Here is a 72089-nt window from a genome sequence, read left to right as displayed (position 1 = left end):
AGGCTGAATAACGTCATCTGAAAGCATCTCCTCTACTTGCTTCTTGATGATCTCCCTTTCTTTTGGTGACACTCGATACGGGTGCTGGCATACCGGTCTTGTGGCGTCCTCTGTTATGATTCTGTGCTTCGCAACAGACGTGCGCCGTACCTTCGAGGACGCGGAGAAGCAGTCAGAAAAATCCTTTATCAGGGCATATATCTGTTTCTTTTGGGCTTCAGGGAGTCTCGGGTTGACGGTAATTGATCTGTCGACACTGCAGGTTCCTGGCAGGGCAGTTGACGTAGTTAGGCTGCATAATTCGGTCGCTTCACAGAACTCGTGGAAATAGGCAATAGCTGTTCCTTGTGCGATGTGTTGGAATTCATTACCGAAATTTGTAAGTGCGACATTTGCACGGCCATCGCTTAAGTGAACAAGGCCCCGAGCCACGCAAATACCTTTGTTGAAAAGGAGCTCTATGTTTCCATCCGCTATGCCTTCGCGGTCGGAAAATCTTTCATTCTCCACAAGAACCATTATACTGCAGCGTGGCGGCACAGTTACGTCATCGTCAACGACGCGCAGTGCAGCGAGACGTCGCTCCTCCGATTCTTCCACAGGTATAGCTTGTTTTGTCGAGAAAGATACACTGGACCTACGTAGGTTAATTATGGCGCCGTTAGCTTGTAGAAAATCCATTCCCAATATAAGTTCCCGTGAACATTCTGGCAGTACAATAAAGTCAGAAACGTAAGTAAAGCCTTTTATCGTAAGTCTTGCGGTGCATCGGCCAAGGGGCGTAATAAGATGGCCGCCTGCCGTGCGTATCTGCGGACCAGTCCACTTCGTCACAACTTTTTTAAGGTGCTTCGCCATCTTGAAGCTTACTACCGAATAATCAGCGCCGGTGTCGACTAAGGCATTCAGCTCGCATCCGTCTATTATCAACCGCAAATCTGACGTAATCGTTTCGTTCCTGCACCTGTAGACTGGAATTATCTCATCACCGCACTGGAATCGCGTTGGAGGATCTTCGTCACTCTGGTTATCAGCGGCCTCACCTCCACAGGTCGCTTGCTTTAGTTTTCCTGGTGTGGGCTTGGTGAACGACGCCTAGGCAATCTTGGAGACGCGCGTGGGCTAGGCGATCGGTAGCGCATGGGCGACGGTGATCGTGGTTGACGTTGGCGAGGAGTAACGGGGCTTTGGCGCGTCGACAGGTATTCTTCGATCTCCGCTGGCCGTTCACCGTTTCGGGGGCATGGTGCGCTTAAGGGAAAACCCCTTAACCCAACTTGACGGTACGGGCAGAACCTATACAGGTGACCCGCTTCTCCGCAGTGGAAACACAGAGGCCTGCGCTCGTGGTCACGCCAGACGTCACTTTTCCGGGGCCTTTGTTCCACAAAAAGAGGTGCACTACGTGCTGAAGGCTGATAGGCAGCCGGTGGTTCCAGTAGACGAGGTGCACTGCGTACTGTCGACGGGTAGGGAACAGTCGTCGCAACTGCTCCACTACTGTGTACCGCGGGTTGCCTGAGTACGTCGGCGTACGTTGGCGTGCGCCGCGTCGGCTGTGGCTCACACTCTGGATCCCGTATGACGTTCCTGAGTTCGTCCCGGACAACGTCGACGATAGATAGTGCAGCTGGAGCCTGAGGTATCTGCAACTTATTGAGCTCTTCCCTGATCACTGACCGGACAAGCTCCCGCAGGGCTTCCAGGTCGTTTGGCAGGCCTCCAGGGAAGACATGGACAGGTGCGCAGCTTGCCTCACGGTTGTATTGCCGAGCCCGCTGTTCCAGCGTCTTTTCGATGGTCGTTGCTTCACATCTGAACTCGGCAACCGTGCGCGGTGGGTTGCGGACGAGAACTGCGAAGAGTTCCTGCTTTACCCCACGCATGAGATGGCGCAGCTTCTTATCTTCACTCATGGTGGGATCAGCACGCTTGAACAGGCGGGACATGTCCTCGATGTACATCGCCACGTTCTCGTTTGTGAGCTGGTTCCTGGCTTGAAGTGCGATTTCAGCCTTTTCTTTACGATCCGTGCTGGCGTACGTTGCTAGCAGTTGTCGTCGAAATTCCTCCCAAGAGGTCAAAGAGGGTTCGTGGTTTTCATACCACGTTTTTGCGAAGTCTTCCAACGCGAAATATACGTTACGGAGCTTCTGTCTCTCATTCCATTCATTAAAGCTCGCCACTCTCTCGAACAGTTCCAACCAATCTTCCACGTCTTCGAACGAGTCACCATGGAATGTTGGCGGCTTGCGAGGTTGGCTTACGACTAGCTGTGCCGGTGTTACCTGGGTAGTCATTGTGGCGGCGTCCGTTGTGGGAGTTTCTCTTGGCAAGAAGAGAAGAGGGCCGAATTCGGGCGAGTCACCTCGAAGACGGCGGCTCGTCCGCTGGTGTACAGGTGTCAGTTCCACGGGATGGACTCGCGGGTTGTCGGGGCTACGCTGACTTTCGTTCGTGGGGCTTCGACTCATACCCCGCACCTCCACCAGAAATGTAACGATGTTAGTAAAACAAGGATATTTATTAAAGGCGAACTTGTGCCCACAAGTAAAAGTCACTGCGGTCGTGCAGGAATCCGCGGCAGTCGCGTTCTCAAACTGGCTCGAACCGTCTTCCTCTTCTTCTCGCGTGACACCTCGGGCGCGTGCCGCATGCGAGCCGGGTCCAACTGGCTGCCCGTGCCACGAAGATCGCTTCCTGTTGTTGCTGAACAACACCACTGTACGGCGTGCACAGTGCCCAATGCAAAGGACGCGCAACTTGAATGTCACCAAGTTTGTCGTGGCAATATATATATATATATATATATGCGTGTGTGTGTGTGTGTGCGCGTGCGTGCGTGCGCGCGTGTGTGTGTGTGTGTGTGTGTGCGTGCGCGCGTGTGCGTGTGCGTGTGCGTGTGCGTGTGTGTGTGTGTGTGTGTGTGTGTGTGTGCGTGCGTGCGTGCGCGCGTGTGCGTGTGCGTGTGTGTGTGTGTGTGTGTGTGTGTGTGTGTGTGTGTGTGTGTGTGTGTGTGTGTGTGTGTGTGTGTGTGTGTGTGTGTTATAAAGTATGAGTTCAAATACACTCATTTATTTTGCAGGGATCGATCTTGACCACCTCTTTCTCTTCCTGATGCAGCAAAGTTAGGCGAGCATCCTAATCCCATGGTATGAGAATGGTTGTGGTGCCTGACTGCTGCTTCCGAGGCACACTTTCATACTCCAGGGAAATCATCGTAAATTGCGATGAATGTTTTCAAGTCCCGAATGAGCATTTCAGCTAGGCCGTTTTCTTCTGGATGGTAGGGTGCGGCAAATCTCAGGGCAATTCCTCTATTACGGCTCATTCTTGAAGCTTCTTACAGTGGGAAGCTGGCCCGTTGTCGGACACCACCACTGTGGTGTTCTTGAACATATTCCGCTCCAGTAATGTCAAAACAGAATTCGCGTCTTCGTTTCCTGGCTTTGCAGCTGCCATGCGTGTACATTCATCTATTGAGACAAGGAATGCTTGAGTCTTACTGACTCCCTCGCCTCGTTTTTTTTTATTTCGGCATAATCTAGATGAATTACTTCATATGGTACTTGGGAATTATTAGCGATGACCATTTGATTCCCTCTTGGACGATACTTGGCCTTGTTAATCTGGCACTGGTGACAGGTTTGCCCGTAGCTCTTGACATCTTCCTTCACATTTTTTCATGTGAATCGACTTTTTATCTTCCAATAAGTTTTCCAGAATCCATCGTGCCCTCCTGACTCTGAGCTGTCATGGTACAGCTTCAAAACCTTTTTCACCAAAGTTCCCATGGAACGCAGAATTTTCTATTATCGCAAGTCAAGTCTTCGTTGCCTTCCCACAAACTGTAAACGTGTCCATGATCAGATGTTCTCACTTCTGTGAAGTGAAGCCTGGAAAGAGCATCCGCGTCAGGAAGCTTATCACCAGGTCGATGGCTTACATCGAAAGCGAACTGCTGTATTTCACTGATCCAACGCGCCACCCTGCCCTTCGGCTGGGTTAATCCCAAGAGGTAGGTTAACGCTCGGTTGTCAGTGAAAAGCCGGAAATGACGACCCTCTGTGTAGCTTCTGAAATACCGGAGTGCCATCACAACAGCCAGAGCCTCTTTTTCTGTGGTCGTATAATGTGCTTGAGCTTTTGAGAACGTAGAAAAATAATAGCCAATCACTCTGAGTTGGCGTCTTTGCTGTTCCTTTGTGTCTCGTTGATATAGAACGGCCCCTGCACCGTATTGTAAAGCGTCGTGCACAGCTCGAAAGGCTTGTTGATGTCAGGTAGCAATCCGACAATATAGCTTCAACAAGGCACTCGTACGCTTTCTCGCACTCTTCACTCCACATAAATGGCACATCCTTTTGCGTCAGCTTGGTGAGGCATCGTGTCTTTGCAGCATAATCCTTAATGAATGCACGAAAATGACCGGCGAGTCCAAGGAAAACACGGAGTGAGTGTAGGTCATACGGCTTGACGAGTTTTTTGTTGACTCCTCTTTTGTTGTTTTTGTTTTTCCGTCAGAAACACTTCCTAGAAAGACAACATTCGTCTGAAAGAATTCATTCTTGTTCTTGTTATTCTTTAACTTTGACTTGCTGAGGGCTTCTAACACGCACAAAAAGTGTTTTTCATGTCCTTCTCTTGTACGTGAGTATATGATGATGTCGTCAATGTATACGTTACAAAACTTTCCTAGGAACTCATTAAGAATGTCATTCATCATTTTCTGAAACCAAGCTACAGAATTCCTCCAACCGAATGGTAAGCGGTTCTACTCGTACACATCGAAAGGTGTTACAAAAGCAGTCTATTGCTTATAATCTTCTTGTAGTGGCACCTGCCAGTATCCTTTACAGAGGTCGATCCGAGTGAAAAAATTTGATCCACCAGTTTCATTGATGATCTCGTCCATTCGGGGCATGGGAAAAGGAAACAAATCAGTCTGGCCGTTTATCTGCCTGTAATCTGTGCAAAGGCGAAATGAGCCATCGTCTTTCGGTACTATGGTGACTGGCGACGCGAAAGTGGATTTTGATGGCCTTATAATACCGGCATTTAGCATTTACTGCAGTTCGGCCTTTAGCTAGATCTTTTTCTCGTGGGAGAGACTGTACGGCTTTTTACGCACTACTGTGACGTCACGAAGCTTAAACGGTACCTCGAGGACATCTGCTGCTGGTGGGTACGTCTCAACACAAATAATTAAGTTCGGGAAAATTTGTCAGTATCTCATCAGAATTTCTAACTCTTCGATGTGAATTTTCAATTCCACACAAATTAGGCTTAAATGATCCGTCAATGGTCGCTTTGTCTCTCCAAGAAATGTTCATCTTCAATCGCTTCATATCAGGTCTAGATAAAATAAACAAAAAGTCAACACTCTGCAGCACAAGGGCATTTACTTTCAGATGATGTCCACCAAATCCAACTTCTACTTCTGTCCAGTGTTGCAACCTTCTAGTTTTTCCATCATAGCTTTGAACACTATATACCTATTCTTCCTTCATACACCGCGCTCGGTTGGACAACTTCCTGATTTACTCGGCTTACGGATGCTCCAGTATCAACCAGGGAGTCTACACTTTTTCCATTTACCGGCATTTTAACAAATAAAAGGTTTGATTTCAAAAGGTTCGAAGGCTCGCACGCGACGCTTTGAAGTTGGGGAAAGGTAATGATCCTGAAACCCTCATTGAAAAACAAACAAGAGGTTCAATGGGAAGGCCCGGTTGACATAATTCAGAAATTATCTGAAACCAACTACGTAATCATGGTACCGGGAAAACCAAGGACACCACAAGTGTACCATAGCAATCTATACTTAAAAGGACCCTGAAACGATTTTGACGATTTTCTACAAACGTACTGAGTCGTTAGGGTAGGTCCTTCTGATCATTAATTGGCGATTCCAAGTGATCCGTGTAAAGCGTGTAATTTATTATAAGACTTCAAATATGCACATCGCTGCCGATCGCAGCTCACTGCATGCTCGGCGGAATTTTAAGCCGCCTCTACCCATACGACGTAAATAACCCATACGACGTCAGTGGGGCGAGCTATTCGATTGGCTGACCAGGGCGCGTGATCGATAATTTTTCCACCTTTATGGGGAACAAATGATGTTCGTAGTAGTTGGAATGTTAGTTCATTTGTTTTTATAAAAAGAACGTAACATAAAGAGAATGCACAAGAACAATTTTTCAGTACACTTAAGCACTTCCAGCACAGAGCAAGTGTCATCTGCTTGTGTTACAACGTGCTCTGTCTTTGACGAGAGAGCTGTCAGTGTTGGTTTGTCTTTTCGCGAGTGCTATGATTCGACTTTGTTGCGTTGTGGACTGCAAATGTAGCGACTGGCAATATGCCAAGCTGCAACATCGTGTCCCTCTGCAAGCTAGAAGACGAGCGGACTGGCTGTAGCGCATTCGACTGCCGCTATCCAATGGGTGCCAGGATTTGCGCGATTGCGGCCGTCACTTTACATCGGAAGATTACTAACGCAGTAGCGTTTCGCGAGTCCTGTATTAGGGTAAACGCAAGCGCAAGGGGACAGGGCCTGGCCGCATCCCCTTGCGTGTCGTTTCAGGGGATGAACAGAAGCGCAAATGTGAATGGTCTGCACGGTGCAGCCACATGGTGGCATAGAGCTCAACCACGCACAGTAGCAGTAACAAAATGTATTCTGTGCTGCTGGAGTAAATCTTTCGCATGAGTGTAATCGTTAACACGTTGTTTTTGTAAATGTTTAAAATGTTTTGCACTTGGTTAGAGCAACATTAGCTCTTTCTTTGGCTGGATAAGCTCTGCGCCACGGCTGGCTGGACCGTGGAGACCGATCAGGCAGCTCACGTACGTCTACTCTAAAGTTCTTTCATCAGCTTGAGTTTATGCCTCCACCGTTCCGTCGAGCTAGTGATTGATTACCGGAATACCAGACACGTTCGGCGCTACGACAGAATGATCGCAACGCACGCTGCTTCGATAACTCTCGCTTAGGGTCGACGGCCAAGCGGCTAGCGGAGAGGTTTCGCGCGGGCGGTGGCGGGCTCCAAAACGACCGGAAGTGGACGATGCGACGCCGCATCGTGACGCAGAACCAGTGAAGGCGGAGCTTAGCCCCGATCGCTCGGCGAACGAGTTGAGGGGGGAAAGCATGGCTAGGGAGGAGGGTAACTTGTAATCGCTTGTAGCTCCATTAATCCGTAACGCTTCACTTAAATTGTGGTGCGGATGTTCTACTTAAGCTGTACCCCACGCCGCTAAAAGATTTGTCCGAACCGTTTCAGGGGCCCTTTAAACCCTACCGGCAGAGGGAAGCCATTGTGAACATGTCCCTTAAGCAACCTGAGGAAATGCCTGTCGACTTTCCAGAGTTAACAGCAGTGACGGAGACAAAAGACATTGACGAGACCATTGACAAGTTAGTAGAACAGGCGGAGTTGAATCCCAATCAAAGGGCCGAACTGAGGAAGTTGTGTGTTTGAATTTAAAGACGTATATTCAGACACACCGGGCAGGACCACTGCGATCGTTCATGATATCGAGTTAACCTCGTCGGACCCAGTTGGTTCGAAAGCTTATCCCGTTTCACCTCGCCAACGTGAAGTCCTTGCCGCTGAAATAAACAAGATGTTAGAGCTAGGTGTAATCGAGCCAGGAGTGAGTGATTATACCTCGCCTCTTAATCTTGGTTGAGGTCCCAGGAAAGGAGCCGCGACCATATATCGACTACCACAGGCTCAGTTTAATCACGAAGGACCAGACTTATCCAATACCGCATATCGAGGAAAGGCTTGAGAAAGTGAGCAGTGCTAATTTCATCTCTACGCTCGATTTAGTCAGAGGGTACGTATACTGGCAGGTACCGTACCGAGAGGGCAAGCAGGCTTGCGGCGTTTATTTCTCCGATGGGAACCTTTCGGCCGAAAGTCCTGAGCTTTGGATTGAAGAATGCGCCATATTGCTTCTCTAGCCTTATGGACCAGGTGCTACGAGGAATGGAGGACTTTGCACTTCCGTATCTAGATGAGATAGCAACCTTTTTTTCATCATGGGCGGACCATATGCAACACCTGCAAACCGTGCTGTGTCGTCAACGAGATGCCAACTTAACTGTTAAGGCTCCCAAATGCCAATTAGGGCGCGCGGAGGTAGCTTATCTAGGTGATCTAATAGGGCAAGGCCATCGTCGGCCTTCAGAGGTTAAATTGACCGCTATAGACAACTTCCCGCAAGCACGCACCAGGCAGGACATCAGGTCATTCCTTGGCTTGGCGGGTTATTACCAAAGATATATCCCGCGGTATTTCGAGATTGCGAATTCTGTAACGGATGCTCGCAGAAAAACAGAACCACAAACGGTAAAGTGGGATGACGCAAAAGAAAAGGGTTTTAGTATGCTGAAGAAAGCACTAACGAGTCAGCCAAAGTACGTGTTGAACGCGCCCGACTACTCTATTCATTCTTCAGTGTGATGCCAGCGACAGGGGTGTAAGGGTGGTGCTCTGTCAAAATAGAGATGACGAGAACGAACACCCCGTACTGTACGCCAGTAGAAAGTTTTCAGTTCATGAGGAAGCATACAGTGCATCAGAAAAGGAATGCGCCTGCGTAGTGTGGGTGGTGCAGAAGCTAGCTTGCTATATCGCTGGTTCAAGGTTCACCATTGAGACTGACCACTGTCCCGTCGCGTGGCTGCAGTTCATGTCTACGAAAAACGGCCGTCTCTTACGCTGGAGCTTGGCTCTTCAGCAGTACACCTTCGATATTCGCTACAAGAAGGGTAAGCTTAACGGCAATGCCGACGGTTTGAGTCGTTGCCCCTAGAGTAACGAAAGCCTCATGCTCACCCGGGTTCACATATGCTCACATATTCAACTAAGACCTCCAGATAGGGGCAAATATATGCAATTATTCATTCATAAATCCATTCTGCAATATAAGGCTAAAATTGCTGTGCAAATAACCCATATTGCCGCATACAGCTCTCCACACGCCAGTTACAAGAACTCTCGTGAGGTACCCTTCCAAGTGCCTCATCGCTAAAGACCCTAGGCATTACTCATCACATCGCCGTTAGAAGAGCACCAGCCATGGCTCGCGGATGGCAAGACAGCGCGTGTCTCGCGTGCACGCGCACACGGCAGCGCCTGAGTCACCCCCCCCCCCCCCCCCCATCCAATGAGAAGTCACGGCGCTGCTCCTGGTCTTCAGGGTGTGTGAAAGTGTGTTTGGTGTGGAGATGCGGTTCACTGTTGATAGGCTCCTGTTAACTCTTGTTGCAAATGGGTCGCAAGCCCCAAGGGTAGCGTTGGCCTGGCGGCCTGGGGCACGGCTGGAAGCATCCGAAGGTCCTGGCAAAGGATGAGTCGACTCCTAACAAAACAACTTGTTTATTATAGCATCGCAAAAGAGCGGCCGGTCAGGTCGACCGAAGCGGAGAAACGGGACACCGCGTTACTCGACGGAAGAAATCGAAGCCTCTCTCTTGGCGTCCGGGGGCAGCTGCTTTTATACTCTCGGAGTCGAGGGCAAGAAGGAACGGCTCGGGAGAGGCGCCCGTGACGGCGACGCACGGACACGTTGAGACAAGAAGTGACGCATCCGCCGGGCCGGCGCCGGTCAGACCTCCTCGCTTCACTACGCTTCACAGTTGGGGAGCTCCTCTCCCCGGCTGCCGCGCTTTGACAAGCGTGGGCACCAACATGCACACAAACTCACACACACACACGAAGACACGTGGCATTGAAACATGCCTGGACGCGCATAGCAGGAGGCGTTGGGACAGCGCTGAACTGGCCAAAATGTCCGCCGCTGTGAACAAAGCCCCGGCGTCCGTTGCATCCGCGCCGGCTATACCGCACGTCGGAGGCGAAACGTAACACTCTGCTCGGAAATCGCATGAAAGTGCCTTAGGCTTCACTTTCCGTGCACAAGTTCGCCCACAATAAACCAGTTTGTTTAGTGTGCTTCATTGAAGAGTGCTACATATCTGGTGGAGGTGCGAGGTATGATTTTGAGTCTCCAGTTCGTAAGATAGCGGAGTACCGACCCTCAGCGACTGGAATCCAGAGAACTGACTCCAGTACACCAGCACACAAACCGCTGCCTCCGATGAGACTCGCCCGAGTTCGGACTGCCTGTTGCTGCAGCAGTGCAGGCAACAATTACCAGCGACAGTGCAACCATGGCCAACTCGGTGGCATCATCTCAGCTCATCGTGTACCCACTACGCACGCCGAATCTTTCCACGGCGATACGTTCAAAGATGTGGAAGACTGGTTAGAACACTTCGAGCGAGTCGCAGATTTCAATGGCTGGGACAAGGCAAGGAAGCTTCGCAAGGTGTACTTCACGTTAGAAGAGTCAGCGAGGACATGGTACGCAAACCATGAAGTGGCGCTAGTCTCATGGGAAGAGTTTCTGAGACAGTTGCTTGCCACATATGCCAGCACCGACCGGTGAGAGAAGGCACAGCACGCTCTCCAAGCCAGAAACCAGCGCACTAACAAGAGTGCTCGTAACTGGCATGTGGAGAGCTCTCTGCGGCATTACATGGCAATATTACATGAACTCTAAGCAGCAAGTGCTATGTACTTTTACCCATCAACTTACTTAATGAACCGACATGCAGAAATGCCTATAGAAGTTCCTCCGTTTGACGTACACTTGGAAAATTTGTTGCCTAAGGACCAGGAACAGCGGACACCCTGTTGCACGAAGTGCACGAACAGCACACAAATTGAAAGAACCGCGTGAGCGCTTCCGAAACTCCGTGCGTACACATGGGACACGCATGAACTCCGCGTGTGCCGAGTTTGAGGCCGCGCAGCGCGGAGACCGGCATCAGTCACAAACGGCAGAAAATAGTTACTTCCTGTAGTAACAGGATATTTTACGCCATGTGGATCCCCGACTCACGAATGCAGTATACACTAGTGAGGAATACATAGTACATGCGGTATCCGAACGCGAACTACAGAAACTATAACAATGACAAAGCTAGAAACAGCGAACGATATTGCTAGCACTCCGAGGCGCCGAAGAAAATTGAAATCGGCCGTTTCATATAGGACAGAAAGTTCCTCTTAATACCATGAAATACCAGTCACGTAGGATAAAAGGGGCTAAAGTACAGTCGAATCTGAATCGCAAGCGATAACAGCACAGTGTGGTTCCCACAATATTCTACGAGGGCGCTGTAGGCCAGGGTACGGAAATACGACGGGCACTTACCTCATCTCTGCGCTACCATACTCGTTATGCACATTAACATTTGTCATTAACATTTGTCAGTCCTCTTGCCTGCAATATTCTTGCTAAACGGAAGCCTGAAATACCACAGTGGCGATTGTCTACAGAGGATATTGGCAATGTGCGCAGACACGGCATTCCGCCTTTCTTCGCATCCTGCGAAACTTGCTTCAAGCATGACGGCCGATCTCGATGCCAGGCACCCAAAAGCAACATTTCGTCTCTAACTTTCATCTTAACTGAAGTACTAAAGCGCCAAACAGACGACACAAGAAGAGACACGGACGACATCTTAATACTGCTCTTAACGCCTTAATTACAACGTCACTGAAAAGGCGCCTCACATAGCCATAGCGACATGACAATGAGATTGAAGAGCAAATTTGTGCCCTCCACTCGGCGCTCTCCAATGAAAAACTCAGCTGCTCTCCAAATTAAAATCATACAAACAAATCGCTACACATGCAGCACCAAGTAAGATAACAATACATGCTTGACAAAAGACAGCGCGACCGAAAGAAGTGAGAAACACACGACTGCCCACACGAGCACAATTGCGAAACTATGCACAGCCCGGTTTCACACGGCAGCCACAGCGGCAGACACGGCAGCCTTGGCCACAGGCTTGGTCATGTGACCTATGTGACGACTAGTGACGACGGTATCGTATCGCCACCTTGCGTAAGGTTGGATTGTGTTGACGGCAATGCCCCTAAATAAAATTTTATTTAGGGCATTAGTTGACGGGCTGTTGTAGCGCCGCGGTGTGAGCGCTTAATTTGGTGTGCGCGTCGGCGTGTCGTGGTGTCGTGCGCGTTCCCGTTTATCGACTGTGAATCACGTCGCGCAGAGCCAGACGTCGCTCTCCTCTTCCGTTGTTCTTTCGCGCGCTGGCTCGCTTGCTCGATGTGCCACTCCGTCTCAAACAAGAGCGGTGAGCTGGCCGTTCCCGTTGTGCATTTCGCAGGCCTTTCCTTTCGGACGCCGTCAGTGCCGCATCATTGTGGTTAGACGATTTAGACGATCGGCGCGTCTGACCATGCGCGATCACACCAAGCTATATGCGCCCAAGCGTGCCGAGCCCATACCGTTGAGTCTCATGAATATTAAAGCATACTGTCTCCGGCAGTGGCGTAGCTAGGTCGTCTGGCACCCGGGGCCCATAGGTCTTCTATCACCCCCTCCCCGGGTGTAGCCGGCGGAAGGAGGGGTGTCTTCAGACATATATGACACCCCCCCCCCCCCCGCTCACTGGCCCCTTGCACCCGGGGCCCACGGCCCCCCGGCCCCCCCTGTTGCTACGCCACTGGTCTCCGGCTCTTCTTATGGTTGATAAGAGGTCAGTGGTTGGTCCTAAGTACGTTTGATATGCAAGGAAGACGTTCATTCGTTTTTTTGCTCTCTCGCCAACTATATTTCGCCCGCTCTCTCTCTCGTCCTTTCGTTCGCTCGTTCGTTCGGGTTATTCGCTTGTACTGACACCAGTGGCGTAGCTAGGTCGTCTGGCAACCGGGGCCGATAGCTCTTCTGTCACCTCCCCCCCCCCCCCGGGTGTAGTCGAGGAAGGCGAGCATATCGACAATTTCCGGGTGTATTCAGACGTATATGACACCCCCCCCCCCTTCACTGGCCCCTTGCACCCGGGGCCCACGGCCCCCCGGCCCCCCCTGTTGCTACGCCACTGACTGACACATCGACGGTGGTTTCTGCACACTGTTTTTGTATACATTGTGCGCACAGTAGAATTCACCGCAACACTTTCTGCAGAGCACCGTTCCTATAGTAAGGGACGTACCGATGTATTCCTTCCTACGTTGCCATCAAAAGTGGTGTTCGCTCTTTGCTCGATCCGTTTCTTCATGCGTAATATAGAAAAGCCTTATAAATACACCGCATGAGAATGCTTCACAAATGGAACAGGGGAAAATTAACATGCCATCGGTAAAATACATCTCATTGTGTAAGAAATTGAGAAAACAAAACGCGTAAAAAGTAAACAAATCAATCCAACGTGCACTGCGCTCAGTATGTAGCAGCTCTTTAAATTTTGCTGCGTATCCTTCAGTGCCTACGCGCTCATGGCAAGTGGTTCCATTCTACGATAGTGCGCGGTATGAATGAAATTGTAAAACGATGAGAGTGACATATCGGTCGTTTCACATTTGCTTAGTGGTCACGAGAAAAAAATTACTCCTGGGCGCTCAAAGAAATCCTCAAAAAGAATTGAATGATGACAACATTTATGAAAAGGCCAAAGCTACTGAAGAAGAGGATGCGCTGTCAGAATCAGCACTAACAGCCGCATGGTCTACTGACTGACAGCGCTCCTCCGAAGTCGATGTAGAGCCGTTGTTCGCGTCACAAAGAGCGGCTTCAATGTTAATGCACTTGTGCACTATTCCTTCGTGAGCTGTTGAGGTGTCAGCTTCGTTTGCAATCGTTCGTCTCTTCTGACGTGAGGTCAACACCACACAAAGCTTCTTTTTCCTAGCCGAACTCATGCTCATGCAGGACGAATACAGCAGCAATTGACACGAGTGGCGCTTGATAAATGGAGAATGCTCTCGCCAAGAACTGCGCCGTCGAAAATCCAGCACGCTAACTGAACAGATACGGCCAGTCTTATGAAAACGTTTTCGAAACGTATTCACCCCTCGCTTTTAAGCTATCCTGCTTGCGACGTTTTTAATGCAGAGTTTGGTCAAAAACCTGTTTCAGACGTTGAATCCATAAATACGACGTTTTGAAGACTTTTTGTGCTACCTGGAATAGTTACGTCGGATCGTACATTTTTTCTGGCGATTTTTTTTCGAAAACCTATGAAAGAAGTTGTACTGTACAATATTACCTTTAATAACAGTTACACTGGAAGAAACTTCGTGTGCCCTCGAAGAATTGTTCATGAAGTGACGGCTAGGACATGTGCAAGACCTCATAGTAGGAAACAGTTTTATTTCACAGTCTCAGTCCTCCTTCATGCACCACCAAGAATCTGGCGTCTCTCGGTGATGTAATCGTCCTTCGTTCAATTGCATGCCTTCGCTATCACTAATACTGCTTCGCCTTGCCGGCGAAACTACATGGTCCTCTTTTTTTTCTTTTTTTTTTACTCTGAGTCCGAGTATATGCGCTGCTGCGCGTCACTGCTATTGATTCTGATTTCGAGTGAATGCGGCTTGTCCTAATTTCGGTTACTCGGTGAATTATACATGACCCCCGGTTGCAAGTGGAGATGGATGTTTCTATCCCTAATAAATGTTGTCAATTATTAGCAGAGTCTCTTTCTTTTTCATGAGTCGTTAGCATATTGCTTACTAGCAGGAGAAACAATACTGACACACACATCATTCACCTGCACTTCACACGCCGTTGATGAAAGACTCCGCCAAAGAGGTCACTGAAGTCTGCAGGCTTTTTTTCAGGGTCAAAAAAGCACGCAAAGCAACTTGAAGCGACGTGAAAATACAGCAACATATTCATTGTCTAGGCATAGGCTTACCATACCATTAGAAATAATTGTTAGTTGGCTGCCTCCTTCTCCTTAAAAAAAGTCGAAGTTTCGCCCGAAAGGCCAAGCATTGATTGCGATAGCAAATTAGTAGACAGCTATACGAAGTAAGAATAGTAGATTTATCAGCCGTATAAGTCTGTAAATCTTCGCTTACTAACTAAATTAACAAGCATGGCGTCACGCGCGCACAGACAAACATGAACACAACGCTCCATGACCGCGGACACTCGCTATCCAAACGCTGGCGTGAGGAAATACGGCAGCAGCAGCGAGCCAAGTGATTTTCGTGCTTCCTATAGCTTCAACGCCAGCTGAGCGGCGAGCACGCAGCACACAGCAAACTATCGGCCCTCGGTGCGCCTAGAGGCCTAGGCTGTGTCCCCAACGCAAATCACTATAACGATAGAGCCCGCGCGGCCGCGACACGCAGCTGCCGCCGGTGTATACAATGACCCCCCCCCCTGTGCCTTGCATGCGACGGAAGACGGTGCGCTTCCTCCTCGCCTTCCTGCCTCGCGCGCGCGAGATTGAGCCGCCATCGTCGGCTCACCCTCTCACGTTTTCACTCCCACATACATCATACGGCGCGTGGGGGCGATGTTATCGCCCTTGGACTTTATACAGGACATCACGGAGACGGCAGAAATGCGCCTGGAGTGTCCAAGTAATCGCTATCGCAATAAAACATAATCTGCTTTGCCCTGTTTGTCTATTTAAATATACTGTGTCTGTGCAGTGTTGACAGTGTAAATTCAGAAAAGTCGCAGTTTCGCCGGTAAGGCGGAGCATCGATTGCGATAGCAAATTAGTAGACAACTATACGAAGTAAGGATAGTAGTTTTATCAGCCGTATAAACTTGTAAGCGTTCGCTGACTAAATTAACAAGCTGGTGTCACGCGTGCATAGGCAGACATGAGCCCATCACACTCGATGACCGCGGACACTCCCTGTCAAGACGCTGGAGTGAGGAAGTGCGGCAGCAGCAGCGAGCCAAGTGACCGTCGTGCTGCCTATCGTTTCAACGCAAACTGCATGAGCGGCGGAAACACAGCGCACACCAAGCTCCGAGCCGTCGATATACCTAGACTCGGCTCCCATCCCAGATCGCTTTCAAGAGAGGGCCCGCGCGGCCGCGTCATACGAAGTTGTCGCCGTCATACGCAGCTGTCACCTGTGACATGCGCGCGACGGAAGACGGTGCGCTTCCTCCGCGCTTTCTTCCCTGCCGCACGCGAGATTGATCCACCACCGTCGGCTCACCTTCGCAAGCTTTCACACTCACAGCATATGACGCACGGTGACGATGTTATCGCCCTTGTGCTTTATACGCCTGCATTCTTTAATTAAAGGTTCTCTTAAAAGAAATTTGCATCCTTAGGGGCTTATCTTGTCCCACAACGATAATCATCGTCTGTCTTGCCCGCATTTCCTTCCTTTAACGCTACGAGCTCGGTACCCCCAAGTCGCGAATCGCCTGCGCGTTATCAGCGCGACACAGCACTCTCGACAGGAAAGTAGCGAGCGCTGAGTTTTCAAGAAAAAAAAAACGCAACCGAGGCAAATGGCGATTGTTGCGGGACAAGATAAGCCCCAAAGGGTGCAACCTTTTTCAAGAGTGTGGCGCATCCATATAATTGCTATCGCAATAAAGAGATGTTGAAATTAGAAAACACGGTAGAGGTAGCCCCCTTGGCACTTCTAATGCGCTTGTCTTACCTATTGTCAGGATTTGCAGAAATAAAGCGAAAGCCTGAATTAAATGTCTTGCACATCGGCGTCAACAATGATGCAGTAAGCTTTTATAGCCACAATAATATGTTAAGTGAAAAAGTAGAGGCAAGTAAAAAAAGACCTAAAATGATGTGACAGAACTCTAGTAATGACAATTTAGGGGGGGGGGGGGGTTAGGCTTCGGCATCGCCGGGTGCGGCTGTGCCCTCCACCTCCGGAAAATTTCGAAGGGGGCTCGGACCCTGGTGCCCCCCTGTAGTCGGCGCCTATGGGTATACCAATATGTTTAACTTTCTTATTCGAAAAAGAAAGAAAATACAAATCAGTGAGCGCAACTAGACAAGCATGACAAGTGGACCGCTTAGAGACCAGAACTAGTCTCATCCAGTAATTGTATACCTTAACTATATATGATATAAAACTAAGTTGGCGCTCCATAAGGTGCGCGTTATGAAAGTGCAAAATGGACGATAGAAAGTGCATCATGCACCAGAACCACAAGTTGCAGCTGGAAGACAAAAAAAAAAAAACTTACTTCACATTAGATTATACATTGGGAGTTATAACTGGGTCTAAAATTTGGTTCTCTGAGGTGAAATCCAGGTTTCGCCGAAATCCTCTCTGGTCGGGAAGATGATGAAGAAAGAGACCCAGGTAGCACAAAAGAGATACGTAACGTTTTCGTAGCGTTTATCCAAGACGATAAAAACAGGTTAAAGAAGACACGAATGAGAGAACTTCGGCGGGAAAACGTCGGATATCTCTGCTAATGTCCGGCTTAATTGCTTTCTTGAGACGATCTAGAACAGGTCTGCAAGACGTATTCGAAAAGCTGGTCTAGAAATAGGATTGGGAAAGACACAAGTAATCCCTTTGCCAAAACTATTCGTAACCAATTTCTAAACGTTTTTAGGACGTTATCAAAAAGCTGGTCTAGAAGCGGTCTTGAAAGGTTTACGATCATCTGAAGCTAATTTTCGCGGGTGACGGGCGCGATGAGACATCGTTGTTCAAACACGCGTTTAGTTTCGCCTCACGCGACTGGCCTATGCCGCGCAGACGTCGTCAGCCGCACCCGTTGGTACGGCCTAGGCCAATCGCGTGAGGTGAAACTGATCGGGTGTTTCGAACAACGATCTCCAATCGCGCCCCAGATGAGTAGAAGCGTCCGTGTTTACTGTAAGAGCCATGGCGCAGTGCCAAGCACTGTTCCCCGCATGGCCGGCGCATCGTCTACCAAGTCGCACGAAAATGAGCCTGTTAGGAATAAGAAATCCTTAATACCGCCTTTAGTAAGCTACGATGCTTACAACCACAATGGGAATGACATCCTGCAAAGAACAAATGGCCACGTCTTGGCAGGTGGCCAGACCAAGCCCTTCATGCCAAGAGTGCATGAAATGAGAACATTGTGACAAAGCAAGAACACTTTATTAAAATGTAATGCTTATGCAAGGTTCGAACAAACTGTGTGAGAAATGCAAATAGAAATAAAACTACATCAACAATGACAAAAGTCGCAGAAAGGATTCGTAATGAACTCGAAAGTGAACATTCACTAGCACATAAACAAAATTCCAAGTACACATACAAAAATGAACAGAAAAACCTGGAGTGTACTAAAGTGTCTAATTTATCATAGTAAAGTGCGCGTGCTATTAGATGGACTAGAGTTATGCAGAAGTGACATCGGAGCGAATGGAAGAAGTAGACTGAAAAATGCAAGAGTATGAATTGGATGGTAACTGCCTCCAAGCAATGTTACCAATCATCTAGAAGCTTGAAAAGAGCACAAAAAGAAATACCACCGCATACCATCATAAAACAATCCTGTGACAGAAATAAAAAAAAATGGGAACAATGCAAAATTGGAAATATTGCCTTTAGGATATATCAAAGAAGGTAATGGCGAGAAAAAAATAACCATACAACAAAAAAGCAATCAAGTGAAATTAGTACAGAATACTTAAACGGGGGATTCAGTGTAACAATTAAGTGAACACTACTGTAGTACAGCGAACGATGAGACAGTAATGCTGCATCTTGCCACTCCAGAACGTGAGAAATGAATATGCAAGCCTCATATTAGAAACTTACATAAACATGGAAATAAACTGGAATGCACTGGAAGCTGCATTTGTGTAACAAAGGAAGCAATGGTCATAATAAATAGTAAGTGTTTTATCTAAAAAGCCCTTTACAAGAGGCAAAGTTGTACCTCTCTGGCAAAAACAAAGTTGCAACGAATAATTTGCAAGCCAGCAAATACAATAATTAGCACACTGACATGTCCCACTTTGCGCACATCTCCAGTATCCTAAAGTAAAAAAAAGCACTCTGAATGAGAAAAACGTTTAACACATGTAGCCCAGAGCAAATTCTTTGCCAGTTCACTCACACTTTCACATCCAAAAACATTTGCCACAAAGTCCAGGCACAGTTCCACTGATGTTTACCAATTCACCCCCACTTTCACGTCCAAAAATATTTGGCACAGTCCAGGCAGAGCTTCATAGATAAACAGCTTGAGAGCATCCTACTGATTATTGTGCAGTCCCGCTGCTGAAAATAGAACTGCCGCACATGCTGGTAGTGGTTTCAATGTAGACACACGTACTTGCTGCCCTGGACAGGTATGCTCAGATATCTGCATTTCCATTTTGTCGAAGTAGACACATTGATGCACTACGCTGGTAATTGAAATATTTTGAATGCACAAGTATTGGCTTCACCAGAAAGACTTGCCCACATACCACCACTGGCATATATATGCACTTGCTCTTCACTCAGTCGCATTGAACTTCAAGTGTTCCCTATGTGGGAGCCATGTGTAAAACCGGTGTCACACGACCGCTCTCGATCGCGATCAAGCCCGATCCGGATCGAAATTATCGATGCGACTGGCTCACTCTCGTAGCTTGCGCAGAGGAGCCATCACGACCGAGAAATTCGATTTGTAACGGACTGGATAGCGGCTAAAAGAGCCCCGTGTGAAACCGGTACCAAATAATGCACAGACGTACGCTAGGAAAATGTGTTGCACAAGGACAAAGAACTGCGACATGCCCTGTTGTGCGAAGCGCGCGAACAGAACACATGTATATATATATTTAAAAAAACTGCGAGAGCGCTTCGCGAACTCCATGCGCACACATGGCACCCGCACGAACTCGGCAGGCCGCCGTAAAGCGCGAAGGGCGCACAGCGTACATTCCGACACATTTCCCAAACTGCAAACAATCGTACTACCTAAAGCATACAAGTTATTTTATACCAAGAGCATACTCGACTCACGTATGCAGTATGCACAAGCGAGTTATGCAGCGTACATGCTGTATCCATTCGCCAAATAGTAAAATTGATAACAAGCACAAAGCTACAAGGGACTCAATACATTACTACCATTTGAGGCGTCAAATAAAATCGAATTTGGCCGTTTCATATATTGGACACAATATATGGACACATGTGGTACACGGTAATACCATGAAATACCCATCACGTGGGTAAAGGGGGCGAAAACACAATCGAGAACCTGAAGCGCAAACGATAAAAGCACGGTATGGTGCACGCGAAATTCTGTCAGTGCGCTGTTGCGCGAGGGAAGAAAATAGGGTGAGCACTTGACCTCACCTTTTGGGATACCGCACTAGTAGTGAATCATTAAAAAAAAGCCTGTTTGAACCAGTTCCCTTGTCTGCAACACTCTTGCTAAACGGGAGACTAAAATACCACGATGATGGCTCTATTGCGGAGATCGGCAAGGTGCGCACAGACAGAAATTTTGCCGCCTTTCTTCGCATTCTGCAAAATGCTTTCTTGTTAGGATCACGCATAGCGGCCGACCCCGACGCTAGGGACACACAGGCACGATTTCGTCCCTCTAACTTTCGTCCTTATACTGCCCTTAACGCCTTAATTACAGCGTCAGTGAAAAGGCGCCTCACATAACATGACAGTGAACTTGAAGAGCTGATTAGTGCCCTCCACTCCGCGCCCTCCAATTGAAAACACTACTGATTTCCAAATTAATCTACACAAACAGATCGCACAACCCAAACTAATCACAGAATGTCGTTTTCTTGACAGCAAAGCACTGCAACACTTACATGACAAAGGGCAGCGGCAGCACATTCAGAACAGTCGCAAACAGACCATAGTGCCATGCGAGTGCGATAACGTAACTATGCCCGGCTTCACGAATAACGTGGCCGCCTTGATCACATAACAATTGAAAACACTACTGATTTCCAAATTAAAACCACACAAACATATCGCACAACCCAAACTGATCACAGAATATCGTTTTCTTGACAGCAAAACACTGCAACACTTACATAGCAAAGGGCAGCGGCAGCACGTTCAGAACAGCCGCAAACACACCACAGCGCAATGCGAGTGCGGTGACGTGACGACGCCATGGCGACGCGACTATGCCCCGGCTCGCCCGGCTGCGCGGCATCACGAATCACGTGGCCACCTTGGTCACATGATTTGACGACGGTATCGCCACCTTGCGCAAGGTTGGATCGCGTTGATGGGTTGTTGAATATTGTAGAAGCCGCTAAAGAGGCTGACGCGCCGTGGCGTGGCGGTGGCGTTTTGAGTCGTTTGCAAAACGTATTCACCCCTCGTTTTTAAGCTGTCTGGCTTCCAACGTTATCAAAACGTATTCACCCCTCGTTTTTAAGCTATCTTGTTTGGAACGTCTTTGATGCGTCGATTTTGGTCAAAAATCCTTTTCAGACGTTGAATCCCTTAATACGACGTTTTCAAGACTTTGTGTGCTACCTGGGGAACGCCAGCCATGAAAAAAATATATTTAGTGAAAATTTAAGAGACATTTCGGCTCCCTCAGGGGCGCCTTGTTCACAATTGTTGTTGACAAATGTCGAATTAGAGCTAGTCAGTGATTGAGGAATGTAATGTGAGTGAAATTATTTCGAGGAGAGCTAAGGCGGAACATTACAGCGGGAAGCAGTTAGACAACATACGTTACAGTTGGCTCTCCAGAATGTGCTGACAAGGCTTAGGCGTAGCAAAACATGTGCCACTCCATCAGTACCGTTTGCACAGAAGCAGACTGAGAGTACAGGGGAGAAAAAGAAACTTATGCAGACATAACACGGTGGACACCTACTCAACGCGAAGCATGCAGTCTTGACTTGGTATAAATGATTGTTGTTGTGAATCATATTTATAACTGATCTGCGGCGAACGGTTACTGCTCTTGCGACGCGTGTATCCTGTGGGTATGATGCATGTCTATGCGTATATTGGCCTCGAGCTCCACCACTGGAAAAGCTGGCGCCACCGTCGGCGTGACGTGCTAGGAGGGATCACGTGGACATAGCGGCCGCGTCGGCTGCATCGGGCGCGCCAAAGGGAGCTGAAAACGAGTTTAAATTCCCTCGAACGCTGCGGTCCTCATTTAGTGGCGAAATTTTCCCGCTTCGAGTGTCTCCTTTACAACGCTTGAAAGCATTACAATAGGTAGTGGCTGCCTTTGAAGGCGCGCAACATGGTAGGCTACTGCTCGGTGCCGCAGGGCCGGACGCACGTAACGGAGGCCGGTGTCAGCCTTATTCACACGTACCCGCAGGACAAGAAGCTGCGTGAAGCTTGGCTCGGGAAACATAAAACCGGCAAACAGTCATCGGCTGCAACTCGGGTATGCAGCAAGCACAGACGCGAGGAAGATTTCTGCTACGGCGCCCGGTCTGCGATGTTCTGAAAACGCGCACTGAGACGCTCGCCCGAGTCCGCTGCCCGACTAATGTCATGACGGTTTGGTGTATGAACTTGTCGATGCTATAGATACTGGCAAGTTCAGTGGAGTCGAAAGGCAGCGGTAAGAAGCACATTAAAAAAAAAAAGCATGGCATATGGTCATGTTTGTGTTATGAATTAATGCACTGGATTACAAAAAAGGAGCAGAGGGAAATTGCACGCTGAGAGCACCGATAAACATGCAGTGCGACGCAACTCGAGAAATAGTATTGAAAGGTCAAAGAATTTAGAAGAAAAATAAGGTTGAATCGTCGCGACGGCACATCACAGTCCCCGGAGGCGTCGAAGTCTCTACAATGAAATTATTTTTGAACAGCTCTGATAGCGCCCACGCAACAATGGTTGCTTGTATACTGTCAAATGCTCCTATTCTGCGGCCTAAAGCTCATGGCACGGTGCGAAAACGCGCGCGCGGAGAAAGCGAAACAGTGCGCGGACAAGCATGCAGACGCGCAGTCGGTCGCTGCGAATCTGTGCGATCGCTGCATTGAGGCTCCGTTCTATTACACTCCATTTAGTTATACAAACACTATAAGAACATATTTCGCATAGTTTTCTCTCAGCGTTTACCTACCTTTCACGCAAGAAGCCGGTTCGGGAGACTCCATCGCGGCGACCGCGCGCAGTGGCGTTCACTGTACGTATTCGGTAAAGAGATAGCATCTGTAAACGATTGTGTGCTTTCAGTTTGCGCAAGATTATTATTTAGACAGTAAGAAACTTCTCTCGTTTCGAAAGTACTTACAGAAATGTCCGGGAGAGCTCGCGCGTGGTGTTTTCAGTGAGCGCTGACAGCAAAACCTATGAGGAGCGCGCCACGTGATCCCTCATACTACGCCAGCGAGGCGCTTCCGATAGATGGCGACTCCGTAACTCCTCGCCGCCAATACATATTCCGGGTTCGCTAATTAACAAAAACCCTTTAATTGACTTCTCAACTATTACTTTCAGCGGGCTCATTGTAATCGGGAAATTATAGCGACCTTTTCAAACAAGCCATATCAACTTTTGATCTCAAGAAATGCAAGTATCCGCGGAACGATGGCACAAACAGGAGCTCCGTGAGCACGCGAAACTTGGAGGCGCGTGTGCGCGCTGGCTGCCCTCGATACATAGATGGATGGATGTTATGAGCGTCCGCTTTGGAACGGCGCGGTGGGTTGCTCCACGAAGCTCTTGCTATTATACTCCTACCTAGGTTAAAAAAGAAGGAACCCCACGATGAATTCCCATAACCAAGTTTTCGACAATTACACAAAGGTAGCTTACACCAATCAGAGACGCCAGATTCTTGGTGGTAAGAGAGGACTCAAGCTTCGAAACTGAACTGTCTCCTACTATGGGGTCTTGTAGGTTATCATATAAGGCCCTCACCTCAGTCAGCAATTCTTCGATGTTACACGAAGTTTTTTCAAGTGCAAGATATATATATATATATATATATATATATATATATATATATATATATATATATATATATATATATGTGTGTGTGTGAAAAATTAAAACTCTCCGCCTATGGCGACCACTGCAATAACGAAAACATCCTTCATTTTACTACGGGAACATATGTTGAAAATGCTCACGACAGATATGGGAGATGCTGCCGGATTGCAGGAACACGTCGGCACGGGAGCCAAACTTGAAGTACAGCCACGGCCTCGTACAGTGCATTTGAAAGCAAAACAGTTATCGAACTGACTGCTTTTCATGCTTCCTGCCAACTGCAGCCTATGTAACCGTAACGTTTACCGGGAAACGTTGGCGGTGAACGCTATATATATATATATATATATATATATATATATATATATATATATATATATATATATATATATATATATATATATATATGCATGAAGGCACGCTTGCTGGTAGAAACACGGCCTCTTGCGTGGTCGATCTCCTGTTATTGTTTCGTACTTTTACTATTTCAGTCTGAGAAGAGTTAAGATAAAATATATGCGCTGTTGGTGTTTTTATTATTACATTTGTTTGTGGGCTGCCGTTCTCCAAATTTCGAGGAATAACATTGTAAAGAATGAAACACAAGGTGTGAGCAACTCTGATGATAGTAGAGTGGTTGGGTATGCGCGGTTCGGAAAAAATTTCCAAATTCTTTTCGCCGAAGCGACGTCCGACGTGGGACGCCGACCTAGAATTTTCAGCGACACGGGGACCTTAACGCTGTCGCGTTAAAAGTGCCCGTAGAGCGATGCGATGACAACAGCAGATGCTACGACACGCCCCGTGGCACGCACAGGGAATTCACAGCAGATGTTACGACGCGGTGCGCAAAGCGCGGAAGTGCGCCCAGCAGACAACAAGGCTTGCGCTTTTCTATTCATTTTCCAAATAAACGTGCAGCGCTAGTGCAGGCGCAGCACTTGAACTTTCTGTACTGGCAATGCACTCACTCTGCTGCACTCGCACAGTACCGCAAGGAAGCTATTATAGAACAGAAGGCGCAGCTAAATCGAAGAGCTCTCTGGTTTCCCGCCGCTTGGTGACGTAAGCACTAACGTCACATCGAGATGGGGCATAGAGGGCGGAGTTTGGACAAGCGTTTCAACCTCACAGTTTCGGCTTCGCGCCGGTGGGGGGGGGGGGGGCTGCACTTCGTTGTGCTGCAGTGCCGCGGATAATCGCGTTTTTCCACATACAAAGGTTGGTACAGTGTGTACAGGTGACTCGCTTCAATTTCCAAATTACATTGAGCGTGCTGAAGTCAACAGTTTAAATACTATTTAATTTGTGTTATATGAGCCACTAATTATCACATATTCACCAGTCACCTCATGGCTGCAATCGTTGACTCCGAAGGAACCACCCTTTTATAGCGTTAAGGACCTCGTGTCGCAGAAAAGCCGGTGTCGGCGGCGTTGGCCGTGAGCGAAAAATGGCGGAAGGCAATTCATAAAAACAGCTTGCAAGATGGGCTGGGTGGGAATCGAACCAGGGTCTCTGGAGTGTGAGACGGAGACGCTAACACTCAGCCATGAGTTCGATGGTTCAAAGCGCGACAAAAGCGCCTGTAGTCAATGCCTCCTTTACTAGATGCCTACCGCGTCGCTAGTCTTCCCATTGGAGTGGAGGTTCCCGTAGTTCAGGGTGGTCACGGAGAGACGGCGCTCGCAGCCGACCCGCTTCCTGTTGCGGAGAAAGTGACCATTACTAGGCTGGCGTGCGCTCGACCAATGGCTTGACGAGTAACCATGGGTCTAGCCTCCGGGATCGCAGGAGATGCTGTTAATATCTCGGAGGCAGGGCTGCGTGATTTAGGTTTGCAGCGGCCACCACAGCTAGCGCTCGCAGCCGACCCGGGTGGGGAAGAGTAAAGCGGAGAGGGGCAGGAACCAGCTTCTCGGCTCAAGCGGCAGGCATCTGGTAAAGGGGCATTGCTCTAGCGAATGCGGTGTTGCCTTAAAAACGTGCCGTAGAAAGTTATACTGCGGTGTATATCGGTAATTATGAGCATGTAAATTACAGAAGTTGCAGTTAAACGAGTAGCGAAATATGTTTCCGCTATATTTCTTCTGCGCTTGGCGCACACGCAGAGTCATCTTGCGGCAAACACAGAAGACCCGCTCCTCGCAATGTATGGCGCTGCCCCGACCGGTGGCGCGCCACTTGCCCGCTTCTCCCCTTTGTCTCGTTTGAGCGCATTGGGGCCGTGCAGGGACCGGTGCGAGGATGCCCCAATACCCTTGCGTTTAAGTTTTCTCGCTCTCTCTCCCTCCAACTTCCAGCGTGCGTCACTCGAACCCTCGTGTTTAGGCGACACAGCTCCTCTATCCGCTCACAGCGCGATTCCTAGGTGCAGCGTCCGATGCGGGACGCCTCTGACGTGATCGCTGCGCCATAGCGCGTCTGGTGGTAAAGCGTCCCCTGCGATGTGTGCCGTGCTGCTGGCGAGGAGTCATGCGTCTGCGTGGTGCTCCCAAGCGAAATAGAGGACAATCTCATCGAGGCGTCAGCCCCATGATCGCGTCCGCCTTCATGGCGCGGCCCGGCTGTCCGTACGTGCCGATCACGACGTTTGGCTCGCGTAGATCGTTTCTCCCTCCAAGACACCGAGTTCTTTGGTTCGTTCCGCTTGCTCAGGCGCACGTTTCGTTGCCGCGCCAAACGCTGCGTTGCTCGGCGCTCACCGCGTGATTGGTGGGTGCAAAGTCCGATGCGAGGTGCCTCGTAAGTGATTGCTGCGCCATAGCGCATTGTCTTACACCCCTTGGCGGGTCGACAGGAACGCTATCGCGTTCCACTCTTGAAGGCGAAGCTTAAACCTCCAATTTTTTTTAGAAATGGGTATATTTAAATATTATTCAAATTCTTCGGAGAAACACCCGGTGTATACGTATGTATAAGTACTTACTGAGTGGCACTGGGTATGTGTGGCTCAGGAAATCCGCAGACCCCTAGGGCGGAGTGAGCGTGATGCGAATCTCTCGAGTGTTCTGGGGCCAACCCGAGCAGAATGAGACCGAACTCGAGCGGACAGCTCTGCTATTATAAGCTTGTGTGACCTCACATATGGAGCAAGAGTGCCCGGCCTTAGATGCGAAGCAGCTTTTCTCAAGAGGCGCGTTCATATAATGTTTAATTATGCAGTTCTATGCAGTTTTTATTTTGGCCCACAAAGATTTTAATTTCGTTCAGGCACAAGCCATGCACGGTGACTATCAAAACCACCGTTTTTCCTTATACTGACTGCTTTGCGAAATAGGCTTGATATCAGATACATGACCAAAACTGGGTTGACTCAGACAAGAATGCTTTGCATTAAAAAAGACAACATACCTGTTCTGCTTTTGCTGCTGTAGGCGCTAGAGGACGATCCTTCAGGCATGTGCTGCCACCAGTGATTGCTTAACGTCAAAGTACTGAAAATGACCGTACCTTGGAGCAACGGGAGCAGTTTTTCACCTAAAAAATTTATCCACAACAATGTTTGTACCATCCTTTCTGAATGTGTCAGTAATACTATTATTTAATAAGGATGAATCTATACCAAGTAGCCTATCTGTCCTAGCAACAATTTGATTTGGGCAAGCTGGTTCATCTTGAGTAAAACTTGAAGCAGCGTGAATAAAAAGAGAACAACAATCGAAAACACACATAACAGAATGAGCACTGTACTGGAAATTTTATTGAAAGGTCAAACAGCTATTTATAACATGTCAAAGAACATTTCTAGATAAGCACCTCTACCTGTAGGCAGTATGCATGCCTTTCAACCTTTTGGTTATTATTGGTGTTCTTTGACGTTATAAATAGTTGGTTGATCTTTCAATAAAATTTCCAGTTGGCAGTAGTACAGTGCGCGTCCTGTTGTATGTGTTTTCGATTGCTGTCCTAGTCTTCTTCGTGCTGCTTCAGTTTTACCTATCTCTCCATTTTATTACATTCCATTTAAACTTATATGAGTGGCCTAAATGCCTAGGTGCACATGATGAAAATCAACACTTACTTCATCTCTTGCACCTTAAGTATAATTTCATGATGAAGTACCCAACAGATAACAATCAACGCACTGAGCGAACTTACCACACATTATTTCCTAGCTGCAGTTCAATGCTTCTACTTTAACTTTTACTTCACTTTATCTTCCTTAATGATCCCCTTCATCGGGTATTATATAAGGGGTGGGGTTATATACTTGCCAGAGTTTTAAAAAAACAATGCAGGTTTGGATATGAGTGGTCACGGCATTAAAAAATGCAGATGGGCATGTGATGGCAGTGACTTCAAGGGGAAGGGCACTCCAGTCAGCATTTGCTCATGGGAAGAAGGATCCTGAAAAAGTTATAGTGCAGGCAAGAGGCCGAGTAATCTGAAATGGATGTGCAGTGCCGTGAGATATCTGGGTGCGATGCACAATATAAGGTGCCTGATTTAGTGAGCTGCGAAATATCTTACGCAGCAAGCAAAGATGCGGCAACGAAATTCTAAGCTTTCGAGGCTGAAAATTATCTTCAGAGATGAAATGCTGATGGATTACGAGTATACATGATGAAAGAAACAGACGGCGCAGCTTTGAAGTGATTCGAGTGCATTCATTAGATATTTCCGAGGTTGATTCCAGATTGGAGTGGCGTACTCGAGTTTTGTTCTAATAAGTGTTTTATGTGCCAGAAGTTTCATATTTGGGGCGCGGGATGAAGGTGATGTTTCATGAATCCCAAGGACCTGTTAGTGATGATATGATATTAGTTATGTGTTCACACCAAGAAGGTGCATAACAAAGGTGATGTTTCATGAATCCCAAGGACCTGTTAGTGGTGATATGATATTACTTATGTGTTCACACCAAGAAAGATTACTGCAGAAGGTCATTCCGAAATATTTATCTGACTGGACGTGTTCTATAGAACAGTTTGTAACTTTATAGGAGAAGTGAAGGGGGTTACATTACTCAGTAAAGTATACGAGTTTACATTTTTTAGCATTTAACATCATTAACCAGTGGCTGCACCATTTCTGCACTTGGTTGAGGTCCTTTCATTGGGGAATTTGATCAGAGGTATCAGTAATAGCCCAATAGATTACACAGTCATCGGCAAACATACATATTTTACAATCAACATGCTGCTATAGGTCATTTATATATGTTGGAAACAGGAGAGGTGTGAGCATGGATCACTGTGGGATGCCAGATGTTACAGGGATTGTACTTGAGCTATGATTGTTAGCATAAATGAATTGTGAGCAGTTAGCAAGGAATTCTTTAATCCAATTGATGATATTAGGGTGCATATTTAGACTGGTGAATTTTAGTAGCAGGCATCGGCAAGGTAACCTGTCAAAAGTTTTTGTTAAGTCTAAGAATATTGAATCAGTTTGCAGGTTGCCATCAAGGTTAGTGTGCAGGTCAAAAGTAAAGATTTGCCAGTTGGGTTTCGCAAGAGAAGCCGTTACGAAAACCATGCTGAGCATGATGAAGGAAGCTGTTGGAACCTAGAAAGCTTATTATATGCGAATAGATGACATGTTCCATGATTTTACATGGCAAACTTGTTAGCGAGATGGGGCGGTAATTAGATGGGGACTCCTTTTTACCTGATTTGTGGACCAGAATAATATTCCCCACCTTCCAGTCATCCAGTAACAATCCATTTGAAAGAGACTGTGCTAATAGTAAAGACAAATACACGGCAGATAAGTTCTTAGTATTCTGTAAGACTTTCGAATATATGCCATCAACTCCAGTAGACGATGAAAGCTTGATTTTATCGATGAGGGTCGAGGTGCCTTGCCCGGTGATGTTGACAGAAGGTATTGCTGGTAAGGTTGCTGTAGATGAGGTAGGCAATCCTAAATCAATTTTTTTTCTAAACACCAAATCAAAAGAATGATTGAATAGATTGGCACAGTCAGTGTCGGTAACATCATCCGCGGCATTTGTAAGAGTAATGACACATGTTGATTGTGGGGTTAGTACTTCCTGAAACTTTCTAGGGTTATTTACCAGAATTTGTACTAGCTTTGTTTGGAAGAAAGTTTGTTTTGCGTTGCGGAGTGCCATGTGATATGTGTCCTCAGCTGCATAATATCGCTCCCAAGCATCTACACTAGATTGGCACTTTGCTGATCTACAAAGCCATTTTTTTCTTTCTTTACAATCTTTTGAGATTTTTGTGAACCACGGTTTTGAATGAATTTGCGTGGCAATTCGTTTATTTTATTTTCTGAAGTTGACCAGTTGTCTGCAGTGGATCCATGATGAAAAGAAGAATGGAAAGATGGCAGCAAAGCTTGAAGTTCATTGTTTAAAGCATCATAGTTCCCTCAGTTGTAGATGCGAATGGTTTTCTTGAAGGCTTTGCAGGGTTTGGGAGGAAACTTGAAGGTGGCGTGAATGACCTTATGGTCGCTAATTTCGCACGTGTAAATGAGTGACGATAGGTTCTCAGGGTAATTCTTTAAGATTAGGTCTAGGATGTTTGATGTTCCATGAGCAACTCGAATCAGTTCTAAAATAATTTGATTGCGATTAAAGTTTAGACATACATGAACAAATTTCTTGATTCCGAGTTTCCAGCAGTTAGTGGTCCTACATTTTGCCAGTCAATACATGGGAAATTATAGTCACCAAAGAGAAGAATTTGTGCGTTGGGATTCTTGTTAGTAATCCGGGCTAGTGCGTCGTTTAGTTTGTCGGTGAAACCGGCGTTACAGCTCGGGGCCCTGTAGCAGACACCAAGTAGGACACTTTTGGGTGGAATGCTGCACTTTAGCGATAATATTTCTCGATCTGAAGTGAGAGTAATAGGTGAACATATCTGTTTGTTTATCATAAGGACGCTGCGTCCTCGTGTGCTCTTACAATCGTTTCAATAAAGGTTAAAGTCCTAGCTGCATGTCCCCCAGAACCTCACTGTCTGCAACGTCATGTGGAAGCCATGTTTCAGTTATAGTTAGTATGTTGCGGCCAGTAGATGAGATGACATTAGGGCTTCACGCATTGGAAGAAAACTGCGTGCATTTGTGTATATCACTGAAAATGGAAGATTAACTCGAGGGTTTGTTCCTGGCTGACTGCATGCTTCCGAATGACGAATTTGTTCCTACAGAAGTTCCTTTACAGATTGTGTTTCTTTATCAAAAATGTATCATTTTGATCCCATGTGGAAGGTTTTGTAGCGAAGGAAAAAGGGTCCGGTTATGTTTCTCGTGAAAGCAATGAGTTCTAACAATACCTTGATTTGGGCGAGTTGGTTCATCTTGACAGTTTTCATTAAAATGTGCTAAAGACAAAGATGAAGGAACACATACCTACACTGCTTAGCACCAGCCCTGTCGTATGTGTTCCTTCGTCTTCGTCTTAAGTGCTCTTTTATGAAAACTGCCAATAAGTTGTTTACATGCATTACGAACAGCCGGAGAAAAGTCTTCACCAATACTGTAGTTTGTGTTTTTGAGTTTTGAACCTTTGGAAAGAATAGTTGCTTTTGTTCTGAAAGAAGCTAATTTCACCACTATTGGCCTTTTGTCATCTGTGCTGTGGTGGCCAAGGCAGTCAGCACATTCTATGTTTTTATGTTAAATTTCCAAAATTAGATCTTGAAGGCATTGTATATTGATGATCTTCTCAGACTGTTCGTACATTTTGGATGTATTTGGATCGGGTAGTTCAGAGAACACAAGGTTATTTCTTCTCGACTGGTTCTTGAGGTCATACAGGCGAGCGCCTAAGTCAGAGAGTTGGCGGGTGGTTCTGGTTGTTTGAACGATTTCTAGTTCTGATTGTAAGTTTCCGAGACAATGACATTGGCTTTCTAGGTCTCCAATTCGGTTGTGTAATGTGGATAACATTTTATTCACTGGAGCTAGTTGATTTTTTTGGCCCTGTACTTAAGTGATAGTTGAGTTTGGCCTGCTGATAGTTTCTGCAGTTCAGCCAAGGTACATAGTTTCAGTGTTAGTTGAACTTGGGTTCATTTCCACATCCCCTAACAGTAGCAACAGCGCGCGAGTGACATTAGCACATTCAATAGCAAGACAAATTTCTCCCATAGGGGAAATCTGTAGCCACTTTAATATTGAGATGCAGACAACAAAATGTCTTGGCCCAAAAAAAATATATGAGTCGCTGTGTGACCTTGCAAATCATGCAACATTGGTTGCACAGAATAGCGAGAAGTTTTGCATGCTAGCTATGGGCAACATACCACACAGGCTAAAGAGGTGACCCCAAAACACTAGCCAAATGCTGTTTTTTTCATCTTTGGTGAAATTAAAAAGCCTTCGGAAGGACAAAAGTACAGAAGGACTGGTTTTAAAAAAAAGTAAATGCACTGAAAAGCGTGTGAATGAATTTGTCAAATGTGAAGCAATAGTTGTGCATAAGGCATCGCTCTTTAATGGGGCACATTACGCTGAACAGCTGATCAGGTGCCTAAACACCCAATTGATAAAGCATAACTTTTGATGCTAACTACACATGCAACAAAACCTTAGCATTGTCTGGGGACACTGCTTCCCAGAGTTACACATAATACAAACAAAAGAGGAAACAGGTTTTGCGATTTCAGGGCAGCATAGCCATCGTGTCGGCATGGCAGAAGCCAGGCTCACTGCTGTTTCATTAAAGAGACACCAAAGGCAAATACTAACTCAAGATAAAGCAATACATTAATGTTCAAAAGTGCCCAAAATGCCCTTTCAGGAGAACAGAGATTGTATAAGCAAGAAAAGGACATAAGCTTAGGACAAGATTGGCACTGCTACTCAGAAAATATGGTAGTAGATCCTACGAAGTGATATGCTCCCATTTACAAATGATGAATTGCAGTGAACGACTGATAAAAAAGTTATAATGTAGCCTGGCAACACAAAAGATGCAGTTACGCCACTTTTACTGAATTTTTCTCTAGAACTCACTAGTGCAACCTGTTCACACTTCTGGCTGTAGCCATGTCTAGAAATTTTTCCTAAAGTTTTTTATGCAAGTCTGATGCCCTGTCTGAGTAGTTTTCTAATGTAAGATCCCGGATGCTACAACCTTCGAGATCGACAGACCACATTCACTGTGGGCAATAGTTGCAGAATTGTGTGGCTTTTTCAGTGGCAGTTATCTCTGCAATTTATTTGATTTCTTGAGATAAAGCTTATGTTGTAAGGTCTCTTGAAAAGTAATTCAACAATATAGGTTCATTTAACATATCTGACTTCACTGCCCTCCAAATTAAAGCACCAATTATATGACAGTATACACAAGCAAAACGAGCTGTTCACAGTGTTGTCAACCATGCATGTATAAGCAATGTCAGTCTCTTGTTTTTCCTTTCATCATAAACTCAATTGTTAGAAATGCCTGTGCCTCTCCTTGAACTCTGTGTCTGTTAGTATAGTTCAGTGTCAACCATTGGCAGCACTAAAAACTGTAAAAGGCAGTGCAAAATGTTTTATTCTGCTAAACTTTTACATCTTAGGAAGAACTTATCAGTAGAAAATATTGGCCAGCAAACTCACTCATGAGCCGGCTGACTCGGACTAAGACCGACCCTTGAGCCTGGCTGTGTAGATGTTTGGCGAGTCCAGCAAGTTCAAGTTTAAGCTGGGGAGAATTCTGATGAAATGGAGTCTGAGTGAGCCCAATTGAGTAGAGTTATGATGTGTCTAAGCCCCAGCGAGCCTAAGCAAAATATATATCTTGTGAGCTAGTCTGAGCAAGTTCCATTTATTTTGCCGACCTGCGGTGGGAAAGCACACAAAATAGGCTTAGCTACATGGAACTAAGACAAAAGAGGCATTGGCAACTACTGCTTCAAGGTCACAAAGTTGTCTGCGCTTTTATTAGGAACCTTAAACAACCAACTAGCCCAAGTGATAGACACAGTGAAGGATCAATGTTCATTATGAGCTCCACGTGAAGACCGCAGGGTCGCCAGTGTTAGCCTTTACACTACCTTGTACACCATAAAGCCTACAAGGCTGTTGCACATTTTTTCCCCGGTGTGTTCCTCAAGATGATGTCGATAGCACATATTCTTTACAAGGGCAATTTTTTGCAGTGCCTGGTCACACCAAGAAATTCCCTCCAGTCCTGAGGCCACTGGATGATCGTCGCAACGGATTAGTAAGGGCTGCAGGAGGCTGGCAAGCTGCACAGTAGAGGTTGTCCTGTACACTGGACCAAGGATCCACCACTGAAGAGACTATTTACACACCTGCACAAACAAGTAGATGAAAATTGACTTTTTTCCTGTGCAACTTTTTTGCTACAATTGAGTATGATATTTTCAATACTATATTGCATGGTGTCAATGCTTATTTCTGACAACAGTTTGTCACTTCTATATTTGTTGGAAGTCTGACACTATCACAGTTCCCAGACAGGCAAGTATACACATTGTTAGTTAATCACATCCTTTTTGTGTTGTGGCTCTGTACTACTCTGGTATTGTTAATACTGATGTTCAGCATGGTAACCAAGAATGTTGAGTGCTCGACAAGGGTTTACAAACATTGCATTTTTCTGGATGCACAATTAGTTCAGGCACTGTAGCCTTCGGCTCTCTGTTGCACACTGAAGAGCAAGAAGTTTGACTATATGAAGAAAAAATCAAACAAATGAAAAAGGGGCCGGTTCGCAATTAAGTTTTATTGAAAGTGTCTGCAGTTATATGGTATCAAACATAAGTGTTAACTATGAAGATAATCTGCTGTATGTAAAACTCCTGACAGGGACAATTTCTTGTGTGCTCTGTGCAAGTCTTCCCCACTATCACCCTGGTTTGGTTCAGCTCATCAGGCAGCCTTCGTCTTACTACTTAAGACTATCAGGCCATAAAGTGCCATTCTGCATTTTTTATGATGACAGCAATGTAACTCACACAAAGCACACTCTACATAATCATAAGCCACATCACGACAACCATAAGATGAATGCACCCAACTGCTCCCGCGTGATGTGAGCCTCATGCATTCCTTCATCCGTATATGATTACCTTGTGTGGCGTTTTACACACACCCATATCCGTAATATCCACACCACCATCCCCATCTAGACTTCTGTCTAGATGGGGATGTCTGGCATGTCTTTATGTGTGATTAACAGCTGTTATGCAAGTCAAGCAGTAGTCTTGTTTGCTGGTCCGTTGCATCTGTGCACTGAATGTCCAGTCTATGCCCAGTACTGCTTCTTCAGTCCAGCAAGAATGCACATGTACTAAGAAACCTGCCATCTGTTCCACGCCAGCCTTTAAAAATGTATGAATATGCACCCTATCACCTTTCTTTCAATGACTGTTAGAAGTGGCCTCTGCTACCATTTTGTTCTGAGCCACTCTCACAACAGTTTTCACTAGAACGGAGCCATTTCCCAATGCTTCAACAGTTCCCCTGAGAATGCTTCAGTTCCCCAAGAGCAGATGATCTCCAGAGGACCCCCTCTCTGATAGAACCATGCTGGACTGTCATGAAACACTGGTAATGGTCAGCCACGAAACATGCTTTCACCAGTCCTCGCACTTGACACGGTGCTTCTTCTGGATTTAGCCATGCCAGTTTGTCCCACATTTACTAGGAGCTGAGAAAAGTGCATAGAATAATTCTCACATGTTTGTGCATTTGTGAGCATCGACGAGTGTTTCAATCATCTCAAAACGCAAACTCCTGTGAGAGAGGAAGATCTCAAAGGGTGGGAATTGGTTATGTGTTCCGTGGCTGCATTAAATCATTTTGAAGTGTTCGTGCAGCTGTGTGCATCAGTGAGTATTTCAATGATTTCCATGTGTGAGCTAGTATATGTTGCCTCAAGTCACGCCAATCCAAGCCACGGTGAGCCACTTCTGTGCTGCCATAGCAACAGATCCATGTTGATGGCCGGACCTTTGTCCCTCGTTATTTACAACCAATCTCAAGAATCCCACTGTGATAACACCAGAACATTGCAGTGAGGTGACACATAGGGGAGCAAATGTCTACAACGTGATTCACTTCCTATGAAAGGGGGTAACCTGGGCGGCAATTTAATTTTACAGTCATTAGAAATGGTTCAAAACAACTTGGTTTGTTTTATATTGTCTAACTCCAACAGAACTGCAAACACATGTCATGAAATCAAACCTCAACCTATCGCTCCTAACATCCCGTCATAAGTTGTTTCCTTTGAGTATTTTTCACACCATATTTCAGCATCCTCACTTCTGCACTGAGTTTGTCACCTCTGCGATGTTTCATTTCACTTGGATCATAAAGAAAAAGTTGGATAGATAACATTGTATAATTAGAAGTCATCATGTTTGTTGCTCCATTTTGGTATTTTAAACTCCAAATCATTCATAACCCAATGCTCCCTCTAAAGCCTTTAGCATTGAGGGGGGTAACAAATAAATTTGGCCTGAAGTGTGTAGGCCGGCCGCAGCAGTGACAAATTAGGTCACGACGTTTCCATTTCATTTTGATGCTGAAAGTCTGTAGAGGGACCAAGCCATAAACCACAACTCCTGCAGTAAAAGAATGCTGAGAAAGTTGGGCACACACGTGTGGTATCACGCCAGAATGAAGTGCAAACGAAAAAGGGTTGTTCGGTTTCTGCATTTGCCATTGTCTGCAAGACCACTGCGGTGTACCAGGGAAAACATGATGATCAGCAAAGCCCTTCTTAGTTGATGGCCCAGTTATGATCTAAGTCATTCAGGAGGTGAGCCTAGTTGAGTTTGTGCTGCTCTAGTCCACACAATGTGGCAGTGAACGCACCCGCAACTGCTGCTACGCCAGCAGTCAGGAGGAGGTCAGGCCGTCCTGCAGGCGTAGCCAGGTGTCCGGCCCCAGTGCCCGAGCAAAGTGGTCATCGACGGTGAGCGCTGAGCCGGCAGCTTCGGCCGGACCGGCGAACAGTGCCGCATACTGTGGCCCAAGCGAGCGGCGAAAGTGTGCCTCCACCGCAGGGTCCGGCTGGTCGGAAGCCCCACGGATGCCAGTCATCCCGGTCACCGTGGTCGTCGAGCTTCTCAGCAGCCTTGCCGGCAGTGGTGGCTCGTGCTCCTCGGGCATGGGCTGCACCGCAGCCGAGCAGCGCCGGATCACCGAAGGCCGTGAGCGCCGCATGTCGAGCGGTTGCAGCGGCTCAACGGCGACATCATCGCACCGCCGGGGCTGCTTTTCACTAGGAGGCGCGGACGATGACGACGCCATAAGGGGCAAAGGAAGCTTGCGCTTCTCGGCAGCCGCTACTGCGGGCCCACACCTGCACAGCATTCAAGTGCGTGCACATGTTTTATGCGGCACTCGCACTCACTGTTTGGTAATATGTCATAAGCATTCACTATTTGGCATGTGTGGGAAGACATGTCGAACTCCTTTTTTTCCGTGTTTCTCGACAACAATACGGCGGCTTCACCCGGAATTTTTTCTGAACATGCACATTGCCGGACATGTGTGAATATGTAGAGTTGAAATAACAGGTCCACAAGATGAAGGTTACAGGCACTTAATCCTCTGTTGATCCCTGGGACATATACGTCCCGCCTGCAACCACAAGCGAAAGCTGCCTGAAGTACGCAGATGGAGATACGTAGCCTCACAGAAACAGGTAGTGCTGCCTCTTAGAAGAAAAAACAACTACATGTATAATTTTGAGTTTTTATTTGAATTGGTAGGTGGCACTAGTAGTTCCAGTTGTTTTCCTTGTTGCTATGTTTTTTGGCTGTCCTTGCTCTTCAAGCGCGTGATTTTGGTTGCTCTTTCGCCATGAATGAGTTGTCCGGTAAGTGGAAAAATTACTTCTTGCACTCCAGTAATCGGTTAGATCAGCTGATGACAAGGTTTGGCATGAGAGTGAGCCACTGTTTTCAGCTACCTGCAAATATGCTGAATGTACTGGTAGAAGACGTCCATCACTGTTACAAAAACAGCATGACATAGCCGTCCTTTCGAGTCATACTGGGCAGAAAGTTCTTCAATGGGAGGAGCTTCTTGCAAGGGTTGGCACAGTCTAATATATCACAAAAGAGGAGGCAAGAACTGCTCAATCATGACAGGAGTGCCAACAGACGTTTGGCTCGATGGGCCACGGGCACTACCCGTGCACCGCCACTACGTGCAAAAGGTGGCGATGGCGCTCGAAGACTTGGCAGGAAGAGCACACAAAGCTTATGTGTAGAGCCTGTCAAGTGCCTCTTTGCATTGCATGCTTTGAACCCTTTCATAAGAAGCCATAATCACCTCAAAGCCTGAAAGGATAAAGCCCAAGGTGTGCGGAGGGACAATGCATGTCCCAGTTTCGCTCATGGCCTCAAGTTATCTGTGGGACAGGTGTTGTCCCGCTTATTTTTCAGACAATATTATTGTGCAAGAAATGTTAAACTTTTCGCGGTTCTTCCATGCGGTGCAGTTCATTTCGTAAAAGCTATACCAAAAGCCATGAGTAGATTTCTCGCGACTGACAAAGGGTTAAGTGTCTCCCAGGCCAACTCCCATAAGTGATTGCTTGCAGTGGACGGTCAACCGCTGGGTATTTTAAGAGAGTAGACAAATGGAAAGCAAAGAAAGGAGCAGACAATTAGTGATGCCAAGGAACATGCCTTTATAAACACAGACAAAAGCATTCATACAGACTTAAGCATGCATGCCACCAGGCTTCAATCATGGAGCACTAATGTGTTCGTGCTGAATATGTCCTTTACACTGTCAACTTTGAAGTCTCTTCAAGAAGTTATACGTCTTTCAACATTTGGTTCCAAAAACCCACAGTTGAATGATTTAATGTGTAAACAAAGAGTGTAAAGTAAAGCAGCAAAGCATAGAAGAAAGCACAACAAAATTGGACAGTTATGAACATCTAACAAGACAGCGCATCACAGGAGAGAAAAAGAAGCGCACAGTTTTCAGACAAGTGTAAAGAATTTATTTTTGTAGGGGGGTGAGAATATTTGAGATTTTGAATGTGAATAGATTTTGCCATTTCATTTGTACCTGACAACAGAATTTGATATTTACAGTGATCTAATATTCATTAATGCCCAAATATTCAGACATGTAGGATTTATGGATTCTTTAGTGCATACAGGTCCATGCAAATGGTACCTCTGTGGTGGCCACTTCAATCAATCAACGGCTGAGTAAGAAATACCTATTGATTTCTGCAGCTCATCTTAGTGATGCGGTATATTTGGATCAAAAACTGAGCAAGTTAGCATGTATTCATCCATGAATGCAGTATATTCTGCTAAAGAGGCTTCACTTCTAAACAGAAGGCAAAGTTACTGAGCCTGCCTCACTGGCAACTGCTTTATTTTTTTAACAATTACATTTAGTGCATAATAAAGTCGCAAATCTGAAAGAAAGCCCATGAAACACAATAACTACCACGTGACTAGTCGAGTGGCACTTTTTCACAATTGATAGGCTTTCCTTCAGGCTAGGAAAAAACTTTTATGCAGCAACCATTGAGCAACGCAAAGCTGTACTGGGAATTTTTCAGAGTGGTCTACAATTTTCTCAAAGCCACTTTTGCTCTGAATACAATATTTGAGAATTTGATTAATTAATAAGACCTAATTTTATAGTTATGTGAAATACAAAAAATGGTCCAGCTTTCTTCAAGAGACGGCAAACAACACTACTTTGGTTCTGTCCAGTTAGATAGCAGTTGCATAACTTTACATTTTAGCCCAAGCTACATGGTACACATGGTAAATATCTCTGCTTAGAGTATATAAACCTATTTCTTTAATACATTTATCCTTTTCAGCTTTCTTCTCAGAATTTTTTTTAATACTAAAGGATAAATTACTTGGTATTTAGTTGATATTTAAAGTTTATCATTTTTATATGTATATATTCAATTTAAATATTTGGTTACCCAAACAAAGTTAGTCTTCTGTCCTTTTCTCTTCCCATATTGTGTAGTTTTGAGCCTTGTTTCTTATTGGCGGCGAGGAGTTACGGAGTCGCCATCTATCGGAAGCGCCTCGCTGGCGTAGTATGAGGGATCACGTGGCGCGCTCCTCATAGGTTTTGCTGTCAGCGCTCACTGAAAACACCACGCGCGAGCTCTCCCGGACATTTCTGTAAGTACTTTCGAAACGAGAGAAGTTTCTTACTGTCTAAATAATCTTGGGCAAACTGAAAGCACACAATCGTTTACAGACGCTATTTCATTACCGAATACGTACAGTGAACGCCACTGCGCGCGGTCGCCGCGATGGAGTCTCCCGAACCGGCTTCTTGCGTGAAAGGTAGGTAAACGCTGAGAGCAAACTATCTGAAATGTGTTCTTATAGTGTTTGTATAACTAAATGGAGCGTAATAGAATGAAGCCTCAATGCAGCGATCGCGCAGATTCGCAGCGACCGACTGCGCGTCTGCATGCTTGTCCGCGCACTGTTTCGCTTTCTCCGCGCGCGCGTTTTCGCACCGTGCCATGAGCTTTAGGCCGCAGAATATGAGCATTTGACAGTATACAAGCAACCATTGCTGCGTGGGCGCTATCAGAGCTGTTCAAAAATAATTTCATTGTAGAGACTTCGACGCCTACGGGGACTGTGATGAGCCGTCGCGACGATTCAATTTTTTTTTTCTTCTAAATTTTTTGACCTTTCAATACTATTTCTCGAGTTGCGTCGCACTGTATGTTTATCGGTGTTCTCAGCGTGCAATTCCCCGCTGCTCCTTTTTTGTAATCCAGTGCATTAATTCATAACACAAACATGACCATATGCCATGCTTTTTTTAAATGTGCTTCTTACCGCTGCCTTTCCACTCCACTGAACTTGCCAGTTTCTAAAGCATCGACAAGTTCATAGACCAAACCGTCATAACATTAGTCGGGCAGCGGACTCGGGCGAGCGTCTCAGTGCGCTTTTTCAGAACATCGCAGACCGGGCGCCGAAGCAGAAATCTTCCTCGCGTCTGTGCTTGCTGCATGCCCGAGTTGTAGCCGATGACTGTTTGCCGGTTTTATATTTCGCGAGCCAAGCTTCACACAGCTTCTTGTCCTGCGGCTACGTGTGAATAAGGCTGACACCGTGCTCCGTTGCGTGCGTCCGGCATTGCGGCACCGAGCAGTAGCCTACCATGTTGTGCGCCTTCAAAGGCATCCACTGCCTATTGTAGTGCTTTCAAGCGTTGTAAAGGAGACACCCGAAGCGGGAAAATCTCGCCACTAAATGAGGACCGCAGCGTACGAGGGAATTTGAACTCTCGTTTTCAGCTCGCTTCGGCGCGCCCGAAGCAGCCGACGCGGCCGCTATGTCCACGTGATCCCTCCTAGCACGTCACGCCGACGGTGACGCCAGCTTTTCCAGTGGTGGAGCTCGAGGCCAATAGCAGTTGAGTTGCTACTAAACGCTGGACCAACAATTACAGCCCTCATGATCGCTCAACACATGTAACTAGCACTGAAAATTTAAAGGGACATTAAAGTGAAACAGTAAACCAGTTTAGAATGATAATGTGTACTCTCAAAATTCTGTTTGTGAATCCTGCTGTAACAAGATGATTGCTGTAACAGAACATTAAGGTCAAGGTTGAATTTTCTGAATTTCATGCGTCACAAATTTCAATGTATTTTATCACATTTGAATGGTTGTGGCTAAGGAAAAGTTATCGAATCTGGTTAAGCTTGTTCTTGGTTATTTGAGAAATAATGCAGTCAATCATTACAAATAAAAAATTGACCAGGCCTGAGCAAACGTCATCAAAATCTATGACATCGCGCTGTGCTGGTGTGGATTTTCAAGGCAGCGTTGTCACAGGTCTTCCGGCTTTTGCCCCTTGTGTGGCTTTTCAAGGACCATCTCACGGTAAGAATGACTTTTTCAGTATTGCTGGAGGGCAAATTGCTTATATAGCTCAAATTATCTTTCTTTTTAGTGTACATTTAAGCCAATTGCGGGTCCACCATGCAACTTGTGCTTTAGCATATGCAGCAAATGGAACACCGAAGAAGGAAGTGGTTGGGTGAAGTCACCTCAGGCATAAAAATTTGCACTGAACACCATTTAAAGCATACATTAATGATGCACATCAGACTGCATTTGTTATCTGGGTGGACCTACAGAAAAGCATGCTGAGATGTACGTACATTCCATTTTTCTCAATAAATATTCGTGACATTTCTTTCGTGCATGTCATGCTAGGTCTGGCATGCAGCAACAGCTACCCCTGCCTCCCTACGTTAAAAACCGTGAAGAAAATGTTGTGGTACCAGAGTAGTGGCAGCTGCGATATGAACCGGTATGAAAAATCGTCGGTGAGTAAACAAACATTTCAAGCACATTACTTTGTGTCTGAGTCGTGACAGATGCATGGGTAGGTTGGCATTTCCTTTTGTTGCCTCAGTGCGATGAATTATTTTTAAACATTAAAGAAAAGGCCCACGAGAAAAATAAAAAGAAGGAAGCAGTTCATTTACTGTATGTGAAATTTTCCTTGACAGGCTTTTCTTGGGATAGAAATATAATTATAGTTATGGGCGTATCTTGAAGATTTCTGAGTTGTCTGGTCGCAGGATGTCATTAATATCATGACTGTATATTTCAAAAAGTGCAAATGATATGTTTGCAAGAAAAAGATGACTCAAGACCTCTTTGTGTGCACACATAGGCTGCACTGAGGCTTGTGTGATCACCACATTACTGTGTGTGACAAACTTTGTATTGTTGCAGACATCTACAGCATATGTTTACTGTTTCTGCAAATTTTTATACCTTCATGTATCTTGTGCACTGTTTACTCCAAGCTTTTCAAGTTCAATTCCAAAAGTTCTCATCTACTTACAAGTATTCACTGAAAGAAATACGTCCACATGCGTATGTGTGTATGCATTCATTCTTGTACGCGTGCATGTGGCATCGGCATGCAAACAGTGAAAGACAGAAAAAATATGATCAGAGTGCCTGTCACACCTAATTCCATAAAAATGAAATGTGCAGTCACTCTAGCCGACTTCTTCTATCCTGAATTCAGCACCGATTATGAATGCACGTAAGCCTCGAAATGCAACTAAACACTTAATCATGTTTCACTTCCCTCTATTATAATTTAGATGGATAGTATACCAGCTGTTCTTTTTTTATAGCTGCATCACATTTTTAAAAATTTCCTGTGGCAGATAGCATAATTTTAACCCCTTGAGCTAAATTACTCGATTTTTAATCAGCCATTACTTGTATGAGAAATCAAAATACTTAATTCAATAATTACCATAGTTATGCTAACTACCTTTTTGATTAAATACCTTACGGCACATATTTCAATCTATGAAGTGTAGCTGATGAGCTCCCAAGGCATATCCATCTGGAGAGAATTGTCAGGACTACACCAGTTTTGAGATATTTTCAAAGTGAACAATGAAATGAATTGGTGTTCCAGTTACGTTTGTGCTCCAGTGCATGAAACAGCATTTTCTTATAAACTAAGTAGAACAACAGTGCATATTTACTGCAAGTGTGTTGGTGCATATCTCGAAACTAGTGCCATCCTCAGAATTCATTCCAAATCTGTATGCGGTGCAAACCCACTGGCTACAATTTGTAGATTGAAATGTATGTCGTAAAGTAATTAATATGAAAGTTAATTAACATAATCATGTTAATTATTCAACTTAAACACTTTTATTTCTTGTAGAAGTAACGGCTGCCCCAACGAGTAATTTAGTTCAACGGTTAGAACTGTGCCATTTGAAACATGCAAATTTTTAAATATTAGGTGCAGCTAAAGTAAACACTCTATATATGTACTATATCTATGTGCGCATGCTTGCAGATGACTTAACAAAATGTACAACATGGGAAAATATTGCTGCTTACATGTGCTGCACTGTTTATGTGAGCCAAAAAAAAACTGACAGTGAGGTCAGTGTTTTAGTACTGCGGCTCCTGTACCGGGACATGCCACCTTTCCAAGTGCAGAGCTTCAGTCAGCATGCTCTAAATGCTGCTGCATCAAAGTGCGTGTTAGTTTCTCTGGTGGCAAATGGTCATTGCTGAAATGATAAGCTAAGGAACAAAGTGTGCAGTTGTGACGCTATGATTTGTTAATGTGTGTGTGTGTGGGACATGTGTGACTACTCTAAGCGCTTCTTTAATGTGTACGCATTCACGAGGCAAACATGACACAAGACAAAGGACAATCAATAAACAGATTGCCTCATGTCGTGCTTTCCCATACATTGGAAAGCAACTACACTCAAAGAAGTTTGTACCCTTTGGGGCTTACCTTGTCTCACAACAATAATTGTCATCTGCCTCGTTTGCATTTCCTTTCTTGAAAAATCTGCGCTCGCTACTTTCCTGTTGAGAATGCCACATCACGCTGATAATGTGCATGCCGCGCTTGTGACCTGGAAGTACCAGGCTCGCAGCAGTAAAGAAAGGAAATGCAAGCAAGACAGATGATGATTATTATTGTGGGACAAGATATGCCACAAAGGGTGCAAACTTTTTTAAGTGTCTAGCCCACTCCGATACCCAACTTAATAATTTTTATTTCAGTGCTTTTATGGCAAGAACTTCAAGTAATTGTTTTTATCACAAAGCATGCCACAGCAATTCTTTTCGAAAACATAACATGTAAGCATACTAGCTATTGCAAGCTCTAAGAAAAACGAATAATAATCATACTAAAGCCTGTTGTGTTACGGACAGCCATGCCATATTTCAGGCCGTGAGTTAACAGCCATCACAAAGTACCTAAGAAATCTATCAAACAGAGATACGCCAAAAAGCGTCTTTTACGAGAACTATGAAGGAACAATGAAATATGGAGAACCATGTCCTAAAAGAGGTTCAGGTGTACATAAGTGGCCTATAATCTATCGGAAAGTAAATGAAAATATCTAAACTATACATTTTAGCTTAAAAGGACTGACAACTGACCAGAATGTGCTACGAAATGTTGATGGAAATTAAAGGACTATGATTTATAATGATAGAATTCAGCACGCTGTTCGTGATTTAAGTAGGAATTATAATTTTAAATTGGCAAAGAATGTCTCAAGAACCAGTAAGTTGTGAGGCCTAGCGTTGATGTATCGGTATTTTGGATGTAGTCTATAAGATTACTGTACGTAAGTCAGCTGTACGCAAGCTGTATTAAGTAAGCACAACAAAATTGTTGCTTAATATTGCAGCTGCTATGTTATTATACAATCACGCTTTATTTTATGCATTGGAAATCAAAAGCGCATGCATGGCTACTGCAACACACTGAACTGGGTATCATATGTGAAAGCGTTATTTCGTTTTCGATCCGATTGGTTTCATTTTGACTAATTAGATACCAAAGCAGTTGGACATGAAGGAAACCACGAAAACATGCATCTATTATTGCAGAAATACTTTAACACTTTGGAAAACATGAATCGCAGGAACATTGATTTGATAAACAAAATAATGCTTCCTCACAGTTACAGCCGCACTTGTCTGCCTCCCATTAATGCTGGCATATAATTGCTATCGTGCTCACCTATCACCAGTTTCAGCATGCTTACAGTGGATGACTACATCCTCACTGCAGATAGAAAAATTTTGATAAAAAATGTTCCATGGTATTTTTGCATTACCACTTCATGAATAGACACTCCAACCAGTAAGCTTTCCATTGCATTAAGTAAAGCAGGTAGCATGAAAATTGGTTGTCAGTCCCACTCTGCTATAGCAACATTCACAGTTACTGTATAAGCTCTCAACAGTGGGCGAGTTGTTTGTTGTGGTGTCTTGTGTGGCAAAACAACCATCGTCGTGAGGAAAAGCCACACCTTGTGTTTGCAGGTGCTAGGTTTAACACTGGGACACAAGTGGTAAGCATGTGTTTAACCCACTTTACCGGGACTACTCGATTTGTTTAAGAAGCTAAAGAGATTCGAGCAATGATATTTTCTCAATTTTTTTTTTAACAAATAGAGATCATATCAACCTGTTAAAGCTAAAATCAATCTTTATGAACAAATAGAGATGTATAACAACGTGTACACCAAGACAAAATTTGTAAAAAGCCCCTTGAACATGATATTAGGGGAGGACATAGCATGTGTATTCTTTATGTTAGCCCTGCCCTTGCCATGTTTGTGGGATACTTAACGTCAAATAATAATTTACCTTTCTAACGCAGCACGCAAGCAAACTTGCAATAGCAGAGAGTGATAAGCACCACATTGTTCTTAGAGTACAGTTACTTTTCCAGCGACTTTGCTGACAATTTTATCTGGTTCGTGAAGCTTTCTGAATAAACTTGCTTATAACATATACCCCTCTGGTGTACTTTCACAATGAGAAGACAGTATGGTCAGAGACTGATGAGCAAAACTCCATTCAGGTCTTGTCCGCAGTAGTAAATATCCATTATCACTGTGATCATGCGCAACCTCAGCAATCTGACGCCGTATCTCAAATAATTGCGATATATATGACATCTTACGCTGCCGCAATAGAACAGTGCTGGTACCATCACAATTTCATTTTTAATTGTTGCACTATTTGCAATGTTGTGCTGCATCTTTCAATAGCTTGATAACGTTTTTGTAAAATATTTATTTTTAAAGAAACTTGATGAAACATCAGCAAAATTATAGAATGAACCCAAAATCATGAACTTTTAAAAAAATTTGGGAGTTGGCAGGTATGAAGCTGTCTTGCTCAGATGTTCAGACATGTGGCATCTGAAGGGTTAAGGGCTGCGGTCAGTACTGGTCAGTACGGTCAGTACCACAGAGAAGAGCACGGTGTCGCACTTCTCTGTGGTGGGTGCGGGGCACGTTCACTGCCTTAGTCCACCGTGCATGTTTTGTTGAGATCCATTGTGTTTCATGTTGTGTGATTTTGAAGCGAATGGTCGTAAGTATCTGGCCTCTTAGGAGCAAATGAATAGAGAAGAAAGTGTAGGTGCACAGTCGTCACGTCATTATCATCATGCTCACAATGGCGGCAGCCCACCAGGGATCCGAGGTGTGTAAGCTTCAAAAAATAGTAAACAACCTGCAACTGCCTATTTCAAAGATGAACGAAGAAGTCGTATCAAAGAAGTCGGCAACGCTGAGGATGCAGACATCAACGTTTGTGTCCAACAGAGAGAAGAAAATTGAAGAAAGCCAAGATCCATAGCGATATCCACAAGGCTTATGGAAAAGTCAACTGTTAGGCTGCTTCATGTTCAAGCAGATGGCCGAAACAAATGACAGTGTTGATGCAGCCTAGGAACACACAGAGGACAAATTCATACTGGAATGGAAAGACTACTGTCTCAATGAAAACTTAGTGAGGCCAGACAGAACAAGTTGTGCCAAAGCATGTAGCTGCAGGAAATAAAATGATGAAGCATGAAAGGCAGATACCTAAGTGTTTAGTGACCGCAGAAGTAATTTCAACAGTGTCAAACCTGGTGAAAACAAAATGAGCGTGCTGTCACCGAGACAAATAGAGCCTATCTTTGGGCAAAAGTACACTGAGGACATGTCAAAGAGCAATGCCGCAGACTTCAGGAGCCAGTTTGTTACCTAGTAGCAGCAACAAAATGATTGACTGAAAGAAGGTACCCAAGATAATGGTCTACGAGTAGGTGCAGCAGGAGTGGAAGCCCAGAGAAGGAGCGGTGACGTTGGAAGAGTAGGTCGCTGAGCGAAAGTAGAGTTAAAACATCAAAGCTCAAAGGCAACAACACCCAAGGAGCATGCTTCTGAATGCCAGTTACCATAATGAGTGTGAAAATTCAGAATGGTTGCAAAACAGCGAATCAGTACTCAGCACTAACATGCCTAAAAGAAGGGTGAAAAAACAGTGCCAGTCAATTTGCAGGTAGCTGACCACAGGTAGCGTAAAGAAGCTCAATGATGCTAACTGGTGCTCATCATCGAGAAGCACCGTTTCAAGCTGAAGAGCAGTGAAGAAGCATACAGGACTAGAATGCGGCAGTGTTATTAAAACAGTGTCGTCAACCAGCAGTGCAAGGGGCAAGCACAGAGCCAAGAGGCCATGCAGGTATAGAATAAGATCACCATGCTACCCGACTGGCCACAAGCCGCTCTTAAGAAGAAAAACGCTTTAAAAACAGCACTTCAAGTCACTGAAGAAAGCTCTAAGGCACACAAAAAACAATACGAAAAAAAAAAGGAGCTATTGAGTTTATACCAGCAAATAGACAGCTCATCTCATTTATTCAACAAACATTAAATGAATGCTTCAGTTTCAACTCAACATATCCCGATACCATGATCTCCCTATTTTAAAAGGAAAGATCCAAGCAATGCCAGAAGTGCGCCTTCTTAGCTTTAGTATTTATTTATTTATTTTTCTTCTTTCTTTCATGAAAGAAGGGTTTTTCCCTATATCAGCTCATGCCCATGCATTAATCACTTCTGCAAGCTACATCAGAAGCGCAGGTGTGTTACATGCCTTTGCATGCAGATCATTAAATGAATATATCACGAATTCCTTTCACATTATAATCGTGATGATGGCTAGTGACAAATTTTACGACAGATACAATTACGGGAAAGTGAAAACCTAACAATGTTTGTTTCAGTCGTTATCTAAAATTATCTAAAAAATTGGTAGCATACTTCTACTATACATGTGCAAGAGCCTCGACACTTGGAAAAAGTCAGAAAAACTAGAAACCATAGAATTAGCCTGAGTAGTATGTTATATCGATGTCACACCTAGCTCGATCGCATTTGTGTCGGTGATATGGCTGTGTGTAGTCTACTTTTGTGTCTCCGCGCATTCCGCAGTAGTTAAAAAAAGAAAAGACAGAGCAAGTAGAAATAATGTTGAACGGCTGCACGAGAGTGAGCGCAAGGAGAGCACTGACTAGCAGCATGCAGCAATCGATAGCACAATCTGAAAAGAAAGAAAGAAAAAAAAAAGAAGAAGCACACACAACGTGTACCTACATTTTTGGGACAGGCATGAACGGTTGATGGAGCGCGCACACGGCGCTGCAGAGGAGATCCAGCTGTAGCTCGGTGCTAAGCGCGAATACAGTTCTTATCCAGCGTGGACAGCAAGCGAAACCACGAGACAGGCGAGAAAGTCCGCAGCACAGTGTTCTCTCGGGCTGTCAGCTGATCAACGGGGAGCGATGCGCGTTGGCGCACCACCGCTCGTCACCGCAGGAATGCCGGCAGAGCTACACCCGCGCGGACGGGGCCTGGCCACGGTCGCGCAGAGGCGGTCAGCGCGCAACTTGTGACGCAGATTTACAACGTGCGGTGACAGTCTTTTTCGTTTCACTCACGTCGCTTCGTCCACGCTGCGAAGCATAGGAGATTCCTCCTCCGGATCGCCTATGTGCGGCAACCTCTATCCGCTGCCGCCGCGCCGAAGTTTAGACAAAAACAGCAGCACGCATTCCGACGACTGCAGAAGCACGCGTGGTATGCCGCGAGTCACGTGGGAGGAGCCGACGACGCCCATTGGTCGAGACTCGGCGGGCGCAGGAATGCGCATTCCTGTGTCGTCGCCGCGCCAGCCGCGCTCTTGCGAGCCAGTTCGACGGCCCAGGAAGCGTGCCGCCGCTTTGCCGTTACGTGAAATATGGAGCAAAACACGGCAGCCGCACAGCGCCGCTCTTCCTTGCTGAATGGGCAGACCAGCCATAGCACCATGCTGTGTTTACTATCAACAAATAATTGTGACGGGAGAGTGAGGTTTGGCACTCGTGTGTCTCGGAGGGAAATTAGAGTTCACATTCCAACTGGGGTTGCGGCGGGCCAAAGAACATAGAAATAGAATGCTTGTGTGCTTGGTTCTTTCGCTGTAGGTATTTAAAGCGCGAATCCAGTATATCGTATCACATTAGGCCAGCCTTTCCCCCGTACCAACACGTATACTTCCTCCTACTGCGAGGTACGAAAAACAATAACAGTATTGATAGCACCAATGACAAGTAAAACAAAGAGCGCGCGACCGCTGAAGAATTTGCATACTGGGTAGTCATGACACCATTTATCACGCCCTGAAGCTTCGCATTGTACAATTTTATGATAAATGTCAGTATGCTGTACGCATTACTGTTGACTCAATGGTCTATGCACACGTCGCCGTGGTAGATTTTATATTGCACTTGTATCGACGCCAGGAATTAAATAAAAAGAATTATCGCGCAGCAAAGGAAGTTTCATTTTGCTGTTGTGATGTCTACAGCGCCGCCTATATACGGACCACGAAAAGCACGGCAACGAAGAATTTAGACGAACGCAAATAAACGAAAGGTTTTTAGGGCGAGCATACATACCGAGTGTTAAAATGAAATTCGTATGTGTCAGCATCTTTTAAGAGAGACAAGTGCGTTTTTGTGGCGTAGTAATGGGCGTAGCTAAATAGTGACTATCGTTGCAATTTCACTTAGTTTTTATCAGATGTACTGCTGGCCAGTCCTAAGTTAAAACAAGCCTGTGATATCAGGTTTGAAGTGGCTGCCAATCCTCAACTTCTTTAATTGTATAAACCCAATTAAGGATGCATGCGCCCGTTAAATGATTTGGGTGCCTACCACTTAAGTCGTCTGCGTAAGCAGACGACGCATGTGGTTTTCACAAAAAGTGTTCAATGTGTAATAATTTATGTAATACTACTATCTAAATTTCTTGTTATTTAGTTTATGCTATGAAAAAACGACCAACCAAGGGCAAAGTCGATGGTGGTAAGCTGTAACGGCCGGCCCGCATACAAAAATTTCACTAGAAGCTGTATGCATCAATTACTAGTTTAGATGTAACTCTACGAGATATTTTTATCATGCGTGATACGTCTTATATTTGTTCATATTATGTGAGGTACGAAAGAAGTGGTAATCAGCCACCCTTATGTATTTGCGGCGTTTTAGCCTACTCTGGAATGACGCTGGCAACAATGGAGTTAGCAATATGGCGGCGCCCAAGTTGCAGCTCACGGCATTGGCATAGTTGCGGCAAAGTAGGCTGTGGTAACAATTTCTAGGGACGGCATGCAATCCTTAGGCTCAGCTTTGATGGCAAATAGCATGTCACTTCTACTAGGCCTGGGTTCAGGCCTCACCCTGGGTTGGTTGCTGGGAGCGAGGTTCGGACTCCGCAGCGGCCTGTCGAAGCTCTTGGGCTGCTCTAGCGGGGTGACGATACGGGACACCGGCGAGGTGGGTGCTGGCGCGCTTTTGCGCTTTTGTGCCTCCACGTGTACTTAGTAGACCGTTGTAGCATAACATTGCCAATCACCGTTGTGTCCCTGACACTAAATAACCACAACTGGGCCTGACATCTGTCTGTCGTCGTGCGTGCTCTGTGTTCAGCATTTTTAAATAGAGACACGTGCGTTTTTGTTGCGCAGCTAATGGTGCCTTTCCGCGCAGCAGAGTTCATCAGCATGTGTAACTGCCCTTGCACTTTCGGCTGACTTTGTGTCTGAGGTATTGCTGGCCCTTCTTACGATTAGCATTAAGTGGCTGCCAATTTCTGAACTTTTTTGCTGTATAAACCTGATTGATTGGTAGCCAATCCGCTCCGCGAATGGAGAAAATTTATGCCGATCCTGCTAGTCAGCGTTGGTGCTACCTGCATGCACGGCGCGGATGCATGAATGCTGGCAGGTGGCCGGAGTGGTAACAGTATCTGTAAGCATTAAAGCCATGTTAAATATGTGTAGCGTACTGGACACAGTACTCAGGCGGAGTGATAGCGGTATCTGTGAGCTTTAAAGGCACACTAAATCTGTGTAATGTTCAGAACACAAAGCTCAGGCGGAGCGGTGCCGGGATCTGTAAGCATTAAAACCACGCTAAATCTGTCTAGCACCGGGGACGAATTACAACAAATGATTTGAGACCTTAGCTAAGAAAGCGTAAGAGTGGGGTTAATATGCAGAAGACGAAAATAATATGCAATAGCCTGGCAAGGGAAAAAGAATTCAGGATCGCCAGTCAGACTAACAGAGGACCCTCATCTTGAGAAGAAAATTTCCAGAAGAATAAAAACGGGTTGAAGTGTATACGGCGGGCATTACCGAATCCTGACTGGGAGCTTACCACTGTCATTGACATAGAAAAGTTTACAATCATTGCATTCTACCGGTGCTAATATACGGGGCAGAAGCATGTAGGTTAACAAAGAAGCTCGAAAAGAAGTTAAGGACCATGCAGAGAGTCATGGAACGAAAAATGTTAGGGTACCCCGTTAAAGTACAAACCCCATGCAAGCGATCTTGCAAGCGTCAAGCGACGCGATGGAGATGGCTGTCGCGTTCGCTCGTCTCTCCAGTGTTGCCGGTATGAGGGTAGCAATATAGGCGCCGAAGCTAGCGTGATGCATGCTTCGCTGACTTAAGTTGATGTGTTTTACTGTAAAAAGCAGCATAAAATATTCCTGAAAGTCTTACAGTAGGTTCTTATCCTTGCACGTATAAGAATTCAATCGTTTGCTCATTCCGTGCGACAATCGGAAGATGTACATCCAGTTCCGGCTTCACGCTATTGGCTAGTCGCTCATAGCAGTTCCGGGCTACGAGCGACGAATTCTAGATTTTCAGAACCGAGCAATCGCGTGACAAGACCGAGCGATCTGTTCGCGCAACGGCCCGATCCGTCGCTGTCGCGCACAAAATCGCGCTCATGGGGTTTAGCCTTAAGAGGTAAGAAGAGAGCGGTGTGGATCAGAGAGCAAACGGGGATAGCCGACCTTCTAGTTGACATTGCCATGTAATGCGTGGAGTAGAGAAATGGTGGGCCACTAGACTTACAGAATGAGCACTAACGTAAGGGGAGCACCATAGAGTTTCTCACTACATTACCTAGAGGGAAATCTGGTGCTGCTGCGCTGTGGTATGCATGGGAATGCCAGTATATTGTGGATTCGGATTGGCATCGTTCTCGTAGAGACAGGACACCTTGAAGACGCGCTTGGCAAGTACCGTTCCGTCTGCCACAATGGTTCATTTTCTACTAAAACAGCACTTAAAAAGCTGTTTTAGCTTTATTATTACGCAAAAACATGTTTTGTTTAACTATGAGAACTTGTTATTGTGTGTATGACTGCATGTTACGTAAAAAGTATCAGCGGGCCGCTAAAGTTGGAAGACAGACGACGAGGTTCGCGCTCGCTTTGAAACAGTTGGTCGTCTGTTATTGCTTTTCTTCGCTTGGTCATGCATTGTGGGTGAGTAAAGATGTAATATGCGTGAACGGAAACATTTTATGAAGATTTTACTTTGAGAACGCGTTATTTGTGTAGCCATATCCACGTTTTAGATGAAGCCTCTTACAACACCAGCCAACACGAGCCTCGCAGGCACATACACCGTCATTCCCATGACGGCACGGTGCCCCCTTAAGTAACTGCCATAGACAATGGCGCCAGATTACCCTCTAGGTATTATAGTGAGAAACTCTATGGGGAGCACAGTCGAGGATGGCAGAAAACTAGGTGGGGGGATGAAATTGGGAAATTTGCTGGCACAAGTTGGAATCGGCTAGCACAAGACAGTGGTAATTGGAGATTGCAGGGAGAGGCCTTCATCCTGCAGTTGACTTGAAAGATGATGATGATGATGATGATGATGAAATCTGCGTAATATACTGAACATGGAGCCCAGGTGGGAAGCCAAATTGAATTCATAGAAAGGTGTGCAAGCCGTTTGGGTCATTCAGACTGTGTTACTCACCTAATCGTGTGGCATGTTTAGCTCGTAGAGCTTGACCTGACCAGTCGCCCCCTCGTGAGTTGTGAAGCAAATGCAAACCCATGTCAGTCAGTCTCCCAGTACGCCTTCCCCCCACCCCATTTTATACCCATGTCATTACAGCCCCCTCCAATAGAGATAGGAAAAAAAAAATAGAGCCCGACAAGTGACTGGAAGCGACCCATTCTGCAAGCAACTCGAGCAAGACAATCCTAAATAAGCTTATCATTTACTATTGTGCACGCATGGGCTGCTATTCGTCGGTTGCTATTAGTTGCTATTAGGTCAGCTGGGGTGATAACTGGGCATGAGGCGATGCACAATAATATTTATGATAATTGCTGTAAAACAATTTCCAACTTTGTTTCTTATTAAACAAAGATCCCAAACAAAGGCTTTGCGACGAAGTACGAGGGCTACAGGTGGGTATGGGACTTGAGTTCGGTGATGCTGCTGTGGTATGAGTACAGTCAGAGGTGATGAGCTAACGTTTTGACGAGGTTAGATTGGCCAGGGTTCCAAGTGGTGCATGTGTTTTAAAATTTCGGTCTCAATAATTATGGTGTTTTACATGCCAAAACCACTTTCTGATGATGAGGCACGCTGTAGTGGAGGACTCCGGAAATTTCAACTGCCTGAGATTCTTTAATGTGCACCTAAATCTAAGTACACGGGTGTTTTCGCATTTCACCCCCATCGGAATGCGACAGCCGTGGCCGAAATTTGATCCTGCGACCACGTGCTCAGCAGCCCAACACCATAGCCACTGAGCAACCACGGCGGGTCTGTCTGAATAGCATTTGGTAAGCTAATAATAATAATTTTACATGAAGAGGAGTTATAGACGTGTTACGGTGAAGATATACGGCACTGTTATGATTGGCCTGGACTTCGACCTATCAAGTGTGGGAAACATTCCAGCGTGCTTTCCCATGTCGAGATAATTTCCCTCATCCCCGAAAAAAGTGTTGCCCCTCTTTGCCCTGAGCAGACACAAAGGGGAGACCGAAAGGAGAAGATACGAAGGGGAAGACGTCGTCAACTTCACAACCTGACAAAGGCACTGACACTTCCACAAGTTTCCCTAGGAGACATCGACTACAACAGGACCGTGAGGAGTTATTTAAGGCCATCCTAGCGCCCATGTTAGGCAAAACCACTAGAAACTTGGATACAGTCACAACCACGTACCAAAGAAGTGAATACATTCGTGCTATATTTTTTTTTCATAATCATGATGGTCGCCTTCATCACTGTCTCCTGATCCTTTCGGTGAAGACCAACCTCACACGTTCGAGATCGTACCGGTACACTCAAGGGCACAGTTATTGTTGGCAATATTGGTTAAAGGGTGGGATAAAGATGGAAAGCAATACAATTAAGTCCCTAACTGCCTAGATCATCATCATCATCAGCCTGGTTACGCCCACTGCAGGGCAAAGGCCTCTCCCATACTTCTCCAACAACCCCGGTCATGTACTAATTGTGGCCATGCCGTCCCTGCAAACTTCTTAATCTCATCCGCCCACCTAACTTTTTGCCGCCCCCTGCTACGCTTCCCTTCCCTTGGGATCCAGTCCGTAACCCTTAATGACCATCGGTTATCTTCCCTCCTCATTACATGTCCTGCCCATGCCCATGAAGCTGGTTGGTCAAGGAGTTCATGATCGGGGCAAACAAGAAACCACAGAAAGCCGCCATCGAGTGTGTCTCCTCTTGACGCTAGCCCACATTATTGATGGAATACACACAGAGCTCTTGAGATGTAGCTTATTTAGCTTGAGGCCAACTTCAGTTTCCCAGTTAAGATATAGTATGCACAAGGCAGAAGTGCCTTCATTACACAACTGCCTAGATCAGTAACAGATAAAATTTCGAAATTACAAAGGATGAATTTAGGTCTTGGGTAGCAGTGTCGGTGGTGAAACAAAACAAGACATGTCTTCCCCGAGTTTAGCGACACTAGCCACTCATGGATGCTTTTAATTGAGCGATACTGAACGGAATCGTCTTCAAGTATTCTGATGTTTCAAGAAATATTGGTGGACAGGTCATTAATTAGATTAGAGCAGAAGGCAGAGACGGCACTCTACTATGCATGCCTGGTGCAGTGGTGGTCAACACAGAATGCCAGTTGTTAGCGTGCATAACTTGAAGCTGGTTGGTCAAGGAGTTCATGATCGGGGCAAACAAGAAACCACAGAAAGCCGCCATTGAGTGTGTCTCCTCTTGACGCTAGCCCACATTATTGATGGAATACACACAGAGCTCTTGAGATGTAGCTTATTTAGCTTGAGGCCAACTTCAGTTTCCCAGTTAAGATATAGTATGCACAAGGCAGAAGTGCCTTCATTACACAATCGATGGACCGATCTGATTAAAATGTGTTCCACTTGAGCGAGAAAGTTAATTTCTAGCATCTGTAGGAACCAGAACTAATACTTAGCTGGTACATCAGATATATATATACATATATTTGCTCAAGTTGTCAAAAATTGGTGTTGAGAAAACGAAAATGGCAGCACAAATTTTACGAATCCGTAACTCTGGACACACAGCATATCACTGTTCTGTAAATTGCGCCTGTTAGAGCCTCTCTAGCGTTCAAATGTGATACATCAATTTGAAACTTACAAGAAAGTGTTACAATGCTTACGAGAGTTTAGCACAAGTCCTACTCACAGATACGAGGTATATTTCAGACCAGTGTATACCACATTTACATTATTCTGAAGCGCACCTTTCTTGGATAAGTGCATTCAAATTTGTTTGCCCGTTACAGTCTTTACTAATTGTACTCAAATTCAAAAACAAAGCCGATTCTTACTAAAGCAAAAAGCTTCATGCAAGGTAGCCAGCCACACCGCCATCGAACGGACGTTATTTCTTTTCTGCCTTGATTTGCGATCACCATTTTGCATTTTGCTGTACGTGTGGCATCTCTGTAGTACATTAGATGGAACTGAAGATGATTTTGTGTGGTCGGTAGGCAGCGAAAAAGTGGTGTCGTCAGACTTCGAGAGCATCTAGCTGCCAAGATTCAGCTGTGTGCATGTCTGTGTGCCTTTGTATGTTCCATAAAATTGTTTCTACAACTGTACGCGTCAACTCGGGTTGCGTTACTTGATATGCATGGTAGAATTGACACTAAGTTATTTTTTCAGATATTTGGGTAACTGCGCGTTAAAATCGGGTGCATAGTAGAATCGTGCAAATGAATTAATATACCAGTTTCTTTTTCCACTTTGCGTATATTACTAGATGGAGTTTCCAGAATTGTAATATCGTTTTACAGTGTTCGGTTAGATTTGTAAACTTGATACTTCAGCTTTCTGCAGTTTCGAAATCTTCAAGAGCTTTTTATAAAAAATATACATGCCATAAATTGAAAATCCACTTGCCATAGTTACTTTTTTTTATAGACCGTAGACTTTTTTTTTGCAAACTTTGTTTTATTGCAATGAACCTCACCAAAATATGTCTAGTGGTTGCCATGGAAAACGATTTATCCATTCCCTTATATTTAGATAGGAGTTTCCAATCTAAAGAACACGTCAGAAATGAGCAAGACAGAAGCATAGCAGTTTGGGCGAGCTGGTATGTCATGGCTTTTTAAGCTTGTAGCACAGCTCAGAATGAGAAAAAAAGAAGGTGGAAAGGGTAATGAAAAGGAACGGAGAACAGGGTTATTGCCAAGCGAGTAAATATTTGTGTGACGTTTTCTGCCCCTAAGAAGCTTATGAAGATTTGCAAGCTCCCTAATCTGAATAAGGAGGCTTCTCTTAGCTGTGATAAGAATCATAAAAAAAGTTTGTTAATTGCACACATTGTGTGGTTTATTGTTTTCCACTCAAGTGCGGAGAAAATTACGTCGGTCAAACTGGCTGATGTCTGAATGATAAGCTGCGCGAATATAGTTACAATACTAAGAATTGCATTACAGCTGGGGGGTTTCTTGCGCAGCACTGCAAAACATGTGGTTGCAAACTTTTTTTAGAAGAATGCATCATTCTAGGTCGTAGTCATAATTGGCTTACAACAGAAATCATTGAAGCAAAAGTTATCATAGGTCTTGGCCATGCATGTGTAAGCTCACCTTCATTGTCGTTATCAGCAATGAATTGGCGTATCTTGGACTGCCGCCACAGTCTGTCTGAATGTTTTTTTTTTTTTTCACATGGTTACTTTTTGTGTTGCTTGATTTTGTGCTGTTTTCTTCTTATGTCACATGGTTTGCTGAGTGTATAAGTAGCCTTCTGTGTCAGGAAATAAACCATCAGTTGGAAGTTAGCACTCACCCTGTTCTCCGTTCCTTTTCATTACCCCTTCCACCTTCCTTCATGAGCAGGACAGGCTGTCAGCTAAATTTCCGTTCGCATAAGCAGGGACAGTACAAATATGAAACAGTACATGCTGTGTGTTTATAAACCGAAGTATTGCAGGTGTTTTACAGAGCAGCTGTTAGCCTCTAATTGGTAGGGATTTTTTGTGGGCTCGTTCTGTGCTCGATGGGTGGGTGGGTGGGTGGATGGATGGATGGATATGGATGGATATGGATGGATGGGTAGGTGGGTAGGTGGGTGATGGATGGCTGGATGTGTGTGTGTGTGTATGTGTGTATGTATGTATGTATGTATGTATGTATGTATGTATGTATGTATGTATGTATGTATGTATGTATGTATGTATGTATGTATGTGAGCGTCTCCTTTGGAATGTAGTGGTGGGTTGCACCACCAAACTCTTGCTATTATACTGCCTAATCCTACCTAGGTTAAAGAGAAGAAGAAAAAACCATGATGGACTCCCACGACCAAATTTTCTGACCCCCTATTGTGAACTTTGCTTTTGTACGTCTCCGTTATTTGTTGTTTCCTTACTTTTCTTCCACCAGTCTTCCAATCGCCTCTCACTAATCTCTATTGTAGACATGTTTACTTTTCCCTTCTCTCGCTGAACCCAAGTGCTTCAAGGAGGCCAGTGATGCCTAAATCGACCGCTGGGCAGATGTCTTCACATTCTAAGAAAATGTGCTCCATAGTTTCCCTAGCTTTACCGCTGCAAGCACATGCTTCTTCTTCCTTCTTATCTCTCGCTTTATAAGTGCGTGTTCTAAGGCATCCTGATCTCGCTTCGATAAGTATTGAGCTTCCCTTTGAGTTATCATAAATTGTTTCTTTCCGGATTTCGTTTTTTCGTCTTAAGTAGTTACTCATGGCAGGTTTCTTTTCCATTGCTGCCACCCATGAGATTATTTCAGCCCCTCTGACTTTCCACTTGACATTCTTTGTTGCTGTGTGCTCACCCTGCAGGCCGCATATTTACTGTTAAGCTTCCTAGTTATTTTCCTCCACTGTGTATCAATGTTTTTCCTGCACAGATACCTCAACACTCTCCTAGCCCATTTACTCTCTTAAATATTCCTCAGTTATTCTTTATAATCAATTTTACTGTTAACCTCCCTCAGTTCAATACCAGTCCAGTTACATCACCCTGCACAGCTTCGTTTGTAGTCTTCCCATGAGCACCCAGTGCGAGGCGACCCACTGACCTTTGGTTCCCGTCGAGTCCTGATTGTACCCCTGATTTAAAGCAAACAACCGCATTTCAGAAAGTAAGTCCTGGAACCATTGCACCTTTCCACATGCCATGGAGCACCTCGTACCTATTGTATCTTCATAGAACTCTGTGCTTCATTAAGGCTGCATTTCTCTTCCCCTTTGTTATTGTTTTTTCCTGTGTTTCCATTTATCGATTGCCTTCGTTTATCCATATACCAAGGTATTTATATTCTGTTATCCGAGGTATTTCTTGGCCCTGTATCACCACTGTCTGTTCACTGTTTTCATTGAATACCATAACACCTTATTTTGTAACACTAAATTTCACACCTAAATTCTCACCTTCCTATCCATAGATATTAGCCAGACATTGCAAATCACTTTGCTTGTTAGCTAGCAACACAATGTCATCCGCATAAAATAAACCTGGAAGCTGCTGCTCTACTACTGTGCCCGCCTGTTTGTATGAGAGATTAAACATGCTATTACTTCCTTTTAGCACCCTCTCCATCCTCACCACGTGCATCATAAACAGCAGTGGGGATAAAGGGCACCCCTGCCTCAGCCCCTTGTTGATATCAACTTTCTCCTCGCTCCTCATCCCTCCCCATTCAACGCAAGCGGTATTTCCTAGGTAAATATCTCTCAAAAGCTGTCGACAATCGTCGCCTAAGCGTTCCCCTTCCTCAAAATGTTGCGGTCTACGTTGTCATACACTCCAAAAACAGTACCGCCGCCTAGCGGCCACTCAGATCTCAAACGGCAGCTGTAAAAGGGCTTTGTCACTGAGTTTCCGTGCCACAGAAATATGTTTTCTCGTATCAGGGGTGGGGCTCCCGCGCCAATTGCACCATTTTGATAGAAGTGCAAATTCCTGCGCCAAACCCAGAAAAATCGACTGAAATTGTGCGACGCTGCGCCAGAACGGCTTCGGCACACGTGCTCCAGCAGTGACCGCGAACGGCGAGCTGATTCGTTGTCCGAAAAAAGTGCAGCTGTTCACATTACGTATACCGCGTGACGGCGCCCCCCGCAAAGTTTCTTGCAATTTTCGAGCTCTGGACTTGGCGCTTCCGGCAAGTAGCCGGCGCGTCAACACGGAAAACGTTGTAACAGAAGCAGACGACACTGGCTGTGTGCCAGAAGTGCATGTGTAGTGATAAATTGTTGTGTATTCTCTTTCTCCAAATTTTTTTATAGAAACAAATTAACCAACATTTCAAGTATTACGAACAATATTTGTTCAGCGCAAAGCTGTAAGAACTATCGATGGCGCGACCTAGGTAGCCAATCAAATAGCTCGCCCAAGTGACGTCAGTTGGGCTATGTCTATTGAAGGGTAGCCGCTGAAACCTCAGAGGACTGCCGCCGCTGCGATCGGTTGCAGTGCACATCTTTAAAACCTTATAATAAATTACACGCTTTACGCGGAACGCTTAGATATCTCACTTAATTATCAGGACTTGCCCTAACGACTTGGTGCGTTTGCACAACATCTTAAAAGTCGTATTGGCGGCGAGGAGTTACGGAGTCGCCATCTATCGGAAGCGCCTCGCTGGCGTAGTATGAGGGATCACGCGGCGCGCTCCTCATAGGTTTTGCTGTCAGCGCTCACTGAAAACAGCACGCGCGAGCTCTCCCGGATATTTCTGTAGGTACTTTCGAAATGAGAGACGTTTTTTACTGTCTAAATAATAGTTTTGGGCAAACTGAAAGCACACAATCGTTTACAGACGCTATCGCTTTACCGAATACGTACAGTGAACGCCACTGTGCGCGGTCGCCGCGATGAAGTCTCCCGAACCGGCTTCTTGCGTGAAAGGTAGGTAAACGCTGAGAGCGAACTATGTGAAATATGTTCTTATAGTGTTTGTATAACTAAATGGAGCGCAATAGAACGACTCAATGCAGCGATCGCGCAGATTCGCAGCGACCGACTGCGCGTCTGCACGCTTGTCCGCGCACTGTTTCGCTTTCTCCGCACGCGCGTTTTCGCACCGTGCCATGAGCTTTAGGCCGCAGAATATGAGCATTTGACAGTATACAAGCAACCATTGTTGCGTGGGCGCTATCAGAGCTTTTCAAAAATAATTTCATTGTAGAGACTTCGACGCCTACAGGGACTGTGATGTGCCGTCGCGACGATTCAATCTTTTTTTCCTTCTAAATTCTTTGACCTTTCAATATTATTTCTCGAGTTGCGTCGCACTGTATGTTTATCGGCGTTCTCAGCGTGCAATTTCCCGCTGCTCCTTTTTTGTAATCCAGTGCATTAATTCATAACACAAACATGACCATCTGCCATGCTTTTTTTAAATGTGCTTCTTACCGCTGCCTTTCCACTGCACTGAACTTGCCAGTATCTATAGCATCGACAAGTTCATAGACCAAACCGTCATGACATTAGTCGGGCAGCGGACTCGGGCGAGCGTCTCAGTGCGCGTTTTCAGAACATCGCAGACCGGGCGCCGTAGCAGAAATCTTCCTCGCATCTGTGCTTGCTGCATACCCGAGTTGTAGCCGATGGCTGTTTACCGGTTTTATGTTTAGCGAGCCAAGATTCACGCAGCTTGTCCTGCGGCTACGTGTGAATAAGGCTGACACCGGCCTCCGTTACGCGCGTCTGGCCCTGCGGCACCGAGCAGTAGCCTTCCATGTTGCGCGCCTTCAAAGGCAGCCACTACCTATTGTAGTGCTTTCAAGCGTTCTAAAGGAGACACTCGAAGCGGGAAAATTTTGTCACTAAATGAGGACCGCAGCGTACGAGGCAATTTAAGCTCGTTTTCAGCTCGCTTCGGCGTGCCCGAAGCAGCCGACGCGGCCGCTATGTCCACGTGATCCCTCCTAGCACGTCACGCCGACGGTGGCGCCAGCTTTTCCAGTGGTGGAGCTCGAGGCCAATACTTCAAAATAGCCGTTTTGAAATAAAGCGACGGTTCCTTTGGAGACATGCAGTCAGTATAGTGGCGACTATGAGGTGATGGGTGATATTTAGTAATTAGTCATTAATTAACGAAAATCATTTAATTTTTAATGCAAGTGTGCTTGTAACTGGAAAATGGAAGTTTTTTTTTCTTGTACAAGCCATATCAACTAGTTTTTTTTTTTTAAAATGCCATTACCCGCTGAACTGTGGTAGGACGAATTGAGGCTCACGGAGCGCGCAAAGCCGAATCTGGGCGACTCAAGAATGCTCGTAGACGCAACTATCCAGGCTTACGTCACCGAGTAGCAGGCATGCAGTGCTCTGGCAGCTACGCCGCTTCACTTTTGATGCATTCATCGCCTGAGCGAGCCTCGCGACGCTGACTTAAAGGGGTGGAGACATCAAAATTTTCGTTCATGCGTTTATTGATTCAAACGTTGCGTCATGCTTCAGGGAGCACGATACACACAGCGGGATTCGTATATATCCGATAAATAATTTAATAATAGCATTATTATACCGAGCGATTTCGGTTTCGGTTTCTGGGCTCTGGGGGATGCTATGACGTCACAGAGGAGGAAGCGCAACATGGCTTGGTCACATGGGCCACAAAAAATAGTGACGTAAAACGATGCTGCGTCGTCTGCTCGCGCGTACGCGTGCTCTGCCAGCACAAGTAAACAGCTGGCGATTCGAAATGCATGTCGCGATTATTATAATTATTGCGAAGAGCGACAACAACGGTAAGAAAATATTGCGGCTTGTGAGAGTCGGTGATTCATTCCGAAGCGCCGTATGCTTTAGCTTTGAAGTGAACCGGAAAAGGCCTAGCGACGATATCGGCGGCGCCGAACGATCAGAGGTGGTGAGGCTGCCGTCGGTGCCAGAGTGACCACTCCTCGGTCGCTGATTGGCCGCTTCGCCGTACGGCGGCCGCACAAATGGGTCCCGGGCCCGTCCTCTCTACGGCAAGGAAATCTCGCCGTTCGCGAGCAAAACCGCCGTCGCACGGGGGCCCGCGAACGGCAAACGGCGTGCGGCGAGTCTCCGTGCCGGTAACGTGCACGGGCCCTCACATTGAGAAAGGCCAAGCGAACCAGAGGCCGCTCCGAGCTGCCGAACTATGCTACTATGCGAGGAGAGAAGCGTACAACACGAACGCCGCATATCCTGGTCCCTTTCGGAGTCGGCCGGCTAGTGTTCCACGCAGTTTGCCGTTCGCGGGCGCCGTGCGGCGTTTGTGTTGTCCACTTCTCTCCTCTTGTGCCCGTGTCTGCACGCGTTACCCCTTCTTTGCATTAAGAAAGGATTTCTATATGCCTGTAGCTCAGTCATAGTGGAAGCTATGCTCGGTCGCTCGACTCAGCAGGCTCCGTAATCGGCATTTCATCGCTACTCATCATACGTCACGTTTTTGTGCTAGTGTGCTATGACGTCAATATTTTCGTTCCTTCTCTGTGACGTCATAACTGCCACGCTAGCGATGGGTCTCGACCACGAGAAGGAGTTTTTAATGACTTTTTGGAGCTGAATTAAAATTATTTTGAAATGTTTGCAGCGTCCAATACCTCGTTCTGGGTGTCCTTGCATACGGAAGCAGCCTACAACATGCTTTTTATAGCCTCAAAATTTGGTGTCCCAACCCCTTTAAGGATTGACGTCACCTTGAGGGTTTCGGCTTCGTGCACGCCTCAGCCTCCCAGTTTTGTGCTACTTTTGCGGGTAATCGCGTTTTTCCACATCCAAAACTTGATACAGCTTGTACTGAGGGCTCGATTCAATTTCCTATTTACGGTGAGCCCACTGGAATTTACAAAATAAAGGCTGCTTAATAGGTGTTTCATTAGCAATTACCCCGTATCACCCGTCACCCTATGGCCGCCAATGCTGACGGCATGTCTCCGAAATAACCGTTCTTTTATTTCACAACAGCCATTTTGAAATGTTACTTAAAGGCTTCGTAGAAACACTCGGTATGTATACGTGCTTGCTACAGCGGCTTCATTGTAGAACGTCGCCTTGTTGCAACACCTCACTGTATATATGATGTGTTTCATAAACGCGGCCTATCAGTTCTGCGAAACAATGTTTTGACGATTTCTTTCGCCAGTGCTTCGAGAAAAAAAAATCAATGTCGTAGTTCACATTTGTCATTTAGACGTCGCCGTCCACACGTAGATTGACGTTAGCCCGTCGGTGAAACTGCGCTTGACGCGTGCGCAAGACTCGATCGCGGGGCGGCTCGTTGATTTGGACGACATGACAGTCAGACCGTGTCCTCACACCCGCCGTGGTTGCATGCTTAGTGGCTTTGGTGTTGCGCTGCTAAGCACGAGGTCGCGGGGTCGAATCTCGGCCGCGGCGGCCGCATTTTGATGGAGTCGAAGCGCGAAAGCACCCGTGCACCTAGATTTAGGTGCACGATAAAGAACCCTAATTGGTCATAATGGTTCCGGAGACCTCCACTACGGCGTGCCTCATAGTCAGATCGTGGTTCTGGCATTTAAAGCCCTGTATTTCTATTTTTTTATGTCCTAGCTCACACCACGGGTTCCGGCTATACATTACGGTTCTGCAAACGGCGTGGCTGGAGTGAGGCTGCGCCCCAAGCAACATCCACTCGCGCATCCAGAAAAAGAACAAAGGAAAAAGCGCATTTTAATGTTCGGTAAATGTACGGGACAGCTCTTCTGAGATTTCAAGAACAGAACATCTGCACATTGATCCAATAATAATTCTTGAGAATTCGTAAGTTCACTCTTTGGCCATGATGTCATTGCCAAAAACAAGCAGGTCAAAGACATGTCACAGCCAGCTGGTGCGGGAATTTCGGAGTCGGCACACGTCTTTTGTATTTGAATTTTTTTCTGGTGTACCAAGTGCTTTCTCACAGAAGGATGGCTGTCTTTATTTGTGTGTGTGTGTGTGTGTGTGTGTGTTGTGGAAGGGAAACATGCACTAAGAAAGTCAGCATAATTCTCTTTAGTGTGCATTTAAGGTGAGCGGGGAACTCGCTGACGCGAAATCGCAGCGCGTGCTGCAGAAAAACTGCTGCCTCCGCCCGCTAGGCTGCGCCTCGATGCGCGCGCCGCCTTCCGCCGCTCCGAGCGGCGGAGGGGGGCGCGCGCATCGAGGCACCCTACACGCTAAGTTCCAGCGCTGGCTGCATTTGCAAAACAAAAAAAGGAAAACGCCCTTCTCGTTCCGACGGACTCGCAGTGCGCCGGCGCCGACAGCAGCGAGTACAAGCTGGTGCTGGTGGTGCGCGGCGACATCAAGATGGAGAAGGGCAAGGCGGCCGCCCAGTGCTCGCACGCCGCCGTGCTCGCCTACAAGCAGGCGCAGAGGGACGCGCCCGGCTCGCTGCGCCAGTGGGAACGCCAGGGACAGCGAAAGGTGGGTCATTTATTATTTTTTTTTTTGGGGGGGGGACTCGTATTCCCTCGGAAGGGGGCAGCACGTGTCGTTCGACTACTGAGGACGGTGTCGAGGGTTCAGTTCCCGGCCGGGGTCCGACGGGGGGCGGAATGCAAGAGCGCGCGTTCAGGAACACCATGCAGTGTTAACTAATCCGGATCAATCCATTAAGGCGAACTCGCCGTGCAGTTTCTGGACCTTAAGTCCCACAGTAAAATTTTTAATTTTAAAAGTGATGGTTGGTCCTTCCCGAATAACTAAGTCTCTTCGGACGTCGAGCGGTGGGTTTGGAGTGAACACGCACGAGGTGAAGTGCGCCGAGAAAGAAGCTATGACATATTAGAGTGTTTTAGAATTGGGGGCCCAAGCGGCTTGGGGACGCAAGAAAATTGCGCGCCACAAGTGCGCATGCGCAGAACCCAAGCCAGTCTTGGGTTCTTGCGTTCGCGTTAACCCAAGACCCAAAAATCGAAAACTAGCGTGGGCCCCCAAGCCGTCTTGGGCCGCCCTCGCGGGTGACGGTGATGACGTACAGCAGATGGTCGCAGAGCAAACATTATTTACTTCAACTGATTTTCGCCATTTCACGCGGGTGAACTCAGTTTTTTCGCAGCGCGACACAAGAAAACACCAACTAAGAGCACTTCGCTTCGATTGGCTTTGCTTGGCTTAGAACTGTACACTTAATTCGTAATACTAATCGGTACTAACACAGTGATTACGTTTCTAATATTGTTCGCTCTTTTTGCTCAAAAATGCATTCTATTCGTTTTCACTTGTAAGAAAAGAGGTTCCTTCTTCTTTTTTTTTTTTTTTGCTTTCAAGCACCTTTCTATTTTCCACACTGCGGCGTCCCGAGCGCTCAACCCAACGCTGTCTGCATTCGACCCAATCCTCAAACTCTGCTGCTCATCTAAACCCAAGAGCAACCGACGCAACGCGGCTTGGGGGCCCAGTGCCTTGCGCCCCCAATCCTAAAACAGTTTAACAGTTTTAATAACGGTTTAATAGGGGCCCCAAACGTTTTGGGGCCCCAAAGAAATAGCGTCGAAGCCACTGCGCATGCGCGAGACGCAAACTGCGTTTGGGTTTTGCGTTGGGAACGCTATTTCACCGATTTAGCGGGAGCCCAAATAGCGGCCCCAAAAGCTTTGCGTCAGCAAACATGGCGGAACCCATCGAAGCGACGGCTCTAACCTAGCACCAAACTGGGTTCGATTCGTGGTAACGTGTGAAGTTCGCAAGCTGGGAGAAGTGACTGCGGTTATCGCTTTCTCTCAACTAGCGTGCGTTATGAAGATTTATTCATTTGACGCCGCTGATTCCGAATTCGATTGTGGATTCTATGGCTCGTAGGCCTAACACGGCTAAGCTTGGCTTGTGAAGGCACGTAAAGTTGGTTTGCTCAAAACCAAGCGCAACTAATTGTTTGCTGCTTACAGAATAACCTCTAAATTGTAATTAAACGCGAATACACGCAAGTCACAATTACTATTCCTATCATAATATGGTATAGCTTATTTAATTATTCGTAATAGCTTTTCTTTGACGCCATAGTGGCGCTGTCAGCGCAACACGCTATCCGCAAACGCAAAACCCTATTCTATAGCTCTTCACTCCTGCGTGCCCCAACGATAACACCCGCAAAGCTCTTTGTGGCCCCAAACTATTGGGGACCCTATTCTAAATCTCGCTATTTACAGGGTAGACAAACAAAAGGACGGAGCATCGAAAGAGATATCGATGTGCAGCGTTACACTGCGCGCAAGGCAAATGCTGCAGTGCAGCAGGGGCAGCGCCCGGGAACCTCGGTGGTGCACGAGATGACACGGAAGGGAAGCGATCGTAGCTCGAGGCGTGCACTCGTTCCGCACTCAGTCCACTTTACGCACCACGGTGTGGTATGCGCGCAGCTACACGACAGGAACGCCAGTGCATGGTCGTGCGCACGAACGCTGAAAAACTGCGCTGCGTTTACAAGTAGTCTTATAGGCAAGACAAGCGTGCGAGGCACGAAGTATCATTGACTCTTATACGATTACCGCTCAGACCGCCGGTGCGAGCACAGTCTGGCATACTTATAAATTGATAAGCTCAAGCAACAGAGGAAGTGGGCGGCGACAGTTATAGGTCTGTCCCGAAAGTTATCTTTATCAACCGCTATTCAACTCCGCAGTTGACAAAGCCTATGGGTTGGACACTGGTTGGGCTCATTTTGAGTCTGGCTCTTTAGCCGAATCGGCACCCTTCTCACTCAAGCCACTGCGCACCGTTCTCTTGTCGTTTTCTCTCCCTTTCTCCCCTGAACAATCGTCATTAGAACAGCGCGTGAGTCACTGTCATGGCTCTGTTCTATGAACGACTCGCTGATGATCTGCTGGACATCATGGAAGCAGGCAGGAGTCGGGGAGGAGCGATGTGGGAGCGCGCCCGGCTTAGAGAGAGGGATAGAGAGTAAAACATCTTTATTCGGAATTGAGAGGGAATGTGGGCGTGGGAGAAGCCCTTATAGTCCGGGGTCCCTATAGGATTACGCGAGCGACGCTTTGGGCCCACTGTATCATGGTGCAGCGGACTGGGAGGTCCGTCGTGTAGGGCATCGTCCCACAGCTCTTACGGAGGGGGTAAGGGAGAACTGGCAGGGGAGAAAAGTCCGCAGTGGAGCGCTGTCGTGGCACTAAAGCCTGTTTATGCTATGGCAGCCTCTGAGCGTCTCCTGCTGGTGTGAACACCGGTCGCTAGCCGTGGTCGCGCGATCTTTGTCAATCGACGGTGTAAATGCGTCCCGAAGTTTTCCGACGTCCATCGACTGAGGCTGCAGTGTTGCTGCTTTCCTCTGTTTCTCGGCAGGTGGTGCTTCGCGCATCGACGGAGGACGAGATGCTGTCGCTGGCGAGCGAAGCGCGCGCCAAGGGCCTCATCACGAGCCTAGTGCGGGACGCCGGCCGCACCCAGCTGGCGCCCGGCACCCGCACCGTGCTGGGTGTTGGGCCGGCACCCGAGCAGGTCATCGACACCGTCACGGGACACCTCAAGCTCTACTAGGAAACCTCGCCCTCGCGGACCTCATGCGCCGACGTCATGAACAAGTGTTGTGACGCTGATGCGCGCGCATCATGCGGATGTTACTCAGGGTCGTCCAACAGCCTCAGCAGTCCATCCCTGTGCTTGTGCATCACTCATTGCAATGCTTGCCACGCTTTACGGTCCCTGGGCCTGACATTCCTCGATAGGCAATCGTGAGACTTTCGACGTTTAGCAAGCGAGACGAGTTGCAAGCCTTCGGCGGTTTTTGAGCGGAAACGTTGAAGGCAGACATCGAAGGCCGTCGTGATCCTTGCTTCAGCCCGACAGATGCTGCTAGGGACTGGCCTTGGGAGACGGCGTTAATATTGCCACGCGTTCGACCAAAGAGACGCTGCCGCTGACGCGGTGGCGACCAAGTATTGCACGGGCGCCTCCTACGTGACGTGCCATGCAACCCGTGATTATGTTTTCAGGTTCTCGAGGCCCTCTACGTTAAAACGCCTCTGGTGTACAGACCGCCGTGCTTCAAGAGGAGAAACACCGCAATCCGGGCATCTCGGGTAAGCGTCGCCGTATACCGGGACTGAGAGGAGAGGCGACAAATGCGGTGTCCTTGTTTCGTTTCGTAACTTTTTTTTCTGATGTGAACTGTCCGTTAAACTAACCAATATACCTAGAAGGAACGCTATCGAAATATTTTAAAGGTTCGTTCTCGATTCTTAGTAAAGTCACTGAAGTGACTCGTTCTGAATATATGTCGTCGTCACGCGAGATCAGAGCGTGTTGCGACACGTACTCGTTCAAGTCTCCTTCGCAATAAAAGCGCACAAGACGTTCCGAGTATGTTTGTTTCCGTCTCTGCGTTTTTCAATTCCTGCTAATGCACAGTAGTACACTTGTACTCTTTTGAAACACGTTACCAACTCAAATATACGGGACACGAGGAGTCGGAACAGACACCGTAAACTTAATGAATTCTAGCAATCGTTTAACACGCTTCTAACTGCATGAGTGACAATAAATACCGTGGTGGTCCAACTGCGCCATTTCGCTACACTTCGACTTGCCTGCTCCTGGCCGCGCCCACTCGAGTGCCGTTTGCGCCAACTGCGGAAAAGTTCGGTGTTTTCGCGTTTTCACTGCAACGCAATGTTTTCCGTCTGGTTATGCAACTACAGTCAACGATAGATTTTTACATTCCAGATAATTCGGACGCCTTCGCGGCATCGCCACGGCACCCTATAGAGTCAATCTCTAAGGACGTCTGAAATTTCAGACGCAAAAGCCTTTCGCCGTCCGATTCTACGGGCTTTTCGCCATGACCGCAGGTCCGAAGCGGCATTGATCGAAGCCGCCACCGCCGCCATTTCGATTATCTCGCCGCCTCGAACAGGCGCTCTAGCACGCAGATCCGCTGGCAGCCTTAGTTACCACCGTGGCAATGCTAGGCCTAGCTACTTCGACGTTCGGTACGAAGCTTTTTCCTGTTCGGTGTCATGTTTTTTTTAAAACAATTCGTCGCTGTTAGCAATGGAGCCAACTCCGCTTTTGTAATCCTCGCCAATGGCTTCGAAGCTCGCAAAGCACGACGCGTTGCATAATGCCAGTTCCCGAAAGTCAGCTTCGCCTCGATATAGCAGTGTTACGCGGTGAGGCATACCAAAAGTGGGAAGAGGCAATTTTCACGGGACACTGTATTGCTTAATTATACACGCGTGCACCCGCCATCTCCTGCCATAGTACGAGCACCGATACGTCTATCTACTGGCAGGCCTTCGGAACTATTTCGGACATGTCTGTGGCGATTTGAGGCCTCGGGGGCAGTAAAGGGTAGTGCTTCGAAAGGGCGGTCGGGTATCGGCGACTAAAGCTGCGATTTTACGCCGAATCGACTCGTATCTGTTCGCAGAGGCCACAGGACATGGGAAGCCGACAAACCGCATCGCGACGAAAGCAAGTGTACGCGATGGTACGAACGTTGTTCTCGACCGGCATCACTACAGGGTGTCTACCAACCGGGAAAACCGGGAATTCTCAGGGATTTTGAGTAGTCTGGAAAAAGTCAGGGAAAACACAAGGAATTTGGGCCTCTATCAGGGAAAATTAGCGGCAATTTTATTGAAAGGGTCGAAAGACGCGGTAATGCTGGCTCGAGTAACAGATAGGAATCGTAATGAATCGTCTTTGACGCCCTGTCGTCGGCTGGAGGAGTTTCCAGTGTACACTCAACGACCAACTTTCCGGATTCCCGATAATTTGGACGGCTTCGCGGCACCGCCACGTACCCCATAGAGTCAACGTAACAGAACGTGTGAAATTTCCGACGCAAGAACTCTTTGCCGTCCGATTTTCCGGACGTTTTGCCGTGACCGCAGGTCCGAAACGGCAATAATCAAAGGCACCACCGCTGCCATTTTGATTACTTCACCACCTCGAACCGGCACTCTCGCACGCAGATCCGCTGGCAGCCGTTGCCGCCACTGCGGCAACGCGAGGCCTAGCTGCTTTGACGTTCGCTATGAAGCTTCTTGCCGTTGGATGCCGAGTTTTTTATTGATAGAATTAGCTGCTGTCAGCAATGGCACGGACTCCGCCTTTGTTGTCCTCGCGATTGGCTTAGAAACTTGGAAAACATGGTGCGTTGCATAATGCCGGTTCCTGAAAGTCAGCTTCGCCTCTGTACAGAAATGTTACTTGCTGAAGAATACGCAAAAGTATTGCAGTGAAGCATAACAAGCGTGGGAAGGGGCTATTGCCACGGAACGCAGTATGTATTCCTTAATTATACACGCGTGCACCCGGTATTTCCTGTCACAGTACGAGCACCGATATGCCTAATATGTGTACCAACAGGCCTTCAGAGCGTTTTCGAACGTACCTGTGGCGGTTTGAGCCCCTAAAGGCACTAAATGACACGCATTTCTTTTTTTTTTCCATCTGGCCCTTGGGAGTTCGAAAAATCGGCCGTAGACTGTGCAACTGGCCAAGATGCTTCAAATGGTCTTTGGGGCGAACGAGTGGCGGAAGGAAAACAAGAACAGAAATGACCTACGCATTGAGAAATAAACAGAAAAGGAAGCTTGCTGCCGCCGTTTTGAAGGAGCTTACGCTCAAAAAATTAAGTTTTGGCTAATGCCGAGATGCAAGTGTCCCTCATCCAAACCAATATAAACTCGTTAAAGCAGTGAAACACAACACTCGAGAGTCGTGCGCGGGCTGAGAGTATGCCAGGACAGTTGAGGTTGACTTATGAGCTGTTGGGAGAGAATCTCAATTGTGACAGAGTTCGGGCCTCACACCACTGAGCTTGCTATCATTTGATAGAAATAGCTTATATTCGAAAATGTTTGCTTCTATATCCATCTCTTTTTTATTCGTATTTGAGAATGTCCGACTCCATTTGCAATTTTTTTCGAAGACATTTTATTTGCTGTGCATTTTAGTAACCCCCTTCTATTCTCTTTTTGAATAACATGAACACTACTCCTTAGTATTCAAATTAGAGTAAGTCGTTTTCTTAAATTTTTTTTCTACAGCTTACTAGAGAGTGACAGCATCGGGCGATATGGTTTCAGCCCGTCTTAACATAAAACATAGTTCTTGGTCACTCAAGGAAATTTGCAATGGCACTCGGGGAAAACCTGTAAAACTCGGGGAATTTGGAAATGTCAACTTGGTAGACACCCTGCACTATCTTTGCGACACACCGTACGGAGGCATTTCAACCTGGCAGCGTTCATAGACGCATACTCTGTTGTCTGTTGTCGAGCTTCTA

At 46.3% G+C, this 72089-nt stretch overlaps 2 protein-coding genes across 5 annotated transcripts; one reads left to right on the top strand and one right to left on the bottom strand.

Moving 5' to 3' along the window:
• Nucleotides 1-33557: 33557 nt before the first annotated feature.
• On the bottom strand, nucleotides 33558-49113 carry LOC142584825 (transcription cofactor vestigial-like protein 4). The gene is made up of 3 exons (XM_075695108.1): nucleotides 48628-49113; nucleotides 36495-36984; nucleotides 33558-33961 (listed from the first exon to the last, which is right to left on the bottom strand). Exons 1-2 carry the CDS (start codon nucleotides 48642-48644, stop codon nucleotides 36519-36521), a joined length of 483 nt encoding a protein of 160 aa, XP_075551223.1. The 5' UTR covers nucleotides 48645-49113; the 3' UTR covers nucleotides 33558-33961; nucleotides 36495-36518.
• On the top strand, nucleotides 33857-69157 carry LOC142584821 (peptidyl-tRNA hydrolase 2, mitochondrial-like). Of its 4 annotated transcripts, none has more exons than XM_075695106.1 (4): nucleotides 33857-33973; nucleotides 41879-41991; nucleotides 65090-65266; nucleotides 68138-69157. In XM_075695106.1, the coding sequence occupies exons 2-4, from the start codon at nucleotides 41935-41937 to the stop codon at nucleotides 68330-68332; spliced, it is 429 nt and encodes a 142-aa protein (XP_075551221.1). In that variant the 5' UTR covers nucleotides 33857-33973; nucleotides 41879-41934; the 3' UTR covers nucleotides 68333-69157. The 4 variants fall into 4 exon arrangements, with proteins under 4 accessions (XP_075551221.1, XP_075551222.1, XP_075551220.1 ...); XM_075695107.1 differs by lacking the exon at nucleotides 33857-33973 and adding an exon at nucleotides 36872-36999; XM_075695105.1 differs by lacking the exon at nucleotides 33857-33973 and adding an exon at nucleotides 41669-41815.
• Nucleotides 69158-72089: the final 2932 nt, after the last annotated feature.

The sequence above is a fragment of the Dermacentor variabilis genome, chromosome 6, assembly GCF_050947875.1.
Source record: "Dermacentor variabilis isolate Ectoservices chromosome 6, ASM5094787v1, whole genome shotgun sequence".
Classification (NCBI taxonomy): domain Eukaryota; kingdom Metazoa; phylum Arthropoda; class Arachnida; order Ixodida; family Ixodidae; genus Dermacentor; species Dermacentor variabilis.
Note: the sequence above shows the minus strand (reverse complement) of the source record. Positions and strands in the feature narration are given on the sequence as shown.

What these genes read in the sequence shown, in the direction of transcription:
- LOC142584821 (XM_075695104.1), top strand. Translation starts at nt 50,682, where the DNA reads ATGCAATCCTTAGGCTCAGCTTTGATGGCAAATAGCATGTCACTTCTA. An exon ending in CGATACGGGACACCGGCGAG is followed by an intron (nt 50,850 to 65,089) that starts GTGGGTGCTGGC and finishes ACGGACTCGCAG; the next exon opens with TGCGCCGGCGCCGACAGCAG. An exon ending in AACGCCAGGGACAGCGAAAG is followed by an intron (nt 65,267 to 68,137) that starts GTGGGTCATTTA and finishes GTTTCTCGGCAG; the next exon opens with GTGGTGCTTCGCGCATCGAC.